This window comes from Lagenorhynchus albirostris, chromosome 3 (assembly GCF_949774975.1).
Source record: "Lagenorhynchus albirostris chromosome 3, mLagAlb1.1, whole genome shotgun sequence".
NCBI classification, from domain to species: Eukaryota; Metazoa; Chordata; class Mammalia; order Artiodactyla; family Delphinidae; genus Lagenorhynchus; species Lagenorhynchus albirostris.
In genome coordinates, this window is record NC_083097.1 from 75569091 (window position 1) to 75641179 (window position 72089).

General features: G+C 37.3%; 1 protein-coding gene across 2 annotated transcripts; it reads right to left on the reverse strand.

The window, feature by feature from the left end:
• Positions 1-30809: 30809 nt before the first annotated feature.
• LOC132516945 (heterogeneous nuclear ribonucleoproteins A2/B1) lies at positions 30810-32534 on the reverse strand. 2 transcript variants are annotated; one of them, XM_060143271.1, is made up of 2 exons: positions 31651-32534; positions 30810-31530 (listed from the first exon to the last, which is right to left on the reverse strand). In XM_060143271.1, the coding sequence occupies exons 1-2, from the start codon at positions 32369-32371 to the stop codon at positions 31346-31348; spliced, it is 906 nt and encodes a 301-aa protein (XP_059999254.1). In that variant the 5' UTR covers positions 32372-32534; the 3' UTR covers positions 30810-31345. The 2 variants fall into 2 exon arrangements, with proteins under 2 accessions (XP_059999254.1, XP_059999253.1); XM_060143270.1 differs by having other exon boundaries at positions 30810-32534.
• Positions 32535-72089: the final 39555 nt, after the last annotated feature.

Consider the following 72089-nt stretch of genomic DNA (forward strand, 5'->3'; position numbering starts at 1 on the left):
AGGTACAGATTTTGTACTATTGTCATGTAAGTTATATTAACGGGGAGTGAAATTGACTTTACAAACTACTTATATATGTACATATATACATGTACATATATATGCATATAGTCTTTAGAAAGTATTAGACTCTAAACGTTCAACTCAGAGGAAACTTAATCTTTGGTATCTCTTTAAGTCATCATTTTATCTTCAGTTTGTACCTTCTGTATTTTGTCTATGAAGAATCTACAACTCAGAATGACTTCCAAAGCATCTGCTCAAAGTATTGGCATAGAAAAGGGATTAGGACTTAAGATTAGAAAACATGAGCTTCAGTCCTATCATTCACCGTCAAGTCACTTAATCTTTCTGCATCTTTTCTAATCTGGAAAATGGAAATAATAACAGTAGTAGTAGCTACCTTATAACATTATTTGGAGGATCAAATGATATTATTAAATGAAGGGTTGCAGAGCACTATACAAATGTATTACAGATCCATAATCCCTTATCTGAAACCCCTGAGGTCATTTTCAGAATTCAGACCTTTTTTTAGATTTTAAAAAAGGTAATACAATACACATTCTTTTTATTAGGAAGCATTCCCAACAGGGTCTAGGGCAGTACCCTATAACCCAATATATTAATATATTTGCAGCAAAACATATAAACATCATTTTAAGTGGGATAAATTAAGACTATAAACTTACAAAGACTTTCAGCTTAAGAGCTTTCTGTAGTTCAGAATTGCAGATAAAGAATTGTGGGTCTCTGTTTTATCTGCATATAAGTTTAGGCCATTTAAAAATTTTAAAAAACTACGTAACTTTTAATGATTAGGATTGATTTCATTTAGTATAGTACAGATAATTCATACTTTCGCTTTTATGGTTTTCTTTCCTTACTGGTATATCAATGCCAATATTTACTGACCTTCATAAAGTAGTGAATACTATTTACATTTGGAAGAAGAGAAGAGGTAAGAGGACATCTTTCAGAACAATAAATGATAGCGATGTTCAGGTAAGCAAGGAATGAGTGACAACAAATAAGTCAATCTGCAGGTGTTTATGTTATTTATGGTATATAAAATAAGAAAGAAAATGTATGTGAAAAGTACATTGTAAAGTTAGGAATACTATATACTATGTGCCCTGCATTGTACTTGACATTATGGGGAAACAAATTCAACATAGGATCTGGTCTCTGCCCTTGTGGACCGTACAATCCAGCACAGAGATAGAGCTAATGTGTAAAAATGAAGGGAGTTATTGAGAGCTAAGCATTCTCCATTCATTAGAAATTGGTATGGATAGGAGCTGACAGAAAAGGTTTTGTGAAGTAAGTAGTACTTGAAGGACACCTTCAGTTTGGATAGAGTAAAGATGATTGAGCAACAATGTCATGTCAAGCAAAAACATGAGGGTAGGAACATGTGTTCCAGAGGCAGAAAAGGGCCAGTGTGTACAGAGCAACAAATGAATCTTAAGTCATGTAGTAGAGCCATTTGTGGAGGGATTTAAAAGCCTAGTGCGGGTAGTTTGGAATTGATGGGCCACGCAGTAGGAAATCCCTGCAAGCTCTTGTGCTAAGGAATGAAATCCTGAATTCAGACAAGCTTAGTTTGACAGTGAAATATACAAGTTAGTCAGAATTGGGAAAGACTGGAAACAAAGAGGTTGTTGAAATAATCCACGCAGGCAGGTAATAAGGATAAGACGGGTGTGAGGAAGGGGACGGGTTGTCATGGCTAGAGAGTTGTTGAATAAGAAGAAGAAAAGGTAAACTTGAAATATCTGATTAGAGGGCATGGAGACAAGCAATAAAGAAAACTGGCATTTTTCACCAATTCAGATTCAGACTGGCAAGCCAGTTGATGCAGACAGGGACAGACAGTGAAAAGAGGAGTCTACTGGGGGTATGGGAGGGGAGGAGAAAAAGATGAAAAACAAAGAAAACTGAGATCAAAGGGTTATTTTTAAAAAAGCAAATTACAGAACCTAAACTCCCTCATATTCTTCACTGATAATTTTGTCAGTGATGATTAATGTTCAGAAATGATGGTGACTCCAAGTCATCACAACATTCTCAATCGTTAAAAAAAAAAACCCACAAATCTAGCACAATGTACACCAAGATAATAAGACAGAACACTTTTATAACACATTTTATAAAGACTGTCACCAAGTGTTGAAACAAAAACCTGAAGAGTTACCCAGAGTTAACTTAGGGTTATTCAGAAAAATACAAATTAACTAGAACATGCTATTCCAAAGCACGAACAAGATAGTCATAGAACCCTGGAATGGGAAGAGACTTTGAGGCATTGATTTTAATTTGCAAGTGTTCAGACCTCTCTAATTGATGAAGAGTTTATACCTAATTGTCAGAAAACTCTTCCTTATATCATACTGATATCTCTTTAACTCATATCCATTAGTAAAAATCACACTCTGAAACAACTCAAAACAAGACCATCTCCTGTGGTAGGTAAGTGACTGCCTAGAGCCAGAGGTGGGAAATGTATTGAGAGCAAAGAGAACTTTTTAGGATGACGGAACTCTTCTGTATCTTGACTGTAGAGGTACAAATTATTTAATTCAATTTACTTGTATGAAATTACCAAAATTCATTAAATTGTACACTTGGAATTTCAAACAAAGACTATCTTCCATATTAGGTAAGAGCCCTTCAAGTATTTGAAAACAAATATACTTTTCTTTATTAATTGTACTTATATATTTGGATATTTAAGATGCAAATACTTGATCCAGAACATGTTAGTTAATTTGCTCAGCATGGAATGACTAGCAGGACTTTTTTTTTTTAAAGAAAACAATTACTAAAAAACTTAAATATAATAAATATGAAATAAAATATAAAATAAGCAGATAATTTGATAGTTATTTATATAACATCTCTTAGGTCACAATCAGTAATTTAAGAAGATTATCTTCAATAGATTGCCTGCTTCATTCCAAGGTCCTAGAAATGCTCAATTTTCTGTAATTTAGCATTAGTTTGGAAAATACAGTGTTGAAGATAAAAGACACTTTATGAAAGAGTGAATGGAAGCCCAAAAGAAGCAATAAATTGGGCATTTGTATAACCATAGTGGAAAGGCGCCATTTGGTTAATATATTAACTTACATTCAGTAGATGTTTCTGTCCCTACAACCTTTGACATTCTATTAGTAATATTAGTAGTTTCATATCAGGTTGATTAAATTGACCACTAAGGTGGGTGAGGTTGGTAGAAAGGCAGACAAAAGAACATACTTGTTAGTTGCCCTGAAAATTTTTAAAGTATCAAAATGACATTGACCTTTCCAATGAGCATGATTTATAATCACATTTAATTGCATGTTTCCCACCAATCACCTTCATTTCCATTATCCAGTAGTTATATGGAGTTATTACAATCTAAAAAACAAAGAAACAAAAATCACAGAATAACTCCTTTATGTTTGTATCTTTTGATACCGAAACCCAGAGCAGTGTTTTCATGATAAAGGAGACTGAATCACTTCTAAAACTTTTAGCCAGGTTTGGTCCTCCTTTGGCCTATTATGAAAAAGAAAAGATCTAAACAGTAAAATGACTAATACGTTTATTAGTCATTTGCACACCATTTGACTAAACATTATTTATAATTCTGTAGTTGAGGAAAAAAACTAGATGTACAAATCATTAAAGGTGAAAGGATACGGTATAGATAAAAGACCTCATTTGAACTATACCATTTGAATTCTTGAGAAACTCCACATGTAAAAATTATTTTAGGAATGCCCTTTATTGAAGTGTTACCTATATACAGTAATATTAATGAATTTTAAATGAACAGTTTAATGAATTTTGGCAGTTTCATACAATTAAATTGAATTAAATTGTTTGAACCACCACAATCAGAAATAGAGGAGTTCCCTCATCCTAAAAAGTTTTCTCATGCCGCTTTGCTCTCAATAAAATTTCCCAACTATGGCTCTAGGCAGTCACTTGATCCACTTTGTGTCATTATAGTTCTGCTTTTTCTAGAATTTCATATTATTGGAATCTTATAGTACCTGGACTTTAGTTTATAATTTTTACACATAGCAAATTTTTGAGATTCATTCATGTTTTTGAGTTATTAATATTTTGTTCCTTTTTATTGCTGAGTAGTATTTCATTGTAGAGATATACCACAGTTTATCCATTTCACAGTTGATGGATATTTGGGTTGCCGCCCTTTTTGCTGTTATGAATAATGCCGCTATGAACACTTGCAACCATATCTTTGTGTGGACATGTGTTTTTACCTCACTAGGAGTGAATTGCTGGGTACAGTGATAAATATAGGTTTAAGCCAATGAAGTACTGTCAGACTGTTTTCCAAAGCAGCCATACCATTTTTCATTCCTAACAGCAATGTATGGAAGTTCCAGTTGATTTACAGTGTTGGGTTAGTTTTAGGTATACAGCAAAATGATTCAGTTATACATAGATATGTCTATTCTTTCTCAGATTCTTTTCCCTTATAGGTTATTACAAAATATTGAGTATAGGGCTTCCCTGGTGGCGCAGTGGTTGAGAGTCTGCCTGCCGATGCAGGGGACGCGGGTTCGTGCCCCAGTCTGGGAGGATCCCACGTGCTGCGGAGTGGCTGGGCCCATGAGCCATAGCCACTGAGCCTGCACGTCCGGAGCCTGTGCTCTGTGATGGGAGAGGCCACAGCAGTGAGAGGCCCGCGTACCGCAAAAAAAAAAAAAAAAAAAAATTGAATATAGTTCCCTGTGCTATACAGTAGGTCCTAGTTGGTTATCTATAATAGTTTATATATAGTAGTGTGTATATGTTATTCCCAAGCTCCTAATTTATCCCTCCCTGACCTTTCCCCTTTGGTAACCATAAGTTTGTTTTCTATGTCTGTGGATCTATTTCTGTTTTGTAAATAAGTTCATTTATATCATTATTATTATTATTTTAGATTCTACATATAAGTGATATCATGTGATAGTTGTCTTTTGCTGTCTGGCTTACTTCACTTAGTATGAAAATTCTATGTCCATCCATGTTGTTGCAAATGGCATTATTTCATTCTTTTTTATGGCTGAGTAATATTCCATTACATTGGCTGTACCAATTTACATTCTTACCAGTGGTGTAGGTTGGTTCCTTTTTCTCCACACCCTCCACACCTTTTTCATGATGGCCATTCTGACTGGTGTGAGGTGATACCTCACTGTAGTTTTGATTTGCATTTCTCTAATAATTAGTGATGTTGAGCATCTTTTCATGTACCTGTTGGCCATCTATATGTCTTTTTTGGAGAAATGTCTATTTAGATCTTCTGCCCATTTTTTGACTAGTTTGTTTGTTTATATTGAGCTGTATGAACTGTTTGTATGTTTTGGAAATTAGGCCCTTCTTGGTGGCATAATTTGCAAATATTTTCTCCCAGTCCATAGGTTGTCTTTTAGTTTTGTTTATGCAAGAAGAAGTAAAACTGTCACTGTTAGCGGATGACATGAGACTATACATAGAAAATCCGAAAGACACTACCAAAAAACTATTAGAGCTCATCAATGAATGCAGTAAAGTTGCAGGATGCAAAAGTAACACACAGAAATCTGTTGCATTTCTACTAACAGCAAAAGATCAGAAAGAGAAATTAAGGAAACAATCCCATTAATCATCACATCAGAAAGAATAAAATATCTAGGAATAAACCTATTTAAGGAGTCAAAAGACCTGTACTCCAAAAACTATAACATGCCGATGAAGAAACTGAAGATGACACGAACACATGGAAAGGTATACTGTGTTCTTGGATTGGAAAAATCAATATTGTCAAAATGACTATACTACCCAAGGCAATATACAGATTCAGTGCAATCCTTGTCAAACTACCAATGCCATTTTTCACAGAACAGAGCAAAACTTTTGAAAATCTGTATTGAAATACAAAAGACCCTAAATAGCCAAAGCAACCTTGAGAAAGAAAAATGGAGCTGTAGGAATTAGGCTCTCTGACTTCAGACTATACTACAAAGCTACAGTAATCAAAACAGTATGTTACTGGCACAAAAACCGACATATAGATCAATGGAACATGATAGAAAGCCCAGAAATAAACTCACACACCTATGGTCAATTAACCTATGACAAAGGAGGCAAGAATATACAATGAAGAAAAGACAATCTCTTCAGTAAGTGGTACTGGGAAAACTGGACAGCTGCATGTAAAAGAATGAAATTAGAACATTCTCTAACTCCATACACAAAAATAAACTCAAAATGGATTAAAGACCTAAATGTAAGACCGGATACTATAAAACTCTTAGAGGAAAACATAGGCAAAACACTCTTTGATATAAATTGCAGCAGTATCTTTTTGGATCCACCTTTTACAGTAATGAAAATAAAAACAAAAATAAACCAATGGGACCTAATTAGTCTTAAAAGCTTTTGCACAGCAAAGGAAACCATAAACAAAATGAAAAGATAACCGACAGAATGGGAGAAAATATTTGCAAATGAAGTGACTGATAAGGGATTAATCTCCAAAATATACAAACAGCTCGTGCAGCTCAATATCAAACAAAAAACAACCCAATCAAAAAAAATACGTAGAAGATGTAAATAGACATTTCTCCAGAGAAGATATACAGATGGCCAAAAAGCATGAGAAAAGATGCTCAACATTGCTAATTATTAGAGAAATGCAAATCAAAACTGCAATGAGGTATCACCTCACATCGGTCAGAATGGCCATCATCAAAAAGTCTACAAACAATAAACACTGGAGAGGGTGTGGAGAAAAGGGAACCCACCTACACTTTTGGTGGGAATGTAAACTGATACAACTACTATGGAGAACAGTATGGAGATTCCTTAAAAAACTAAGAATAGAACTACCACATGACCCTGCAATCCCATGCCTGGGCATATATTTGGAGGAAACCATAATTTGAAAAGATACATGCACCCCAGTGTTCATTGCAGCACTATTTACAATAGCCAAAACATGGAAGCAACCTAACTGTCCAATGACAGAGGAATGGATAAAGAAGATGTGATACATGTATACAATGGAATATTACAATGGAATATTACTCAGCCATAAAAAAAGAATGAAATTATGCCATTTGCAGCAACACGGATGGACCTAGAGATTATCATACTAAGTGAAGTAAGTCAGAAAGAGAAAGATAAATATCATATGATATCACTTATATGTGGAATCTCAAAAAAGTTATACAAATGAACTTATTTACAAAATAGAAACAGACTCACAGACTTGGAAAGAAAACTTATGGTTACCAAAGGGGAAATGTGGGGGGGGGAGGCATACATTAGGAGTTTGGGATTAACATATACACACTACTATATATAAAACAGATAATCAACAAGGACCTCCTGTATAGCACAGGGAGCTCTAGTCAATATTCTGTTATTATCCTATATGGGAAAAGAATCTGCAAAAGAATGGATATATGTACATGTATAACTGAATCACTTTCCTATACACCTTTGTATTTTTCATACTGAGTTGTAAGAGTTCTTTATGTTTTCTAGATTCAAGCTCTTTGTCATAAATATTCTGTGAAAATATCTCTCCAACCTTGGCATGGATTTCTGTTTTCTTAACTTTGTCTTTTGGAAGACAAAATTTTTAATCTCAATGAGAATCCATTTTAAACTTTATTTCTTCTTTTACAGTTCATGCTTTTTATGTCCTATTTAATTTTTGTCCAACATTTTACCTCATCTGGTATCTCAGATATTTTCTCTCCTGTGTTTTCCTTTAGAAGTTTAATAGTTTAGGTTCTCATATTTAAGCCTAGTACTAATTTTGAGCTAATCTTTGTGGAAGTTTTGAGGTAAGGATCAAGGCTAATATTTTTCCCCACACAGATATCCAATTATTCTAGTACTATTTGTTGAAAAGACTACGTTTTTTTTCTCCATTGAACTAGCTTGGTATCTTTCTCAAAAATAAATTGATCATGTAATTGTGGATTATAAAAATTTTCATTGTCAAGTGTTTGTTGCTAGTTTATAAAAATGCCAGTTTTTATTTCTACCTTGTATCCTGCAAATTTTCTAAATTTATTCATTAGATTTATTTATTATTTATTTGAAGTATAGTTGGATTTACAATGTTGTGTTAGTTTAAGGTGTACAGCAAAGTGATTCAGTTATATACATGTATATATTCTTCTTCAGGTTCTTTTCCATTATAAGATTTAATAGCTATTTTGTGGATCCCTTAGGGTTTTCTACATTTATGTCATGTCATCTGCAATTATGGACACTTTACTTTTACCTTTTTCCATTTGCATGCATTTTATTTCATTTGCTTGTTTTATTGCACTGGCTAGGATCTTCAGTAAATGTTAAATAAAAGACATCATTGCCTTGTTGCTGAGTATTATGATCTCTGAATATTATGTTAGCAGTAGGTTTTTCACAGGAGCCATTAATCAAGTTGAGTAAATTCACTTTTGTTCCTAGTTTGCTCACAGTTTTTTTTTTTTTTTTTTTATCATGAAATGGTTTTGTCAAATGTTTTTCTACATCTATTGCAACGACCATATGGTGTTTCTCCTATACTTTTTTTTTTTTTTTTTGCGGTACGCGGACCTCTCACTGTTGTGGCCTCTCCCATTGCGGAGCACAGGCTCCGGACGCGCAGGCTCAGCAGCCATGGCTCACGGGCCTAGCCGCTCTGCAGCATGTGGGATCTTCCCGGACTGGGGCACGAACCCATGTCCCCTGCATCGGCAGGCGGACTCTCAACCACTGCGCCACCAGGGAAGCCCTCTCCTATACTCTTTTGATATGTAAACTGAATTGATTGATTTTCAAGCACATGTAAATAATCTGACTTAAAAATAGAACATACGAAGGCTAGAACATAATAATGTCATTAAAAATGGAAAATAGGGCTTCCCTGGTGGCGCAGTGGTTGGGAGTCCGCCTGCCAATGCACGCGACGCGGGTTCGTGCCCCAGTCTGGGAGGGTCCCGCATGCCGCGGAGCAGCTGGGCCCGTGAGCCATGGCCACTGGGCCTGTGCGTACGGAGCCTGTGCTCCACAACGGGAGAGGCCGCAGCGGTGAGAGGCCCGCATACCGCAAAAAAAAAAAAAAAAAAAAAAGAAGAAAAAAAGGAAACTAAAAATGTGTCCTAATATTACTTATTTAATATAACTTTCTTTTAATCAGCCCCAAAATATCAAATGTCAGTTATCTTACTTAATATAGGTTGGATTGGGACCAACTCAAAGGAAAGAAAGTATCTAATGTTTTCCTTTCTTTTCTAATTTAAAACTTTTTATGTTTATTGAAAGTGCTCATTTTTAGTTGCTTTGACAGTGCATTAAAAAGTTGACAACTCCATATTGCATTCATTTAAAAAAATTGCAAGTCATTTGCCTAAAATCACATTTTTTTCTAGAGAAAAAGAGCTTGTCTTTAGGTAACTTATTTGTACCTGATTATGTAGGAAAATTGAATCCCCAGCTAAAAGTTTTAGCAATGATTCAGTTTCCTTTACAGTAAAAACAAAAATATTTCTGTGATTAAATTTAACTGCGGTATTGGGCTACTGCCTGATGCTTTTGATTCCATGAAAGTTTAATTTCATTCTAGACAGAAAACACTTGGGTGATTAGGGGCAGTAATAAGTACCCATTCCCACAAAAACTGAACATAAAATGAAACAATTCATCATACAAAAAATAGCCTCCATAAAAATACAGTTTCCTGAAAGGTAAATTATAAAAGTATGCATTTAGCCAATCATTTTAAATACCATAATTATACAGGCTGCTCATCAAAAGACTTTTAAGACTCATTAAAATCATAAAACAATTCTAATTAAATCCATATTTAAATTAAGTTTCTATAACTAACCTACAGGGTACTTTAAATCAAACAAAAAAAAAGTTGTATAAAAGATCCAATTAATTGTAAGTTTTTGTAAGAATTAAAGCCTAATTACTCTATGATTAAGTTTCCCCCAAATGTAATCATCAATGGCTCTATTCAGAAGATTTAGCCTTCTGTACCCCAGATGCCAGTGGAGGGCCACAGTCTGTCTTTGACACCAGCAAATCTATTCGTCTGAAACCAGCATGACTGTGGAAACTTTACCACCCCCCCCACTGAGGAACCAAGCAGTGAGAACAAACAAAGCTGCATATTTTATACAGATAAATGTCTCCCTATCTGCAGAGGTCCCTGTCTGATTAAATGGATTCATGTTCATCAGCAAATTTTTAAAAAATCCATCTTCAGAGCAGGTTTTGAAAACAATGGTCATTTCAAAGCTTCCCAAGCCAATGGGAAAAGATGCACAAGAAAAGAATAAGATTTGCAGCTTACAGAAAAAGAGAACTAGGCCTTCTAAGCAGACAGCACTAAAGCATTTCCTTCTAACCTTATGCAACTCTTCTTTCTTACTCAGCTACTTGAAATGTTTTTCATTTTTATTAGCCCAACTTCCCACGGGAAAGAAAATTAAAAAAAGCTCTGTGACATCGCTGCCTCTTGTGTGTTCTCTGAAACTAATTAACCCTATGAAGTTATTAGGGCAGCATCATTTTTTCTATGACATCACACAAGGTGAAGGTCACTTCTATAATAATCTTGGCTTCATTCATATGGTGCATACCCCACAAAATATAATTTATTGTAATTTCCCCAGTGCCCTGAGAGCCAAGTGATTAGTTATGGTACATAAAAAGTTCAGATGTATAACATATGATTTATAGCCTCTCTTTCTGATAATCTAATTTTCTTTTATGGTAAAATGAAATTTACTATTTATGTTTTATAGATTGTTATTTTGAGGAAATGACTATTTAAAGTACCTTCATATGGACACTTGCTGATTGCACAGTATCTGGAAGCAGAAGCATCCAAATGGTTGGGATATAAAGGCAGTTTTTTAATCCAGCTGACAAGAACTTTTTCTGAACTATCCTGTCTGTGCTGGTGGCAGAATGTTTGTCTGGTGACAGGTTAAGTTAGGCCAGAGCAACCTGCCATCCACTTCAACAGACATCAGGGTAAGAAATGGTGGCTCTGGGCAGATGGAGCTGATGAGTTCGGGATCCAGCTACAGCAAGATTTCCTTCCCTTCAAGTGCACTGTCCCTGACTTGAAAAGTCCCTACCTCTTTGCCATAAAAACCTCTTTCCAGACTTTTTAGTTGTGGAATTGACTTTCCTGCATGTCTCTGCTTTTAGAGAAGGGACCTTTTAGAGCTTTGACCCTTAAATCGCTTCTCCTCTACTCATTACTATATCATCTTCAATTTCATTGTGCTTAAATCGTGTTATATTAATGCTAAGTTCAGGTGTTAATACTGAAAATGGTTTCTACTCTAAGAGTAAGCTCCCTCCCCCACCCCCAGTTGATTTGAGAGGCTCATATGAAGGGTGAAATCAGCACACATAGTCACTACAGAAAAGGGTAGACTGGAGAGGAAATGTGAGCAGGCTTAGGTAGGTGAGACAAAGTGTGGTCCATTCATCTGGCTCCTGACTATGAAGAGGTAAGGACATGAAAAAAGCTGTATCTACCATGGGGACTTGCCAGGCCCAGGGGGAGGGGGTGGCTTTCTTTGCTTGTATCAGGTGTAAAATGGAACAGCACCTGTGAGCCCTGGTGATAAGGATGCTGTATTGGTAAGCCACACAGCTAATAATAATGTCTGTTAATTATTAAGTACTTACGAAACACTTTACATGTACTGATTCTTTCAATCATCACAATTATAAAGCAGTTAGTATTGTACCCACATTTTATAGCTGAAGAAACTGAGACCCAGAGAACTTAAATCATTTGTCTAAAGTAACACAGCTATTATATGGCAGAGCTGGCTCTAGTGATTTTTTTTTTTTTTTTTTTTTTTTTTGCAGTACGTGGGCCTCTCACTGTCGTGGCCTCTCCCGTTGCGGAGCACAGGCTCTGGACGCGCAGGCTCAGCGGCCATGGCTCACGGGCCCAGCCGCTCCGCGGCATGTGGGGATCTTCCCAGACCAGGGCACGAACCCGTGTCCCCTGCATCGGCAGGCGGACTCTCAACCACTGCGCCACCAGGGAAGCCCAGGCTCTAGTAACTCATAAACATTATGCATACTGCTCTTTCAATTCTTTGTATTCTGTACTTGTTTAATAGCAAATACTCATGTTGCACTTAGAATGTGCCAGACGCTCAACTAAGAGCTTTAAACAAATGTGCCAGGCACTCAGCTAAGAGCTTTAAACATATTAGATCTACTTGGTTCTCATAACAACGCTATGAAATATGTACTGTTATTATTCCCATTTTTTTCAGACTAGAAAACCAACACACAGAGAGATTAACTTGCAAAGGTTATGAAGCTACTAAATGGGAGAGGCTGGATCTGAACCAAGGGAGTCTGGTTCTGGAGAGTCCATGCTCTGTTCTGCCTCCTGTGTATTTTCTTCTGTTGTTTCTAAGTACATTGTAAAGATTTAGCCTGTCCCAACTGTTCTAAGGGAGAATTAAAAGAGGTCATTTTGGGCCAAAGCACTAGAAAAGGTGTTGTCTGGGTCTAGGGGTAGGGGTATGGAAGCAGGAGTCAGGGAGGAGCAGAAAGGTGATCATCTGCACAACCGAATCCAAGGGAAAGGCAAAACCAACAGAGGCAGAGCAGCCGGTCAGTGTCCCTCCCCAGACAATGGTTCTCCTTCAGGGCTCCCTTTGGATATCCTGGTTCCATCCATCTAAGGAAGGAAGCAGCTGTTCATAGACCATCTCCTCTCCTTGCCCTCCCCAGGCTTCTAGCTACCCACTCTTGCTGAATGCTGTTCTCCACACCACTATTCTAGCTTTTCTCCTAAAATTCTAACCACCCCTCTTGGTGGGTTTACTTTTGACTGAGCTTCTTCTGCTTTCTCCTCTGTAACTGGATTGTATCCTGTGCAAATTCAGTCCTTGGTCTGAGCTCTCTCCTGTCACTGAGAGCTCACTGGGTTTAAGTATTGCTATGAGGTGAAGTCCTGAAAATCTATAGCCTCTTCAGAATGCCTTGACCCCATCTCCAGTAATATGAGGTATATTCTTACTTAGATATCATGTTACCTCAAATCTTAAAAATCCAAACTGAAGTGAATTGTCTCTCTCCAACCAGTCTCCTGCCATTCTCTCCTGTCACTGTCAGGCCGTGGAGAGATAACCTGGAGCAGACTGGCCTCATCTCTCTTGCCTCCTGACATGATGTTGCTCATCTTGCCTCTGTTTCTTGTTCTTTTTCTTTCACCTAGCAAGATTTCATTTTCTCACTCCCTGCTATAGACTGAATATTTGCATCCCCCCCCCCCCAAATTCATACGTTGAAACCTAATCCCCAATGTGATGATATTTGGAGGTGGGTCCTTGGATAGGCAATCAGGTCCTAAGGGTGGAGCCCTCATGAATGGGATTAGTGCCCTTATAGAAGAGACCCCAGAGAACTCCCTTGTACTTTCCACTGTGTGAGGGCACAGTGAAAAGACAGCTACCTATGAACCAGGAAGTGGGCTCCCACCAGACACCAAATCTGCTGCTGTCATGATCTCAGACTACTCAGCCTCCAAAACTGTGAGAAATAAATGTTTGTTGTTTATTAGCCATCCAGTTTATGGTATTTTGTTATAGCAGCCCTAATGGAGGACGTAAGACACTCCCTTAATCCTCCCCATATTTCTAGACCTTATTACATTTCTACAAATCTTCTCTGATTATCTCAGGTCTCAGCGACTCTCAGCTCCTTCATGTTGAATGTCTATACCCCAAAATGTAACATTTAATCAATTCTGTCTTGCATTTTTTTGCCATGTATTCATCTGGGTCCTAAGCTAATCTTAGCTGAGTATATGTTACATGTCAGGCCCTCAAGTACTGTCTGTACCCCATCATTCCATCAAATCCTCATGGTAACTCTGTCGGGTCTCATTATATTCTCCAGATTAGAGATAAAAATACTGAAATTAAGAGAGATGAAGTGACTTACTCAAAGTCATCGGGCAAAATGGCAGAGGTAAAATTCATACCCATTTCTGTCTGAGGACTAATCAATAATCTTTCCACTCTATGTTGACTAAATCCAATTTCTTTAAACTAATTTTCTAAATTCCTGAGTTTGATTTCTTTTCCCTATGAAAGAATCTGGGTTTTAATCTGCAGCATATGTATAACTATTATTTTAAATCCTATTATGAACAAAATAAGGCATAAATAAATGAATATATAAATAAAGCATCAATGACTTCTATTAAAAATCCAATAAATTCTAATATAGATTTTTAATTGATGATTTCATATTATCAAAATAGAACAAAAGATATTACCAAATTTTTTAAAATTAATTTTATCCAAATTCAATTAATTTTATGCAAATTCCAAATTAATTTTATCCATTCATGATAAAAACTCTTACCAAAGTGGATACAGAGAGACTATACCTCAACTTAATAAAAGCTATTTATGCCAAACAACAGCCAATATAATACTCAATGGTGACAGCTGAAAGCCTTCCCACTAAAATCTGGAAGAAGACAAGGATGCCCACTCACCACTTCTGTTCAACATAGTATTGGAAGTCCTAGACACAGCAATCAGACGAGAAAAAGAAATAAAAGGTATCCAAATTGGAAGGGAAGAGGTAAAATTGTCATTATATGTCAATTATATGAAGTTGACATGATACTATATATAGGAAACCCTAAAGACTCCACACAAAAACTACTAGAACTGATAAACGAATTCAGCAAGGTAAAAGGATACAAGATTAACATACAGAAATCGGTTACATTTCTTTATGTTAACAATGAAATATCAGAAAGAGATTGTAAAAACAAAACAAAAAAAACAAAACAGTCCCTTTTAAAATTTGCACCAAAGGAAAAAAAACACTTAGGAATAAACCTGACCAAGGAGGTGAAAGATTTATATGCCGAGAGCTAAAACATTAATAAAGGAAATTGAAGATGATACAAACAAATGGAAAGATATCCCATGATTTTGGGTTGGAAGAATTAGTATTGTTAAAATGGCCATACTGCCCAAAGCAATCTACAGATTTAATGCTATCCTTATCAAATTACTCATACATTTTTCACAGAATTAGAAAAAATAATCCTGAAATGTATATGGAACCATAAAAGACCCAGAATTGCCAAAGCAATCCTGAGGAAAAAGAACAAAGCAGGAGGCATAACCCTCCCAGACTTCAGACAATACTACAAAGCTACAGGAATCAAAACAGCATGGTACTGGCAAAAAAACACACATATGGATCAATGGTACAGAATAGAGAGCCCAGAAATAAACCCACACACCAACAGTCAGTTAATCTTCAACAAAGGAGGCAAGAATATACATTTGGAAAAAGACTCTTCAGCAAGGGGTGTTGGGAAAGGTGGACAGCTGCATGTGAATCAATGAATTTAGAACACACCCTCACACCATACATAAAAATAAACTCAAAATGGCTTAAAGACTTAAATATAAGACATGACACCATAAAACTCCTAGACGAGAACATGAGCAAAACATTTTCTGACATAAATTGTACCAATGTTTTCTTAGGTTGGTCTCCCAAGGCAATAGAAATAAAAGCAAAAATAAACAAATGGGGCCTAATCAACTTACAAGCTTTTGTACAGCAAAGGAAACCATAAAGAAAATAAAAAGACAACCTATGGACTGGGAAAAAATATTTGCAAACAATGTGACCGACAAGGGCTTAATTCCCAAAATATATAAACAGCTCATATAACCCAACAACAACAACAAAAAATAACAAAGAAAATACAACCGGGCTTCCCTGGTGGTGCAGTGGTTGAGAGTCCGCCTGCCGATGCAGGGGACATGGGTCCCTGCCCTGGTCCGGGAAGATCCCACATGCCGCGGAGCGGCTGGGCCCGTGAGCCATGGCCGCTGAGCCTGCGCGTCCGGAGCCTGTGCTCCGCAACGGGAGAGGCCACAACAGTGAGAGGCCCACGTACCACAAAACAAAGCAAAACAAAACAAAAACACAACCCAATCCAGAAATGGATAGAAGACCGAAATAGACATTTCTCCAAAGAAGACATACAGATGGCCAACAGGCACATGAAAAGATGCTCAGCGTTGCTAATTATTAGAGAAATGCAAATCAAAACTACAGTGAGGTACCACCTCACACTGGTCAGAATGGCCATCATTAAAAAATCTACAAATAACAAACGCTGGAGAGGGTGTGGAGAAAACGGAACATTCCTACACTGTAGGTGGGAATGTAAATTGGTGCAGCCACTATGGACAACAGTGTGGAGGTTCTTCAAAAAACTAAAAATAGAGTTGCCATATGATCCAGCAATCCCACTCCTGGGCATATACGCAGACAAAACTATAATTCAAAAAGATACATGCACCCCTATGTTCATAGCAGTACTATTCACAACAGCCAAGACATGGAAACAACCTAAATATCCACCAACAGATGAATGAATAAAGAAGATGTGTTACATATATACAATGGAATACTACTCAGCCATAAAAAAGAATGAAATAATGCCATTTGCAGCAATGTGGATGAACCTAGAGATTATCATACTAAGTGAAGTAAGTCAGAAAGAGAAAGACAAATACCGTATGATATCACTTACATGTGGAATCTAAAATATGATACAAATGAACTTATCTACGAAACAGAAACAGACTCACAGATATAGAGAACAGACTTGTGGTTGCCAAGGGGGTTGGGGAGGGATGGATTGGGAGTTTGGGATTGGCAGATGCAAAAGGTCCTACTGTATAGCACAGGGAACTATATTCAACATCCTGTGATAAACCATAATGGCAAAGAATATGAAAAAGAATGTATGTATGTATGTATGTATGTATCTAACTGAATCACTTTGCTGTACAGCAGAAATTAAAACAACATTGTAAATCAACTATACTTCAATAAAATAAAATTTTTAAAAATTAATTTTATTCAATTTGAAATATTTGAGAATCAACAATAAAGTCACATATATCCTACAGTCATGTGTAATTCAAAGTTGTATAAAATAGATATTTAAAAGTCGGAATAGTATTTATAGAACCTCAGACAAATTTAGTTATCAGTCATAGTGATCAATTCATAGCTCTCTTTGTCAAGTCTTTTCTTCAACAGGATACGGCTGCTTTAGCACCTAGTGGTTTTACTGATGGATAAATGACAGTGGTGGAAGATGCTGTTGGAAATCTGTCCATAGCGCCCTCAGAGCCTCTTACATTTTCTGTGCTCTACATCCTGACCACTAATAGCCGGCACCTGCATCTTTATAGGAGATGCCAGAATCTACTCTGCCAGTATGCAACAGTTCAAATAAAACAGAACTAGCACTTAAACTCATGACCGCTGACTTGAGAACTGGATGAAATGACACCTCTCACTCCACTGTTTACCAAACTAAACCAACCCACAAAGAAAAAAAAATTCAAACACCAGTACAACTATTATCTCCTTCTCCTATTCCATGTCTTTCTGCTCCCTTTTATAGAAACTCTGCTTCTCCTTGATTGGTTCTCCTCTGCTGTATTCCCCACTTAAAGAGCGCGTCTCCATCATTCCTCAGAGCTGCTATTTCCCCAGAAATGTGGAATTTGAACATATATATCAGGACCTTAAGTGATTAATTTCTTCGAATTTTTAGAGAGTTTTTTTTTATGATTAAACTATAGTAGCATTTGCACAAAAAGAGTTTTGTGGAAGCATGATAATTTAAAAATAACAAGTGAAGCTTCTTTGGCTGAAGTAGAGAAAGCAGGTCACTCTAAGGGCGACCCCCAGAGTCTTTGGCCGGTGGTGCAAGGACAGAAAGCAGCAGCCATGAGGGAAGGTGCTTTTCTTTAGTAAAATGCATTAGGGCTCACAGCCGTGTCCTTAGCATTACCAGGAGTAGGCTAGCATCTACAGAGCTGCTGAACACTGAAAAGCTACTGTTTCTTGCTTCTCTTGCAACTAAAATATGAATGTAAGGATTGTAGAAATGAGGAAAGATGGGGGCGGGGGTGAAGAGAAACATCACAAGGGTAGTATGAGTAACGGATTAGATGGCCTGGCCTGTCACGCTACATTTGAGGTACATGAATACAGGCAGAGAGAGGACACATTTCTGTGTATTGTTTACATGTGCTAGGCTCAAGAAATGAACACTACTGTGTTTAAGAGAGAAATTATGCCAGCAGTGTGGCTTAGGTGTTGACCTCTGCCAATGTCAGGGACCTGGCTAGAGACAGGAGGAACAAGCTATTAAGATCTGCAGTGCTTTTTCCTCTGCCCACAGAGGCTTCTGCACAAGGAAATACAACAAAGCAGATGCCAAGAACTGGGGAGAGAAGTGTGGGATCCCAAATAGACTTGTAAATATGACATGAGTTGGTGCCATTGTATCTATCACTATTGCAACCCAGTGACCCGGGGTAATTGTGGGAAAGAGCCTCAGCACTGTCCGTTAGTTAGGATTTCACCTGAAGCACTGCTGCAAACTTCATTGCAGTTTTTGTTTGTGAACTCAGTAAAATTAACCAATATGGAACAATGTTCCAGCTCACTTAACTAGTCACAAATCGTCCTGGATATGATAACTCCTGCCTAACAGGGTCTGTTGCTCTTGATTGCTCTGTCTCAGAGCCTTTTGCTCTGAGATGGTGGTCTTAAATTCAGAGTGTCATGGGTGGCATTTCAGCAGCATTCCTAAGATGCTGGTACCACGGTTCTGTTTTCTTAGAACTGTCCCCCTATATGTCCTCTGGTGAACAGACGTCCTAGTTTTAATGATGGTGTCCATGTGTACACACAGAAACATGTAAAGTGTTCATTATTCCTAACAGAAGTACAGAAACTTAGAGAAATAAAGCACTACTTGTCATTTTCGTGATCAACAATTGCAATAGAGTGCATAAATGCTTCAGTTTACAGAAATAGCTGGACCTTCCTGAACCCTCCCAGTGATTAATTAGAAAGCCTGTCTTACAGATTTTTCTCTCAGGTATAGTAACCTTGTAGCCCTTACCATTAAGAACTTATAAATAAATGCTTGGTTAAGCATAAACAGGGTGATAGGCAGTGAAAGAGTGATGATCTCGGTTTTTATGCAATATGCTCACTCTGTCATTTTAACTTGGAGGACAAAATAATATACAAAACTGAAAGTTGCAAAAGCAACTATAGTAAGCAATTTTTTATTATCCACTTAAAAATTATTACTAGTCCTCACTGTGATCATCTTTGTGATTAATTTTAGTCAATAAAAATTTACTAAATCAGATGTTTAAATTTACTCTATAAAAAGTAAATTTTTATAAAAACTAGATCACAAAGCAAGTACTCAACAATCAGTAGAAGCCTGCCCATTTAGCAGATACTTGATTTGTACAAATTTTTTAAGTTACCCAACATATTAAATACAGCTCTTCATCTCCTCCCCATATATTTTATGCTAATTAACGTAGGTAACTGCTGATTCCTTCCATTATCCTATCTTTTTAAATGAACTTTAAGAAATAATATGTCAAGCTGGGAGCTTTAACATCATGAAATGATATCATAATCTTCAAAATTTTAGCTTCTATTATGAAAATGGTAATAAAAAGTGAAGTTAACCCCATTATAACTATGGAATCAGAACCCCATAAACATGATAGCATATTAAGAAAAAAAACAAAGATCAAACTGGCTGATTATAAACAATATATTTGGATAATTAGCTAAATTTGTGAACAACTTAATTGATTCATCTTAAAAGGATCTTTAAAGCAATAACAAATTATTTTCCAAAATCTAGGCCACAGTGTGTGAGTCCAATCTTTCACTTTTGTTACTGGAGCAATGTGGTTTATGCAAATATGACAAATTTGTACTTCTCTGATAATTGCCAGTTTAGTCGAGGATTTCCTTTAAACCAAAATTATGACTTGAGACATACTCTAAAATATATTCTTGAGGTATAATAAAGAGTTTGGATCAACATGTTTCTCTTTCCAGCCCACATTCAAGTACTGTAGCTGCCAAAGAGGTTGCCTTATACCTTGAATAATTTCCAAACAAAAAATTCCCAATTTACTTGGATACGAGAGCTGTGGTTTATATGTGAACAGGGAATAAGAGAGCCACCTAAAATATCAGTTTGATTCCTTGCAAATCCTTCTTCTGTTACAAAAAGTTAATATCACACCTGCACTCAAACAAATGCATAAAACTTAAGACCATCAAGTTAAATTGTAAGCTCTTCATGGAAAAATAACTTTCTGTAGCTTCCTTTGTAATTCCTCTGAAGATTAACATTGTGCATCCTACATACACTGATCGAAAGAGTTTTACCTTTTTATTTTATTTTTCCAGGAAGAAATGAGAAGGAAGAATATATAAAAGATAACATCAGAAAGGCAGTCCAGTTTTCTGGGTATTTGACTCATATCCTTTTTTTCTGGATATTTAAAGCTAGTCATCCATATGCTCTAGTCTATCAAGGGCAATTTATAGTCACTCAAAATCTCACTACCCAAAAATAACTTCAATATTTGGTGAGTGTCTTTCCAGGCATCTATGTTCTTATGAAGACAAAGCAGTGAAAATATTTTTTAAGATAGGATAATTCTATAAATGCTGGCTTTAATAACACATAATAAATCAAAGGGAAAAAAGTGAGGTGAAAGAGAAAAATCATTGGACTTCTGAAAAACATTTCTTCACTGAGTTGTTAGAATTCCTTTAAAATTTCTCTAAATTTAAGGAAAAAATATTATGAAAGGATTATAAGTGACTAAAGTCAGTGCTTAAAACAGCATCTCTTGAGAGCTGATTGTAAAGGATGTGCTGACCCATGTGTGGTCTGGCCTACTGCTTCCCTTTTTTCTCTACCCTCAGTTGTTCATATATGTGCGTGCACATTTGTGTATAAGTATTTTTACACTCTCAAGATTTATAACATTGAAACATATAATAAGATTTCTGTGATTGTTTAACCTTAGGTATTTTTACCTGTATTTCATTTTGATTCATTTCTTGCTAATAGTAACTATCGCGGGTGCTGTAATCCCTAAATTCTTACCTGCTTGAGAACACTGTCTTTATGTTTGAAAGATAACTTGCCTGTAAATGAAATTCTTAGATCACGTATATTTGCCCATGGCTCCACTGTTCTCTGTCATTAGTGTTGCTTTGAAGAAGTTTTAGAAAAAAACGTTTTTTCCCCTTTGACGTGACTTACTTTCTCAGGTAGAATGCCCATATAATTTTATCCTTAAATACCAGAAGTTGTATTAGCATATGTTTTGGTGTTGATTATTTTATATTAAATTTTCTCAGATATAAAGGGCCCTTGTAATATACAGATCAAATCTTTCTTCAGGAAAGTTTTCTTATATGTTAGATCATTTTTTGTTCCATTTGCCTGATATTTTCTTCAGACACAGTAATTTTTTTTTTACTGTTGGATCTTCTTTGCCACATCTATCATCTTCTTTATAATAATTTTTATATTGTTCTTTTTTCCTAATTTGGTTTGTGAGATTTATCCTCCATGTTTTTATTTCCCAATTCTGACCCACATGACTTTGTTCTCATGAGTATATATTCTAATTTTTATTGCCTTTAATGGGGCACTCATGTCTGTAATGATTTCTAGTTTCTCTTTCATTTTATTCCTGAGTTTTCTAGCTCAATTTTCATCTTCTGTTATTTCACTGTATCACTATTTTGAACGCTCTTTTGATAGTTTGTTTTCAAGAGGTCATCTGTTATCTGTAATTTCTTTGAGACTCTGGAGAACTTTTTTTTGGACACTTCCTGTGTTTCTCTGTGCCATTCCTCTTCAGAAATATGTTCTTCATCCATCTTTTCATTATGTTCCTTTTTTTCACCCCAGGTTTTATGCATAGGTCATAGTTGGCTGCTTTCCACTGATAGGGCAGGCAAGATACCTTATGAAGAACAGGCTGGTTTTTGTTTATTCGTGTTTTGTGGCTTCTTCAAGGAAGCCTCTCTGAAATATATATACTCTTATCTTCTTCAAGAGTTCTTTTAATTCTTGCATCATGAGTTTCCCAAAACTCATACCATGCGCTGGCTGATTCTCATCTTGTTCCCTTTCTCAGTGTGTCTCTGTCACATTCTTTCAGACTCCTCTATAAGTCTCATTACTGTTCATCAATCATTTGTGGATTAAGCTTTCACTCCTTCTTTCCCCAACTGACATGTGATGTTTGTGAAATACTCCTCTGGAATGGAGGAATTAGCAATGGATCAAATTAGATCTGTTTTAGAAAATACCACATTGCCGTTCCTTTTTGGTTGGAGAAGTGTAGGGCATATTTCAAAGGTAGTATACTTTTGAGTTATTTATTTTGAAAGGATTTTATGTTTTTATATCAAGGATTATTATGTTTCTTTTACTAGCCAATTCAGAAATTGAGTCAGCAATGTTCTTTTCTCCTAATTAAGTTTTAGTTATAGCTAGGAGCATCCTAGGAGCCTATGGCCAAGAGCTCTAATATAAATAAAAATGCAGTATCATTCCCTGTTCTATTATAATTATTAACTGAGTTAAAGCAAAACCCACTGAGATGACTATTAAGCTGCAGTAGAAACTTTATGAAATGTGTGGTCCCCAAAAGCACTTTTTACATCAGTCCTTTCTGATGTAAGGTGTCAGAAAGAGGTAAGCTTACATATCACTTTCCTTTGAAAAGCATACTTTCCCAGACCTTCAGAACTTTTCCAAGAAGCTCTGCCCTGATTCTAGTCTGCCCTAATTATCTTTGGCGCTGAAGGACAGTGAGAGACATCGCCTCAGCCCCTCCTCCTCATCTAGGGTGTTGTCATTAAAGACTGGGGTAGATAAAGAACTATTCTTCTGACTTGAACAGGTTTGGCTCAAATTTTTGGCTTGAATTTTTTTATGTTTTTGAGTATAATTTCTCAAGTATCCTGCAAACAGTCTTTCCCTGCATTTCTGTGGGCCCCACAGCAATATCACAGGTAAAAGGGGTTTTAAAAACAATTACTATGTAAGGTCCAGCGTAGTGACTATAGTTAATAATACTGTATTACATAATTGAAAGTTGCTGAGAGAGTAAATTTTTTTTTTTTTTTAACTTTTGGCCACGCCACACAGATTGTGGGATCTCAGCTCCCCGACCAGGGATCGAACCCCAGCCCTCAGCAGTGAGAGCGTGGAGCCTTAACCACTGGATCACCAGGGAATTTCCGAGAGTAAATCTTGAAAGTCCTCATCACGAGAAAAAAAAAATTGTAACTATGTATGGTGAGAGATGTTAACTAGACTCTTATGGTGGTGATCATTTTGTAATACATACAAATATCAAATCATTATGTTGAACATCTGAAACTAGCATAATGTTATATGTCAATTATACCTCAATATAAAAGAAAAATTGCAACATGGATTGAGGAGACATACTACTTTCAAGAATGATAAAACTTATAGCACTTGTCTGTCCATCTCTCTAATCTTTTTCGTACTTCCAGAATATAAGGAGGCTCAAAGTAAAACACTTCTTTGCCTTACAATCAGGGTAAACGTATTCCTTAGGTCATGAAAATCCACACTATGGTTCCCATGTTTTTTATACTATATTAGGGCCTATGACATGAGTCTTAAATCAAATTAGACATAGTTAAACAATTGTAGCCATTGACTGTTAGTTAATCATACGATGCTATCAAATATTTAAGGCCATATATTTCCTGGTTAAAAAAAAATGAATATCTGACATATTTACAAAACAAATAGTCTGTAGTAGTCTACTGTAATGTAATTTATTCTCCAGCATAATTAATATACTTTATATGTCTGTTTCAGCTGAGGACTTAAAATATTAACAAATATTTTTTTCAGGGAAAATATCCTTAAAGCTAATTTAGAAAATCTAAAGCAGAATAACATTTCACAAACTGCAGTTAAGTAAAATAAACAAACAAAATGGCAGACCTCATACATTTTTGCTTACAGGGAGACCCACTCCAAGATTCTAATGAGAATTCTGAGCATACAGTAAGAGAGAACACTTATCTCTGTGAATGACTTTTTAAAAGTATAAAGCTTCGGTTTGAATTAACTAACATCTATTATTCAATAGTTCAATTCCACAGACATTTACTGTACATACAGCACAAGGCAATGAGTTAGGTGGTATTAGGTATAAACAGACATATAAGACATGACCTCATGGGGTGAACGAGCTAGTAACTGGGAGATAAAGCAATGTGTACAGGTAACTGCAATAGAAGGCAGAAGGTGGTGATGCTATGAAAAGTACAAACAGAAAGGCTAGGATAGCAGAGAGGCCAGGATATTCACATCTAGCTGGGAGTAATGGAGAAGTCTTCTTGTAGGAGGCAGGCTTTAAGTTGGATCGCAGAGGATGGGAAAGATGAGGCTGGAGCATATGAAGGGCACAGCCTGATCAGAGGCATGGAAATGTGAAAGTATTAGAGTGTTTATGAACAAATGGAACACAGCTTGTCCAAGGGTGAGATGTGTTAGGCAGCAGTGGAAAGAAGCAAGTGTTGTACCTGAATGTGGACTTTTTCTTATTCACATAAGAAAAAAGTTGTTTTCCAGTTTCTCTGCGCATCAGAATCACCTTGGGGATCCTGTTAAAATTCCAGTTCCCAGGCCTGTCCCAGAGCTTTGGCTGCAGTAGGCTGAGGTGTATCTGTGCATGTGCATTTTCAATGAGCACTCTAGACCACATTTTGAGAAACACCCACGTGGGGCTTGGAAAGCAATCCTTCAGGAGTTAGAATATATTTTTAGTTATTATAACTTTTGCGTGTGACAATTTGGTTAGTTTCAGAAACTCTGGTTTTTTGGCTTTGTTTATGGCACTGAATACTTTCTCTAATATAAAAATAGATAATGAGTTCTAAAAAGAATATCGATAAAATTGAATCACACACACACACACGAACAGTTTACACCTCCAGTTATAAGAAATTTCTCTTCTACCAAAAAGAGTGTTCAGAAAATAAGCTGTGCAAGCCCAAGAATTCTGCTGAGTTTCAAGTGTCTGTATTCAGAAACAGTGTGAGCCATCAAATGCTCTGCACATCAGTAGATTCATGTAGAAAAGAAATTTAACTAAGAGATGAACTAGGCTGGGGGGCACTGAGGAGGACTTCTATGTAATTTGACCTGTCAGTGTTATGTTGAAAAGGGCTGTGCTCATGCTTACATAAATCTTCATGCTGTTTCGACTAATTAATATGTGTAAAAACCTTAGGAAAATTTTCCACAGGGGTAATGCATCTCTTTACCCCTCTACCCCCTTTAGAACTCATTTTTCTTCTAAGCTTTTTTAATGGGGGTTAGAATCCTGCAGTATGAATCACATTCTTGATTGTTTTGACAGCATTGCTATATTTTCATCCTTTTGGTGTTTCTTAATTTCAGACCCTGCATTTTGACAGCTAAACCCTGTTGATTAATGCCTTGTAGGAACCCATATAGGGCCTGGCTGTTAGTGATCTGATTTTGTGCTGGAATGCCTGGGCTGGTATGTTGAACCCATTCACCACCTAGGTGGCTATGTGTGGACTAAATGAGCTGTGAAGGGTTTCCTCTTTGCCCAATCACAGTCTCCCTTGCGGAGCCCCACAGTATGCAGCCACTGCTCCCACATGGTTTGTCACAACCCATCAACAGAAATAAATGATTGCTATTCTCACCTGTCAGTGGGCTTGCCTCCACTTCAGCTGGCCTCATGATTGGAAGCTCAAAGGGAGCATTTCCCATCTTTGTAGAGCATGATTATGACTGAACGCACTGCTCCCCTATGCATCTTGGCCAGTAAAAACACGCACGGAAAGCAAATTAATTGGCTGTTTTGCCCCAGTGATTAGAACATTACACTTGAAGTCTGCAGAAACTGATACTAGGAAAGCAAGATTAGGTTGGTCCCGACTTTTATCTGCTTAGTGCAACATGATTAGCAACTGCTTCATTCAAGGTTAGTGCACTTGCTGCTGCGGAAGAAAATCTTCATAACGTAATGATGCCACATACCTTTAAGCTGATAAGCATGTTCTGGGCAGAATTCAAAAATCCCTTTGGGAAGGAAGCAAATGAGGATATGTAACAGAGAACTCATCAAATGGCTTTAAAGTCATCCTTATGTCTGGCACTTCTGAAAATTATATTCCTAGGAAACTGGCTCTGCAAGCTATATTTGCAGAGTGTCGAGATGGTAATTGTGTCAGTTCAGGAGACAAAGAATAAAAGGACCCAAGGAGCAACATGAAGTAGAAGGTGACACCTTTCAATGAACTAACTAAAAATGAGCATATGCTTTTAAAAGAAACAGAAAGCTCTTCTTTCTCATTATCAACAGAAAGAGCAAAGGAGAGCAAAAGATGCAATGGCAGGGCATCAAGTTAGACCTCATAATTAAATTCAGAGATGCAGTAGATCAAAGAGGAACTGTATTAAAAAATTAGGTCTAGGGTGTGGATCTGAGTTTCCCTGTTAACAGCTTTGCCTGGAGTATAATGACAAGAGGCTTTATCTAACAGAATAATAAACAAAGTTAGAGTGTACAAGTAAAAGAATGCCTGACACTTTATTTTAAATATGATAGTGTTTTAGATTTAGGCCATGTCTTCAAAGCTAAGCAATTTTTATTATTGCCCTATCTTTTCTACCACCACCCAGGGATAAGAGAGTGAAAAAAAAACTGTCAATAAATGTCAAAATCTGAGTTCCTAACTTCCATTCTCTCTGATTTTCTTAGAGGATCTTTTTCCATCTCATTGTTTGCTTTTTAGCCCACAGATGGATGCCCCAAGACTAAACTAAATCTTCAAATGGTGTATAGTTTAGAAGTACTATTAGTGTATTTCACGTTTATTTAATTTAGCTCAGTTTCACCTCTGCCACAGAAAGTGACACCTGTGGCTTAAAACCTAAAACACCTCTCTCTGCTTGGTACCAAGATTCAAATGCATAGAAGTTTTCCCCCATATCATAGACATTTTGGTTTTCCAAACTCTTGGTATTTTTTTCCTCTTTTACTTTCCTTTACCAGCAGAAATTACTGTCTTCCAGTGTTTGGAGACATAATGTTTTGGGGCTCCTAAGTCACCTGTCTTCTAGGTTAAGCTTGCATGTCATCGTGGTGGACTCCTCCTTTCACATGGTTAGTGGTCCTTGTTGTAGGAAGTCTTGCCGCTCAAGGCCATATTTATCTCCACCCTACACTGTACTTCCAGTTTCCTCTATTAGAGTACACTGGATCTCTTACTTCTCCTCCTATCTTATTCTTGTCTTGGTCTACTCAAGTGAGATCTATCTCCTTGTCTCCTGTATATTTTGCCTGCTCTTTTGGGTCCTACTTGCAATTCATTTTTTCCTTCTTGTCTTTACATTTTTTGCCTACTTTTTTTAGTTTACAAACACCATTCCCTACTGGATCTCATCTGCTCATTGATCCAAGTGAACATTCTTTATCTTCTTTAACTCCTGGATCTTCATATTTCCTTACAAAGCATATCCCTAACTGTATTCTGAGATACAACTAGGCATTTCATACACATGCACACACACAAGTAAAAACTGGTGTCTTTTTAGAAATTTTGTGCCCATACCTGAATAAACACTGGGAAGTTAGAGATCACTGGATATATAAATAAATACATGATTGTTACTCGGCGTTAACACATAAGTTGTATTTGTTAGCCAGTGGTTGCCTTGATCTATGCTATTTATTCTATGATCGCTGTCAATACTAGGAATTTTCTTGTGTGATTTCAACATATACTTGTGATATTTAATATTTATTCGATAGCAAGGATTCACACTATACAAATCTCCCATGGATTTGTAGCTGAAAAAGAAATTTTTAAATACAAAGTAGTCTTGTGTTACTCAAACTTTCCCCAATCAAATAAGCAAAAAGATTGAACTCTTCAAAGTGAAAATGAACAATCTTGTCTCTTGAGCTCCTGTTTTTATATTGTTCATAATTAGAATTATGAAGAGTATGTAATGTCAAGTTTGGGAAACAGTGTCTTACAAAACATCTGCTTCAAGGATTTATAATATACAAGTTTACGTTGAAGAGACAACTTGATCAAGAAAAGTGAAGGCTCTGAGATTTTATTCTGCTTGCAAGCTAGCAAGATAGCCTGCCAACAGTTTCATAAAGGCTGGCAAAAGAGGCAAGGCCCTTAGGAAAGAGGCAAAGACCTAATTACTCAAGGCACCATGGGCAACACCACCTCCATGTTCACATTTGTTACCCTTGCCCCTCAAGTACCAGAGGGCAATGCAGATGCTTCACACATAGTGGGTTTGTGTCACAGCTGAGGAACCTCAAATTTAGGAAATCCAATCTTCTAAGGGGGCTGCCAGCAAACCTGCCCAACCTTTGCCCCTGAGGGAGTTATTATCTTTTTTATCCTGGTAGAGAAGCAAATCTGCTCTCTGCCTTCTATCTTCCAAGGCTGTTTGCTCTGCAAACATCCTTGAAATGCAAACATCCTTGCAAAGATAGTCTGGGACAAAAGCTATCACAAGCCAGGTAGAAACACCATGGAGAACTGCCTCCTCTATAAAGTTTTAAATAATATTAATTATTTAGAATAATTCTATAGTCTAGGTTGCTGTGGAAAATATATTATGTATATTATGTTATTTAATCTATCAATAGCTCTATGAAATAGGTACTATTATCCCCATTTCATAGATAAGGGAATTGAGGCACTCAGGAAGTAACTTGACCAAAGAGGGTTTGACTCCATATTGCTACACAGTATGATGTATATATGATATTAATATTCTTATGTAAAAAATAAACTAGTCGAAACCAAATTTTGATGCATGCATTTCAGAAAGGAGGCATAAGACGTAGTTCCTGATAGGTTACTAGAGCAAGTCTAGATTTGACTACTTATAGTTGATATTAATCCCATACAAGTGTACATTCCTTTGTAATTGACCATGGCATTCCACAGGTATTATCTTTCATTCATTCAAAAATTATTGATTATCTACTATAGGCAAGGCTTGGTTCTAGTGAACACACTGTTATTGCCTTCATTGAGCTTAAAGTATAGTCATAGAAACATATTAAACAAATAATACATAATTACTTGTTCAATTACAATTGTGCACTCTTGGCCAGGGTGAGCTCATTCATTTCTCCCAGATTCAGTTGCTATTTATATGCTAATGACCCCCCTCCCAGATCTATAACTTTGTCTGTTGGCTTCATATTTTTTTATCTGAAGTTTTGCTAAGCATCTGGGGTGTTTCTCCCCACGAAAGGCTTTTTCTCTAGTGTTCTCTATCTCAGTGAATGACAGTGCCATTTATCCGGTGGCCAAATGAGACATCTGGGCATCGTGATTTTCTTTTCTCTTTTGTCCGAAAAACCATCAAGTCCTATTTTATCTAGTAAATATTTTTTGACTTAATCCCCTTTGCTGCTAACCTAATTTAGGCCACCATTACCTCTGGCTAGAATCACTGCAATAGTGATTTAGAAATTGATCCTGCAATCTCCTGTCTTGCCCACCCTCTCTAATCCCATCTCCACTTTACAGCAAGAACCAACTCTCTACAAAGCAAACCTGGTTAAGTCATTTCCCTGTGCAAACCTTTCAATGACTCTCCCATAGTCCTCAGGATAAATGGAAATCTTTGCACAGCACACAAAAGTTCTTTATGGTGGGGACCCAGACTTGTCTTTCACCTTCTTAACCCTTAAACTCTGCTTTCCAGCCATATACAACTTTGTTAACACATGTGAGAGTACAATGTTCTTTCTTCCCTCCAGTGCTACAAGTGTTTTCTAGTTTGGAATATTATTTTGCTTCTCTGCCTTCATGTCCCTGCCCTTCCCTCCAGCTCTGTCTGGCCAATTCCTATTCTTTTAATTCTAAAATGTCATTCCTGCTATGAAGTCTTTGCTATTGCTCCTAATCTGGATTGACTTTCTTGCCTCTGTATTTCAAGAAGCACCTGTACTTCTCTGATCATGAACTGTAACTGCCTTTCTACAAATTACATAGCACTTTGTATAACATAGTACAAAGTACTAGCACATATATATCACACTCTCATTGTAATTTTTTTAAATGAATGAATGACTATATGCATAAATGAGTGAATGAGTAAACAAACGAACCATGTCTCCTATAGTTTTCCCTGCAACTAATGTGACGCATGAAAAAGAGGGGCTCTTTAAAGATCAGACCCTTCCTTCCCTTATTAAGTAATCATGCACATATCGGAAAAGAAATGGAAATTAAATCCTCAAAAAAAAAGAAAAGAAACCCTTCAAAATAGACTCTTATTCATTGAGGCAAACCCATGATATAAGAGAAGTTCATTTTCATTTTGGCCTCCTCTCACTTCAACATCCTTTCCTGATTAGCATCACTGCCCCCTCCTCCAGCCTCTTCCCCTAATTAGATGCCCCAAGTGCTTCTGCTGAGCTTAGCAGAGCCCTCTACTCTCACTGCCTCAGGGCTTGCACTCTGAGAAATGGAGAAATGGGCCTTGGTCCTGGGCCATCTCTATCCTTGCCTTAATCAAACCTTATTTCTTCTTCCCCTTCTTTGCAAACATTAACACTGGCTGAGGTCCTAATGGCTCCTAGTGGCTTAAGGAATTATATGAGCATTCTAGGAGTTAAAATGCCTCGGTTCAATTGAAAGTTAACAGTAAATACTTGAGCAACTGTGACAAGCTACCGAGCTTTAGGACACCCTTCAAATAATAATCCCTAGTCAAACTCTGTCCCCTATGTTTATGTGAGGGCCTAGCTTGATTTTTTTTTTTCCTTTAGAATTATTTTATTAAATCATAAATGTACAACAGCTTCTTAACTCTACACACGCACTTAAATTTTTTTTAAAGGAAAAACGTTATGTCTTATTACACCATGATCCTGGCTAATAGCTTTTCAAAACTTTGAGAAAAATCTTAAAAAAGGTTTCACATGTCACCTGAAACTTACAAATTTAACATTATCAAAGAAGGAATGCTTCTACACTCTTACAAAGACCACTAGAAAGAAACAACAATTAAAAAGCTAAGAAACTGTCTCAAAGGCATTTTTTTTTTTTTTTTTTTTACAATCCTTCCTCCACAGTAAGGTAATGTTATTAAATAATCCAATCCATTCACAAAATGGCTCTCTGCATCTGCTCTGGTGTCTTCTGCCATATCACTGCATATTTATGCATGACTGAGATAAGAGTTTCCTTAACATTGTTATTTCGATAACCTGAAGCTGTTCTGTTACCTCTGGGCTCTCATCCTCTCCTATTTATACAGTGAAGCCCATGGTAAATAGGAAGAAGCTCAATATCGGCTTCTCCCTCCATAACCCCCACTTCCTCCACTGCCTCCTGGACCATAGTTTCCTCCACCATATGGTCCTCCCATGTTTCTGCTACCACCAAAGTTTCCACTCTTCATTGGACCGTAGTTAGAAGGTTGCTGGTTATAATTTCCAAAATCATTATAATTTCCACTTCCATAATTTCCTCCTCCATAGTTGTCATAACCACCTCCGTAGCCCCCACCCTGGTTGCCATATCCAGGTCCTCCACCACCATATCCTCCTCTTCCTCCTCCATAACCAGGGCTACCTCCAAAATTGCCACCTCCAGGTCCTCCTCCATACCCATTATAGCCATCCCCAAATCCACGACCACTTCCATATCCATCAGATCCTCCTCTGAAGTTACTTCCTGGTCCTGGTCCAAAATTTCCACCACCACCGCGAGAATCTCCAAAACCAAAGTTGCCTCCTCTTCCACTTCTAGAACTTTGGACTTCCTGCATTTCTTGTCTAGATAAAGCCTTCCTTACTTCTGCATTATGACCATTGATAGTATGGTATTTCTGCAACACAATCTTATCCACAGGATCATGGTCATCAAAAGTAACAAACCCAAAGCCTCTTTTCTTTCCAGACTGCCTATCGGTAATTATCTCAATGGTATCAATTTTTCCATATTCCTCAAAGTAATCTCTAAGATGATGTTCCTCAGTATCTTCTTTAATTCCACCTACAAACAGCTTCTTCACAGTTACATGAGCCCCTGGCTTTCCAGATTCCTCTCTTGCAACAGCACGTTTTGGCTCAACCACTCTCCCATCAATTGAATGAGGTCTTGCAGCCATGGCAGCATCAACCTCAGCCATGGATGAAAAAGTTACAAAACCAAATCCTCTTGATCTCTTGCTTGCAGGATCCCTCATTACCACACAATCTGTAAGTTTTCCCCATTGCTCGTAGTAGTTCCTCAAACTTTCTTCTGTAGTTTCAAAGCTCAAGCCACCAATAAAGAGTTTACGGAATTGTTCCTTTTCTCTCTCCATCGCGGACTCAGTCGCTTCAGCCCGATTTCCCGCAGCCGAGCGAGATGAGAGAGATCTCCGCGGACGAACACGAACCGGACTCGTCCTGGCGCTGTAGTGAGAACTGCCGCTGGTCGAGAAACAACACCGCTAGGAGCACCTCCACTCTGGACCCGGCGCTGCTGCTACTCCTAGCTTGATTTTTGACACAGAAAAATCATTAAAATTTTTGAATTATATGCATGAAATCTAATATTTGTTCAAGATGAGGGTAATCTAAATGAATATGTTAAAGTGACATTACCTTGCTTTTTTCTGTTGAGGAATTCATTAATGAAATACAACAGGCAAACAATTTCAAAGAATAAGGGAACAGAAAGGGAGAGCTTAGCTTCAGAAAGGCAACTTTTCAAGCTGTAGAAAGCACTGGGTGACAAATATTCAGGGAATCAGAAGACAAGATGGAATGACAGAGAAGGAAAGGGAAAAGGATCAAAAATGGCAATCAAGAAGAGAGAAGGGCAGAGTGAGAATCTGAATTTACTACCAAGGAGAGCAGGAGTTAATGCAAGTGGTAAGAAAGTGGACCTAGTGCACATGAAGCAGAAACGTTCATCCACCAGGTACATTTTACACAGGCCAGAGGAGAGACCAATGCAATCAGCCTGGCAGGGAGAAGGAAACACCACTGGCTGTGGAATGAAGAAAAGGCAGCAAAGAACAAAGAAGATTTGACCTTAGACTTAGTGTGAGGGTTGTGAAGAGTCAAATACTTTTAAAAAAATGATAAGCTGAAATATTGACAGAGAATGTAGGTATGTTTTTGTCTGGAGCTAAATATGAGATGAAGACCAAAAGATTTAGGAATTAAAGTCCCTTCTATTTTTATTATTGCTAATCTCATTTACCTAACTAGTCTACTTGCTTTCTGTATTTCTCTCTTTTAATTTTCCCTGGTTAATCTTCCTAAAATACATTTGATTATATCATTCTAGTTATTGCTTTATACGTTACTTTTATGGGTCTCTGCCTTATCTCCCACTACTTAACTGCCCGGACCTCTTTCCTCCTTTAACAAGCTTCTTGAAAAGGGGGGGCTTTACTGCTGAATGCATTTTCTAGTGGTCACAGTAATCTACCTGGCCCAATTCAATGAACACTTTTTAGTCCTAATCTAACTTGGTCTCTCTGGCATTTGAACTGATGAATGCTCATTCTTTCATGCAACTCCCTCCCCCCTTACTTCCTTGCACTCTTCTTACCTAGTTGTCTTCCTCTCTACCTGATCAGTCCCCATAGCTCTTCCTCTGCTTGTCCCTGTCTTCACCTCCTGTAAACATCCCTGAGGACTCTCACAACCCAGACCTCCCTGATAAGCTCCAAATCCATATTTACAACTCTAGCTACTTCCACCCAAATGAACTCCTGCCACTTCAGATTCAATGTCCAAACCAGAATTCGCTATCTCACTGCCTCTTCCCAGCCCCATACTGGGCTCCTCTGTTGTGATTTTGGTGTATTTAGGGAAGACAAGTCAGTTCATCCCATCCAAAAGAGACTCTCCCATCATGCTTTGTTTAGGCTGGTCCAGGACCCCCAGTATATCACCTTAACATTATTCTGTCAGCTTGGAATTACAGACCAGCTGGTTCATTTCACCCTAAGTAGGTATTGATTCTAACCATAAGGAACAGAGAGTAAGATAAGAATATAGTAAAAGCAATATCTGTGGAAGATAACTCTGGAAGCAAATGGAAGGCATTTAGGCTTGAATCTGGAAATTCAGTTGGAGACTCTGGGACTACAGGAAGAGGACCATCTGTGAAAGACATGCTGAGAGAAATGTTGGTGGAGCCAGTTCCATGCAGCTGGAGTAGAAGATATGTTTAGTCGCTGCTGTTTAGGCCTTTACACTTAGCTTTTAACACTGGTCAGGGGAACAAAGCCATTCATTTGTGGTAGTAGGAGGTAAAAAGCAGAGACTGCCTGGTTCTGGAGGACCCTGGGCTCCCGTTCACACTAAAGGGCTCGGTCTGTCCTGAGCAGATCAATGTCAACACCACTTGGGGCTGTATTTGGGGAGGTAAGCCATTTTTCTCCACCTCGTCACTTCCTCTTCATAGGAAAGATTCACGCAAGTTTTCTCTAAGAACTTCCCTGTGCAGGAGTACAGGCATACCTCAGATATATTGCAGGTTTGTTTCCGGGCCACAGCAATAAAGCGAATATCAGAATAAAATGAGTCAAAATTTTTGGTTTCCCTTGTTGTCATTTCAACAATCTCCACAGCGTCTTCACCAGGAGTAGATTCAATCTCAAGAAACCACTTTCTTTGCTCATCCATAAGAAACAAGTCCTCATCCATTAAAGTATTATCATGAGATTACAGCAAATCAGTTACATCTTCAGCCTCCACTTCTAATTCTAGTTCTCTTGCTCTTTCTACCACATCTGCAGTTACTTCTTCCACTGAGATCTTGAACAACTCCAAGTCATCCATGAGGTTTGCAACCAACTTCTTCCAAACTCCTGTTAATGTTGATATTTTGACCTCTTCCCACGAGTCAAGAATGTTCTTAATGGCATCTAGAATGGTGAATCCTTTCCAGGTTTTCAATTTACTTTGCCTAGATTCATCAGAGGAATCACTACCTGTGGCAGCTATGGACTTATGAAATGTATTTCTTAATATTATAAGACTTGAGGACTTCCCTGGTGGCGCAGTGGTTAAGAATCTGCCTGCTAATGCAGGGGACACGGGTTCGAGCCCTGGTCCGGGAAGATCCCACATGCCACAGAGCAACAACCCGTGCACCACAACTACTGAGCCTGTGCTCTAGAGCCCACGACCCACAACTACTGAGCCCGTGTGCCACAACTACTGAAGCCTGCATGCCTAGAGCCCATGCTCCGCACAAGAGAAACCACTGCAATGAGAAGCCCTTGCACTGCAACGAAGAGTAGCTCCCACTTGCCACAACGAGAGAAAGCCTGTGCACAGCAATGAAGACCCAACACAGCCAAAAATAAACAATAAATAAATTTAGAAAAAAAAAAGAGTTGAAATTACTCCTTGATCCGTGGGCTGCAGAATGGATGTTGTGTCAGCAGACATGAAAACAACATTAATCTCACTGTACATCTCAATCAGCGTTCTTGGGTCACCAGGTGCATTGTCAATGAATGGTAATATTTTGAAAAGAATCTTTTCTTCTAAACAGTGGTCTCAACAGGGAATTCCCTGGCGGTCCAGTGGTTAGGACTCCATGCTGCCACTGCAGGCGGCATGGGTTCAATCCCTGGTCGGGGAACTAAGATCCCGAATGCTGCGTGGCGTGGCAAAAAAAAAAGGAAAAGAAAAAGAAGGTCTCAAGAGTGGGCTTAAAATATTCAGTAAACCGTGTTGTCAACAGATGTACTGTCATCCAGGCTCTTTTGCTCCATTTACAGAGCACAGGTAGAGTATATTTAGCATAATTCTTACAGGGCCTAGGATTTTTGAGATTGTAAATGAGCACTGGCTTCGACTTCAAGTCACCAGCTGCATTATTAGCCCCTAACAAGAGAGTCAGCCTGTCCTTTGAAGTTTTGAAGCCAAGCATTGGCTTATCCTCTCTGGCTATGAAAGCCCTACATGGCATCTTCTTCCAACAGAAGGCTGTTTCATCTACACTGAGTCTGTTGTTTAGTGCAGCCACCTTCATTCATTATCTTAGTTAGATCTTTGGATCACTTGCTGCAGCTTCTGCATCAGCACTTGCTGTTTCACCTCATACTTCTATGTTACGAAGATGACCTCTTTCCTTCAACCTCATGAACCAACCTCTGCTGGGTTCAAACTTTTCTTCTGCAGCTTCCTCACCTCTTTCAGCCTTCATAGAATTGAAGAGAGTTAGGGCCTCATTCTGGATTAGGCTTTGGCTTAAGGAAATTTGGCTGGTTTGATCTTCTATCCAAATCACTAAAGCTGTCTTCATATCGGCAATAAGGCTGTTTTGCTCTCTTATCATTTGTGTGTTCACTGGAGTAGCATTTTTAATTTCTTTCAAGCACTTTTCCTTTGCATTCACAACTTGCGTAACTGGTGCAAGAGGCCTAGTTTTCAACCTATCTCTGCTTCCTCGATAACTGTAATCATTTCTAGCTTTTGATTTAAAGTGAGAGATATGTGACTTTTCCTTTCACTTGAACACTTAGAGTCCATTATAGGGTTATTAACTGGCCTAATTTCAATACTGTTGTATCTCAGGGAACAGGGAGGCCCAAGGAGAGGGAGAGAGATGGGGGAACGTAAAGCAGTCAGAACACACACACATTTATCAATTAAGTTTGCTGCCTTACATGGGCGTGATTTGTGGTGCCCGAAAACAATTACAATAGTAACATCAAAGATCACTGACTGCAGATCACCATAACAAATACAATAATAATAAAGTTTGAAATGTTGTGAGAATTACCAAAATGTGACACAGAGACACGAAGTGAGCAAATGCTGTTTGGAAAATGGTGACGATAGACTTGCTCAACATGGGGTTGCCACAAACCTTAAATGTGTAAAAAACTTAATATCTGCAAAGTCCAATAAAACAAGGTATGCCTGTATTACACTAGACAGCCACAAAGGAACAGGAAATAGCTTGCTGTTTTTTTTACACATTTGTAATTCTCTGCTATTGCCCTCTCTTTGGTGATAGTTTAGGAGAATGGAAAAGTACAGAAAGAGATTAGATTAAAATCCATATTTTAATCCTCTAGTTGCCAAATTTTCATGAATCTATGTTAATTAAATAACTTGAATCAGGCTCTCATTTACACATTTACTCCTTAATTATTGTGATTATCTTCACTTTAAAATTCCGCATCAACTGAAAATGAGTCTAATAAAACAAAAAAATATTGTGACATATTAATGTTGACATGAGGAAAATATGAACATTTCAAAGGCTTTCTCCCCCTATTTTACTGTATGTACATGTAGAAGGTGAATATGAGGCAGTTATTCAAACATTTCAGATCTCAAGTATCTAGATAACTGAAGGAAACCTTTGAAACTTACATTATTCCCATCTCGGGCTTCCCTGGTGATGCAGTGATTAAGAATCTGCCAGCCAATGCAGGGGGACATGGGTTCGAGCCCTGGTCTGGGAAGCTCCCACATGCTGCAGAGCAACTAAGCCTGTGCACCGCAACTACTGAGCCTGCACTCTAGAGCCCACGAGCCACAACTACTGAGCCCGTGTGCCTAAAGCCCATGCTCCGCAACAAGAGAAGCCACCGCGATGAGAAGCCTGTGCACCGCCACGAAGGGTAGCCCCCGCTCCACACAACTAAAGTGAGCCTGTGCACAGCAATGAAGACCCAATGCAGCCAAAAATAAATAAATAAATAAATTAAATAAATAAAATAAAAATGGATTTCTATAAAAAATTATTCCTGTCTTTTAATTTTCCACTTTGTTTGTTGAGTATAGACAGTTTCAAATGACTTATATGTCATTTTTAAATTGCCTTAAAATTGAAATAGATAGGGTAATCAGAGAACTTCACAGGAGAATAAAAGCTTCACTCTTAACAAATGTACATTCTCAGTGGTGTCTGATTTCACATCTTTTGTACATAGTAGCTTCCTCCACAAATGAGGAGTCATGAAGGTTAGCTCCCACAGTGATTCACAAAACCAAGCAGGGAATGAATCCCTAATGTCACATATGCTAAATATACTCAGGATCATCATAGGCTGAACTAGTGGCCCACTGAAGAGCATATTTAGTTATACATACCCAAACTGTAGTTAAGCTTATATTTTAAAATGACAGTCTTGATTTTTAAAATCTTACTTTCTTAAAACTTATTTCAAAGAGTTATTAGACAGGGATAGAGAAGACAGAACTATAGTCTAGGAAGAACACTTTTGCTCTTCATATATTCAGATATCAGTGTTTGGTTAAAAAAAAAAAGAAAAGGAGGGAGGACCACAAAATCTATCATGGTGTTTTAAGGTGTTGGTATTGAGGACATAAGAACATATATGGGACTGAAAGTACATGATACTAAAGGGGTTGTATGAATTATAATCAGAAAACACTTATAAAGCAGTAGATTTTCTTATCAAAAAAGAAGGTAGCAATTTGCAAATGTCTCATTGTTGGGCTCTCTTATAACCTTGGGTATATTGCCCAATAATATATGATCATGGGGCTCGTTGAGTCAAAGTAATGAAATTCATAGAACATTGAATATATGCACTTTGGTTACAAAATCATCATGTGGTATAATAATAATGTAACACTAACATAAATACATCTGTATTCTGGAATGGAACAACATTAGTAACTCCAGAGTCTTTAGGTGAAGGGTGCGGACCTAATAATGGAAGCCATAAAACTATATTCCCACCTCAGTATCACATCAAAAACCAAACAAATATACAAAACCCAAAAGGACCGAAGCAGTAATGATATTCCCTAAACTACTTGAATGACTGTTCCTGGACTACCTATAGTTTTCCAAACTCAAATGCTGTTTCTCACCTTTTGCTTTCTTCATGCTTTTCCCCCCTGTGCCTTGAACACCTGTGCTTCTGTCTTTCCCCCTAACTCCTACTCATCCACCTAGACGGAGTTCCAACCATGCTGCTTTTGTTGCGGCTCCTCTGCATCACCAGCATTCCAAGCATATCTCTAGTAAGTCTAAAACTTGAAAGGATTTGCCCCACTGTAAATGATCTGAGGGCAAAGAGTGTGTGTACCTTTCATCTTTGATTCCCCTGCTTTGGCACAGTGCTCGTCACTTAGTGAGCATTCAAGGAATGGCTGTTGAACTAAACCAAACTGCAAAATCAACATTCCAGAGGAGTTCTGAGGAAAAGAGAGATTGCCGACATCCCATAGAGTTGATCCTGTGCTACAGTTAAATTGGAGTGCTTCCTCCAAGAATTTACCCCGTGTATCTTGCCTCTAAACCCTAATTTATGTTCCTTCCTCCCCACAGCATATTTCCTCCCAGTGTCATCTGCTGAAATCCCACCCATGCTTCAAGGCCTCCATGAGATTACCTGTTCTCAATGAGCTTATTTCATTTTCCAACTGGATGTTATTCCTCTGCCTTTAACCCATAGATTTTTGGTTTTTATGACAATTTCTAAGTTAAGCTTTGGACTCTCATTATTTATATATTTATGTCCTAAACATCTTTGTGCTTTTGCACTGGCTACTATTAAACTTTTATACATACCAAGTACTTTATAAACAGTTCTTTAATTGGATGCAATGAACCTAGGGCAAAAACAATTTTTAGTAATGATATATCTGAAATAGATTATAAATATTATAGATTATAGATTATAAATATTACATTACCTAGATCATGAGCTATAAAGAAAAAGTTTTCTTTTAAAAAATTCAAGCTATATGAATAGATTACAAAAATATATACCATGTTCACAGAACTGAATGTAGTAAACTTATATAAGAGACAACTAACTAAACCAAATCCTGTGAATCTTGATTCAGTCTATTAATTAAGAATTTGTAATAAATAATTTGATCCATTTATTTTTTATATTTTCTGCACGTGGTGAGCCAATTTAAGAGGATAAATAGTGCTAAAAGTCTTAAGCCTTTAAATATGGGAATCAAAACTATTAATATTTACCTATTTTAAATATTAAAGCAGACTCTTCTACTTGGAAACATATATGCATTGGGAAGATCTATAATTCAGACTCCTCACTAACCACTGATCTATTTTTGTGAAGTTTTATGTGCCCCTTCAAATTTGATTGTTTCACTGATTTTGTAATTTAAATAAATTCAAACCAAGTTATTAGAATTCTTATCATTCATTTTCTCTCTTCCAAGATAATTAAGTGTTGGGTTTTAATCCCATCAGGAGAGGGTTTTTGTTTTTTGTTTTTTAATTTTTATTGGGGTATAACTGCTTGACAATGGTGTGTTAGTTTCTGCTGTATAACAAAGTGAATCAGCTCTATGTATACATATGTCCCCAAATCTCCTCTCTCTTGCGTCTCCCTCCCACCCTCCCTATCCCACGCCTCTAGGTGGTCACAAAGCCCTGAGCTGATTCAGGACAGGGTTTTTTTTTTTTTTTTTTTAACATCTTTATTGGCGTATAATTGCTTTACAAAGGTATGTTAGCTTCAGCTTCACAACAAAATGAATCAGTTATATACATACATATATTCCCATATCTCTTCCCGCTTGCGTCTCCCTCCCTCCCACCCTCCCTATCCCACCCCTCCAGGCGGTCACAAAGCACCGAGCTGATCTCCCTGTGCTATGCGGCTGCTTCCCACTAGCTATTTACCTTACGTTTGGTAGTGTATATATGTCCATGCCTCTTTATCGCTTTGTCACCGTTTACCCTTCCCCCTCCCCATAACCTCAAGTCCATTCTCTAGTAAGTCTGTGTCTTTATTCCTGTTTCACCCCTAGGTTTTTCATGACATTTTTTATTTTAAATTCCATATATATGTGTTAGCATACGGTATTTGTCTCTCTCTTTCTGACTTACTTCACTCTGTATGACAGACTCTAGGTCTATCCACCAGGACAGGGTTTTGATAATGTGTTTCCCTCTGCAGACTACCAGGTGTTATCCCTTGTGGCCCCAGGGGTGGAGCCTGTCAAGCTTCCAGAAGGAGCTAAAGTTTAGAGTGACTGCTCCACCTAATGACCAGGACCAGGAATCTGCCCCTTCCTTGGCCTCCCCTGGGAGTTGCCATATGACAACTCATTCCCATCCAGCCCACTGACAATAAGTAAATGGTGTGTATTTCAATGTCCTTACAGATGAGCTACAAGTTCCACCAAACCATGCCTGTAAAGATTACTTTTGTGAAATCAGACATGAAAAGATGTGCATTAGGGCCCTCAGCTAGGTCTGAAGTAAGTGGCCTTCAGTCAAGGCAAATGCAAGATATGCTCTCCTGGGCCAGAGTCCTCAAGAGGCCAGATGAGGGAACATCCTGAGAGAAGGAGGTTCCTGAAAACCAGGGAGTAAGGCCCAGAGGACAAAGGAAGGGAAAAACATTATAAGCTTTGCTTCCTCTCCAGCCATTCTGCCCATTCTGTCACCAAGAGGCCTAAGCATTTAAGATTTCAAGGTCATGGAAAATCTAAGTAGTTCCTAGGAATGAGGCAGCTACCTCCTTATTCTTTGGTAAGTTCCTCCTATCACTGAAGGAACAAATACACAGTCTCCTTTCCTTCCCCTCCTCCCCAAAGAACCTTGTCTTTTTTTGCTGAAACCCACTTCCCCTGCTCAGAAAGAAATAGATATAAGGGTTGGGAAATTAGGATATATGTGGCTCATTAGATATTATATCAGGGTCCATTTTTCTCATCCATGCCTTTACCTACTAGGTCCAACCAAAACTGAAGTGTGTTTATTCTCCTTAATGATCTCACTTCTTCAATTTTAGCAATAACTCTTCCTTTTTCTCTCAAGCCATCTCCAGACTATGTAAGACTTCTTGTAATAAAATATTTTAGGGTTGAAAGGAACCTTATAAGTCACTTATTACAACCACTAGCCAAGTTCTCCTGAAATCCTAGTCAAACAAGGACAACTGGCCTACACTGCAAAGCTGACTGTTTTAGCTAATCAGATAGAGGAATCCATGCCCATAACTAGTGGGAGAAGACTGAAGAAGATTCTTGGGCCTTTCTCTCTTCTCCCAGGCTACCAACATATGTTTTCATGGCAAGTCACTGAAGATAATATTGCATTTAATATATCAGTTAAGAAAGGAAGACAAGAAGAGGGGGACAGGATGGTATAATGACAGGATGGAAGGGTCCTGTGGTTTTTTTGAGCAGGTGGGACCATTTATTTATTCAATGCGTAAGCCTTGATCCCATTTATTTTATTTTGAACAATCAGGAAAAACAGCTTTCTAGCTGGTAGCAGGAAGGTGATGTCGAAAAAAAGCAGAGATTCAAGGAGCAAGAATGCTATTCTTAAATTGGAACCTAACCTGGAAAATCAGTGAAATGTACTAAGGGACCATTCGTGACCAATGACTGGAATGCCATTTTGTATTTCTTTGCAAAGATGCACTCTTGCATAATTAGCTTCCATAATCATAAAAGCACTCCTCAATGCAATAAGGCATAAGGCATTTTATTTGTTTTCCTATATGATGTTTATATAAAAATGTTACGCTTTTTTCAACCATACATCAGATACTCCTTATTTCTAGCATTGCCAATATGTTTTTATTGGTAAAAATCAAATATATTAAAACTATATTCTGACTAAATAATACTTCATCATGTTTTGCTGTTGTTGCTTTTAACTTGGAAAAGTTCATCTCAGATTTCATTTTCACTGTGTTACAATCCTGTGACAAGGGTTCTATTAATACTAAATAAACAGGTAAACAGGCATAAGGAAACTTGTTCAAGTCAAAGAGTTAGTTAGGGACTAGCTAATTGTTTGTGGTGCCATGTCTGGGGGCATATGTCTCCTCAGTCCCACATCTGGACTCTTTTAGCTAAAATATGTGCTTTGAGTGGACTGTGCTCCCTTGTGAGCTGGGTCCTGCTGATAGTCCTTATAGAAACTGACTGCAAATGGAATATTCTCTGTCTGTTACCTTTTCTCATCAGTTTGTCACATGTCCTGTTCCAGTGAGCTCCTCCTCTGAAGAGACAGGAGCCACAAATGCAACTCTGTCATGTCAATCATTGACAAACATTCTCCAAGTGAAATTAATATGCAAGACTCGGGCTTCCCTGGTGGCGCAGTGGTTGAGAGTCCGCCTGCCGATGCAGGGGACACGGGTTCGTGCCCCGGTCCGGGAAGGTCCCACATGCCGCGGAGCGGCTGGTCCCGTGAGCCGTGGCCGCTGAGCCTGCGTGTCCGGAGCCTGTGCTCCGCAATGGGAGAGGCCACAACAGTGAGAGGCCCGCGTACCGCAAAAAAAAAAAAAAAAAAGCCAGACTCTGCATACAGTTTTGTAAGCATTCCTACAACGCACAAATATGTTGAATCTATCTAAGATTGTTCTTTTGAGCCAGAAAGTATTATGAAAGGAACAAGTGAGACTATATTTTCTTTTTCAGGAAGCATTAAAGATGTCTTCTTTAGTTATTACACTAAATACTCTGACCAACAACATATGCTTGCTAATAATTTTTGTCTTGCAGAAACATGATGTTTTCTAATGGGAGGCATTTGAAATGCCTTAGCTAAAGACTGATTTAAAGAAAAGCCTTCTTTTGGAATCATCTCAACATCTATCAGGTGGTATTATTTTTCCAATAGTCTTTTACTCTGTCCTTTGCATTCTAAAGAGCTTATGTCCAACCTATAATTATTTTCTGCTAATTAGAGTAATTCATGATTAATTATTCAAAATGATTCCTCTCCAAAATCAAATCCATTTCTTGTCATGACATTTAAAAAAGATACAAATAAAGTATTATCAGAATGCAAATTTCTGTCAGAAGGGAATACTTTTTAAGTTTTCTTTAAATAGCATTAAAATCTTTCTCTACCAGCACAGGCCCCGTGATTCCCTACATCAATTAATGTGGACTAAAGAAAGGCAATTGGACCATGAAGTGATGACTATTAATGGTTTTGATAATTACTAAGGATTACTTACACTGACTACATAGGAGTAGGTAATTCACAATATTCTTAAAGAAGAGCTGCAAAGCAGGAAGACCTAACTATGACTAAGGGCAAACAGTAAACACGTTAACGTGGGAACCTGGATGTCCAAAGATGTATTTTGACATGGATCATTCCTCTTTGTGGACACTCACTCGAGTCCGCTGATGGCTAAATCTCCCTTTCCTGGGAGAAAAGCCCGAATTCCATTTCCTTCCTTCAAGAGGCAGCCCCTTCCCCCCTTATCTCCTAGGGAGGCCCTGGACCTTTCTGTCTCTAAGCCAGGATCACACTTGTCTGCCTCCTGTGCCTTTATCCCACTCTTGGCCCTACTCATTATTGGATGAGACACAAGTGTCTTTCCTTAGAAGGTGAGATCTTTTCTACTTAAATTTTTCTTAGGCAATAGCCTTAACATATGTGTGCTATATACATAATCAAATTTTCTACGTACGTTTATTGAATACCTTCAGTGTGCAAAGCCTTAAAGTTGCATAATCTAAATGAAGAAATTTGAACAGACCAACTCTGTGTGACATAAACAGTTCTATTAGATTCAAGCATGGAAAACAAGATGTATATGCATAAATGTAAGAGTAAGAAAAAAAAGGTCTTTAGAAATAGAAGCTACTTCTGGGATTCAGAGGACAAGAAGAGAAAATTATAAATCTAGGAAATGCTGAAATTGTTGCCAGAGGAAAGCACACTGCTTCCACTTTGACCAGGACATGTAACCATCGTGTACTTCACCTTCATTAAAACTTTTCAATTTATTTGCTTTTCTCCCCTAATGGGGTTACAACTTAACTTTTATAATAAAAAAATACTATAAAAGTTTGTTTTATCAAACATCCAGATTTTCAGAATAGCCATGACAAAAACTGGGGAAAAAAAAAAGAAAACTAGATGATAAGTGACCTTAGAAGTCTGTGATGGTGACAGTCATGCTTGCTAAATAGTGCATGTGTTTCTTTTCAGTTAGAACCATGTGACTAGTTCTGGCCAATGGACTGTGAACAGATTTATTGTGTGTCAAAACACTTAATTGCCAGTAGGAGGACACTCTATACCTATTTGCTATCGCCATGGCAACAAAAGAAGCTGTATGCTGAAATGGCAGATTCAAAGACAGAAGTGGCCTTGGTTGCTAGGTCACCACATGGAGGATACTGCTCTGCAGAGTTGCCTGGACTTACGGTCACTTTGCTTTCTTCAGCTTACAGAAGTCATTAACATTAATCTGTGTTGTATGTGGCTCAGTCAGGCCTCAAGGTACATCTTTGTGCTGCAAGAAACTGTTTCGTATAGGCCCATTTTTCATCTAAATACCAGAATAAGTTTACGTTGGCAGCGTATTAGGATCTCCTTAAACACTCATCAACATAAATGCAGAGCTCCCTTTTTGTGCTTGCAGAAGTAATTCTATGTCTTTCATATTTGGGAGACAGCATGAAAGACTGCATACTGTTTAGTAAGAGGGCTATTTCTTTTAAAAGCTAAACAAACAATTAAAAAACCATTTGTATTACTTTGCTTTCTGTAGTTCGCTGGGTACACAAGGAAGTAGTAAAGCTGGAGATAATGATAGAATAATTTTATTTATCTAACTATCTGGAAAATTACTTTGCTAGGCAATTCTTTGAAAACTATTGCTGATTTTTGGTTTATATATCAAAAGTGTTAATATTCTAGTATTAATATTAAAAGTATTAACATTCTAATCATTACATCTGGTTGGATGTTCAAAGAGCTTAAGAATTATCATGACACTATTTAAATAAAATATTAGAGACCAGGCAAATGTCCAATGACAGATTATTCATATAATAGACTTGAGACATCCTTTCCATGAAATATTTTGTAGCCATTTAACATGATAATGTAGAACATCAACTTTCAGATGGAGTGTGCTAACATTCATTTATCTGGCTAGAGATGGGAAGAGTTACAGCTAATATGCTAGGAACTGTGTGGATCTTGAAGCCTATCTTATTTATACTACAGCCTGATTGTCAAAATTTGCCTATATCCTTTGAATTTTGTGCAAGTGAGCATGTGACTTGCTTCAGGGGAAAAAATAGAGAACTATCATGAAAGAATATCTAATGATATGACAAGCAATAAAGAATAAAGACAAAAGAAAATGAGCTGGACCGCCAACTCATGGCAGCTACACAGAATTGCAGGGATGGACTTAAGAAGGTATATTCATTAAGTGTTAGACAAATGATCAAAGAAACTTAGCACTAGGGCAAATACTTGGCAAAACCAGAGAATATGAATTGTCTGCTTTGAAAGCAGAAACTTGTCTAACTTGAAGTGCAATTATGTTTCATGTATACTTTTTGAGGCCATCTTTTCTTTCTCAAGTGTAATTCTAGTTGTTGGCCATGGGATTTATTTTTCTTTTCTTCCCTTGTTACTTTAAGAAAATTGAGGCCAGCTGATGTGTTTTTACTCTCTATATTTGAATCTGAAGCGAAACAATTCCCATTGAGGGTTCTGGTGGAACTTTATTTTAGTTATGTTTTAATAAAGTCTTATTTGTATTGACTTCTGAGGCAGCATGGCATTCCCTAACTGATAAACTACTTGGGTTTACTTTTTTATGGAGAGATTTTAATTTAATATGATAGAGTCAATCGTTGTTTTTCAGGTTTTATGTGCATGCCTGGAAGGCTTTTAATAACTTGCAATAACAAACAAAATAAATGTGACTTTTAGGGTAGACACTCTTGTAATTGATATTTCTACCAACTCAGGGTGTTTATTTATTTTGCCAAAAAATAAAGTGCATTCTTTTCATCCTTGGGGAATAAAGAGTAATGGAGTTGCAAGTTACTAAAAAGTTGTGAGACATTCAATAATTGCAATGAAAAATTTCATACAGATTTATTTCTTGCTTTAGACTTGATCCTTGCATAACTCACAAACAATAAAAGATTTTTTCCATATTGTAATAAATTCATTTGCCTTTCTGCATAAAGTAATTAGAGATCAAGGTGTAACAGATATTTAAAAAATATATTAACAGATAGTAGACAAGGTTTGTATGCACAGAAAATTATATTATTTTAACTTTGAAAATTGTATATTTTCAATACTGAAGAATGGGATTTTGAACACAGAAGTGATTTTGATAAATGGCAGAATTCTGCCTAAGGCCACAGAAGAAGCAAGAACAAGGAACATAAGAAGAGGGAATCCACAAATTAGTATGTTATGATTATTCTCTTTGACAGCATTTAACAACAGCTTTGAAAAGATCCAATGTCTTCCTTCAGAGGTTTAAACTTATTTCTTCCATATCTAAGTAGCATGTACTGTAATTCAAATTGACATGGTTCCCTGAGAAATAGTGGGACAACCCTTGGATAGCGATGAGGCATTACTGAACAATGTTTTTGGAGGATACACACTAATAGAAATTTGAGATTGAAATGGCCTTTTCAAGGCAGTAGATTACACCTATGAAAACACAAGATAGGTATTTAAGTTTTTCTCTCATTCCTTGATATTGACCCTCACTGAGTGTACGTGCATTAGTCAATTTGACACCTCAATGATCCCTAATTGTTATGAAGATGTCAGCAGCCCGGTAACATTTTTTGAAAGGTCTATTAAAAAAAAAAAAAAGTCTGAACGTTACTCACCCCAGGACTGAATATAAATTTTCACAATAGTTATAGGGTTGATGAAATACTGAATGGGTTGGGGGTAGATAGGTTGCAGCAGGTGGGGTGGGAAGAGGAAGCAGAGGAATATGACGATTTCAGTAATTTGCTGTGGTGATCATGCTTTGTCTCAGCTCTCAAGAAACAAAAGCAATAGCTACTATTTATTATGCTAAGCTGAGAACTTGGAGGTATAGAACCACTGAGCCTCAGTTTCTTCATCTTTATATAAGGGAATTGTCTAGCTCACAAATTACTGTGAAGATAAAATTATATAATATATATAAAAGCTGTTCCAAGTTAAATTATACAAAAGTATTCAAGGTTTAAAATCCATAGGTAGAGTTTCGTAAATGAGAGAACACTGAAAAGCCTTCCAGGAGACTACCCTGTAGATGTGTTCTTGATATAATGGGCACACTAAAGAAAAAAATGCTGTATAATAAAAAAAAACGGAGTCAAATCCAGAGAAAACCATAATTAAAAAAGATATATGCACCCCAATGTTCATTGCAGCACTATTTACAATAGTCAAGACACGGAAGCAACTTAAATGTCCACTGACAGAGGAATGGATAAAGAAGATGTGGTATATATATACAATGGAATAATACTCAGCTGTAAAAAAGAATGAAATAATGCCAGTTGCAGCAACATGGATGGACATAGAGATGATCATACTAAGTGAAGTCAGACAGAGAAAGACAAATATCATATGGTATCGCTTATATGTGGAATCTAAACAAAATGATACAAATGAACTTACTTACAAAACAGAAACAGACTCACAGACATAGAAAAGAAACTTATGGTTACCAAAGGAGAAATAAGGTGGAGGGATAAATTAGGAGTTTGGGATTAACAATACACAGTACTATATATAAAACAGATAACCAACAAGGACCTACTGTATGGCACAGGGAACTCTGTTCAATGTTATGTAACAACCTATAAGGGAAAAGAATCTGAAGCGGAATCTCTCTCTCTCTCTCTCTCTCTCTCTCTCTCTCTCTCTATATATATATATATATATATATATATATATATATGTATATATGGAATCTGAAAAGAAATATATATATATATGTATATATATGTAACTGAATCACTGTACTGTATACCTGAAAATAACACGATATTGTAAATCAACTATACTTCAATTAAAAAAAAAAGAAGTCAAGGTTGAAAGAAACATTGCCTAACATAGACGTCATCTATGTCATCAAAGACTAGGAAGGTCCCATGCATTGCAAACCTTCAGGATATTCAAATATAAAATCTCAAATGTCCTTGACCCACCACCAGGTGTTGCCACACTCATTTTCTTACTGCAAATCTGATTTTTATATATTTCTAAATTTAGTTTTAAATGGTCAAATAATTACATCAGACTTACAAATAATAACTCATACAGTAATTAATATAGTCCACTCAGGGGAAAGAATAGTTTGAGGGTTTTTTTTTTTTCTGATCTCATTTATGTTATTACTTTCATTGTCGCAAAAAGTTTGAGGTAGACTTGTAAAATTTTCCTGCTTGTTTACAGTACTAAAGTAAATTTCCTGAGTCATTTATTTCTCTCTTGCCTGCATAAAAATGTTGTATGATAAATATTCCAAGAAGAGTCTAATATCAATATTGGTCTTTTCTCCTAGAGTTTCTATTCCTTCTAGTTTTTAAGCTTGAATATCTTGGAGTTCTCTTAGAGTCTTGCTTTTCCAGACACATATTTATGTTCACTGAGTCCTATCTATACTTCCTTTTCATTGTTTTGACTCTTTATTCCTAGCTGATTGCTAATTTCATTCAGATGTTGCTCTAATAATCTTCTCCACAAACTTTCTAAACTCACTTCCTATGATACTGTGGCAAGCCAAGCAAAGTCTCCTCCTTTATCAGAGATGTTTTGACTTGGGGCAGGGTGGTTGTAGGAGTCTGTATGGTTTTCTTTTGGCAGAGAAGACCTTTCAGCGGGGACGCTGGACCTGAGACCTGAATGATGAGAAGGACCAGCTGTTTGAAGAGTGGGAGGAGGAGAACTCCAGGGAAAGAGGGGAGCGAGTGAAAAGGCTGTGGTGGAGGTGTGAGCTTGGTGTATGTGAGCAAAGGAAGGCTGGCAAGGAGGATGTGGGGAGTGAGAAGAGATGGGACCAGAGATGGGAGGGAAGCCAGATCACACGGGACCTCGCAGGAGTTTGTAGTTTTCCTAAGAATGCTGGAGTGTCATTGAGGGGTTTTAAGCAAGGAGATGACAGGATCTGATTTAATTTTTAAATAGTCACTCTGGTTGCTGATAGATTGGATGCTGTGGAAATGGAGTCAGGGGACACGCCAGGATATTCTTACCTCCTTCCTCTAAATTGCCCAAAAGTTCCTCTCTTACTGACTTGCCTATAAATAGATGTAGTCTTGTATTATCCCATGTTAGGTGTGCAGCACACAATTTTACCAAATGCTCTTTGAGGGACTCCATATCTTGGCCTCTGTGTCTTAGGACTCCTTTGTGCTTTCCATAGCATTTAGCCAAATGCTTTGTACCTGACAGGTATACAACAGATAGTAATTTTTTTAAAATTATTTATTTGGTGGTGTGGTGTCTTAGTTGTGTCAGGCAGGCTCCTTAGTTGCGGCACATGGGCTCCTTAGTTATGGCATGCGAGCTCTTCATCGTGGCATGTGGGATCTAGGTCCCTGACCAGGGATGCAACCCAGGTCCCCTGCATTGGGAGGGCAGAGTCTTATCCACTGTGCCGCCAGGGAAGTCTCGATAGTATAGTAATTGTTGATGGAGCCCTATTATATAAACTACCCATCCTACCAAAACAGAATATACTTGAGCAGGTATGAAAACAGGGCTTTTGAGTCTTCTATATTCACTGAACCTCATTCCATGCCAACATCTAATAGAGTTCATCAACGTGACTGGAGCTAACCAAAAGTTTGTTGAAAATCATCAAATGCTACACTTAAGATATGAACATGTCATTGTGTGCAAATTTACCTTCAAAAGAAAAAAAAAGAAAGTAAACAACATTTGCACTCTAATGATATGCATACTGTAGTGTTTAGGAAGAAGTATACCAATGGCTGCAACATATTTTGAAATGAATCAAAAAATAAGATGGATTCGATGGATGGGCAGAAAGATAGATGGATAGATGCAAAGGCAAGTATAGTAAAATGGCAGAATCAAAGTGATAGGTATATGGGTATTTAGTGTAAAATTATTTCAACTTTTCTGTACAGCTGTAATTTTTTACAGTAAAGTATGGTGAAAAATTAGCTGAAAGTGATAACTAAAAATATTATATTAACAAAATGATTAAGTTTATAGTCATTGTACTTTTATGTATCTGAGCTTTCAGGAAAACTTCTAATCCTTACATAGAACATATATTTAGTCTATTAATTTATGACTTTGAAAAGTGCCCCAACTTCATATTGGCTTTATAAATTAGAGTTCTGGTTATATTCACCTATATTTCCTAAATAATAGTTATGGCTCTGATAAAATTTTCTTATCTATACAATTCATAAAATAGAGTTCAGACATTAAATCTGTTAAAATTGAGTATTTTGTGATACTTAGTGATAATAAAAATAACTATATTGTTACTTATTGGGCAGTATACTCTAACCATAGCACTTCATCATGAGTGAGAGCAAAAAGCACAATCAACTGAATATAGCAACAATCTCTCCCTGACTCACTCTCCCTCTCTCTCTCTTTCTCTCTCTCTCACTGCCCCATCTCCTCTTCTTCATCACTTTTTTTCTGATGCAGAGAAACTGCACAGGGTAGGTAAGCATGGGATTTAAATAGGAGGGGAAATTATCAACATTAATGTAATAATATTAATATTCTATAACTATATTTGTCTTTTTTGAGAATGAAATTTCTAAAAACCTGAAGCACTCTTGTGCTACTGTATAACATAAAGATGAACAATTTTTCTCAATTTGCAAACCTTTGGGTTTCACCTTTCTTTAAGTTCTAGACAGTTTATTTTAATGTATTGCTTTTGTGAATGATTTCAATGGAAAAATCTGTTCTTTAGTTATTCTTTTAAAATGACAGAATGCACATTCTCACATTAACACCTTTTTACTCTAGGAAAAATGAATGGAATGCCTATCTGAAGCACACTTTTAACTTTCAGTTTGTATTGCTGACAGTTGATTTCTTTGAAGGAGACTTGGAGTGGCAACACAAAAGTATCCCTGCTTCAGCTGGGCCAACCTGTGGATACTGTTTGAAGTCAGTGGAAGGTTTAAGTTTTTAAAAGGTCTGCCCAGGTGTCAAGAAATATGAGAAATGGGCTCAGAGTTGTGTGGAAATGAATAGGTTGCATGCATTTTAAGGCAGTCTTACAGGAACACATTGAGAGATCTGGCATCCTTAAAATTGAGCATATGTCCTATCAACATTCCTAGTACAAAGTATTTTGTTACTGCTTCTGTGCAATAAATAGCCCTGTGCAAAGGCACATCATTGAACCAAAGCATATGGAGGTGGCTATTCAGCAATTCTGAGCTATGCTGCAGCCTTACTCACCTTTTTTCTACACATTTGCCAATGGAAATTTCTGCTCTAGAAATTATACTGTAGCAAAAAAAAGAAGTATATGCATGAGGGTGGGTTCCATTTCTCAGTACATAGCAACATGAACTTGTGCTTTTGTCTGTTTCCTGAGACTACTGAATCAAAAAACATATGCACCTATGCTTTAAGGAAGCAGTAACTCTTTAAATTGCCCTTTATATTTACGAATACTTAATTACTTTATTTTGCCAAAACTTAAGTCATTAAAATCATCTTGAAGCTTGACTTAAATTTCAGAAGTAGCCTGCAAGTTGTATAATCTTTAACTATGTTCCATTCAACACATTTAAGAGATGTAAAAACTCACAAGTGATGATATAAAGGATAATTTACGCTTGCAATGCATTTTTGTCCAATTAATAGATTGCCTGTGTGTTGCATATTTTGCATGACAAAAGAGCAGAATATTAAACTGCCATTCATAATGAAAATGCACTTTGCAAATTAAAAGTGCCGAAACAGAAATTTTTCACCCTGTTTAGGAAATAAACAGTCCTTAACCAATTAAACTGCATTGTAATAATTCTATGATTTATTGCAAGTTGTTTAACTTTCAAAACTCGGCTAACCCATATTAAGGTCACAATCCATCATGTCTTGCTTGGAAAGCCAGCAAATAATGGCTGTTGTATTAGCTGCTTTTGATGATAGTATGAAAGAAGTATTAGCACTTGTCAACAAAACTGCTTACAACATAACATTAGCATGCATGGGCTGCTGTACCTATTTATTATTCTGGCAGCTTCACACATATTGTTACAAGCTTATAAAACATTTTGTCGGGTGGAAACCGAATGTACACTGTTTGGTTTTCTGATAGACTGGCAGCATAAATGTCTGGGCTGACTTAGTTTAGTTTAAGTGTAAATAGAGACACAAATTCTTCAACCTGTTCTCTTATTGATACTGAAAAGTGCTGAATTATTCAGCATCCAACTCTTCTGTTTGTGTCTATCACAGTTATCAATTACCCATCAGTCTTCTTGTCAAAACAGAATGGATTAATCTGGCTGAAAATAAGACAAATAAATGGATACTGTAACAGGGGTGTGGGGTTGCCAGACTGTCAAAGGGAAATCCAGGCAGTGACATTTGCCGTCAAAAATGGGATCTCTGGCTTAAGTGAGCAAATGATTCCCCTTTGTGAGCCAAGAATGCACTTAGCTCACCGTAAGTAAATTAATCTGCCTTCTTTGACTGCTAATGCATTAGCACTGAGGTAATAGTTCAGTTTCTAAAATTCCTTTATGTTTAAATAATTTTGGTCATTGCTATTATTCCTCACAGGAAATGCAGCTACATTCAGGTACTTTATCTTGACAAAGAGAGGGTTGCCTGGTAAATAAGTGGACCCATTTAACAGTGAAGTTATTGCTGATAGTTTTGTGCCACTTCATAGCTCTCAGCTGATGTGATACCAAGTAACTTTTGCACAGATGGCTGGTGGAACTCATCCAGCATCTGCAAAGTCCATCCCTGTTTTCTTTCCCAAACATTTTATTTGGAAATCTTGTTTGGCAAACTTCCTGAGACTCTGCCTAGCTGTTCAAAGTACATATTTCCAATCTATCTCATTTGGCCCTTCCATAAAAAAAGAGCCAGCAAAGTGCCTTCTTATTTGGCACAAAAATTGCAGCCACAGACTGAAGCAACTTTTAGGTTCCTGGCCAAAAATTTACAAGAATTTTATCTTAGATGCTTCCATACTGGACTGTTTTACATAGTCACCATTAACATCTGAAGCCTTCACATCATGACAGGATCAAAGCTCCCCAGTCTGTATCAACTGATAGCTTAACTTTGCTAAAAGTTCCCTCTTGTTCTCATTTTCCTTTGTATCCTAAGCATCGTGGACATGGTTCTTACTTAGACTGAAGGGTGGTGAGTTATTTAAGAAGAGCTACCTGCTGGAAAATGGCTCCATCCACTTGATGATGAATGAACATATTACTTTTGAATGAATCATCATCTTTTTTTTTTTTCTTTTTCTTGTAGATCATGTAAAGAATTTTAAGCATTTAAAACAAAAACAAAACAAAACAAAAAAACCTTCCTATATATTTGGGGGGTTTGAAAGAGGTCACACTAATAATCAAATTCCAGGTGCAACTTCCATAATTCTCTTAAAGACTCTGACAGACTGGAAATTTCCATCTCACATTCCCAGAACATTACCTCAAGTTTCTCTTCAATGTAAATCAGTTTCCCAGAACTTCAACATTAAAAGGAAAGGTACTAATTGGCTTGGTCACAGCTCATCTTTGCTAAATCTCCTTTGTTTGGTAGATAATCTCAAAACTACCTCATAGAAGACAGCTATTTAAAATGTGCCAACACTGAACCTTCTCTTGAAATGAGGCAGTATTTTTGTTACCAATTTATTGTTTTACTTTGTCTCTCTTGACCTTCTTCTTCTCTTCAATAAATAACTCTTTTATACGGAAAGGTAGCATTGTACAATTTTGCATGGCCCAAAAGTATTTTCAAAGTTTTAACATTTTTTTTTCTAAAATTAATTCTTTGCAATACTAGCAACTAGGTTAATTGACAGGTGTGTATCACAACCTTATTTCCAAATTCCAGATGTCATTTCCCATTCTTTGAGGAGCGTTTCAAAATGCATGCCTGCCATTTCAGGCCCAGCTGTTTAGTTCCAGTCTAAACATTCTCTCCCAATGGTACCCTTTTACCAAAATCCCAGTCAGTGGCTAAGTCCTGAAGAGTCTGCCTTTACAATGTCTCTTCTGTTATCCTCCCTTCAATTACCACTATCACCATGCTTTTGCAGTCCCTACGGATTCATTCATACATTCATGCATGCACCAATTCATTTATTCAACAATTCTTTGAGTGCCTAACATGACTGGGTTCTCTCTGCCTCTCCTTCCGACACCCCTCCCCCTCTGGCGTTCTGCCTTCAGCCTGAAATGCCCTCTTCTGCCAACCTACCCATTCTTGAAATTTCAGTTCAATGCAACGTCTCTGGGCATTTTTCTTATTCCTTCACCCATGTGTTATTTCTTACTTCTTCAAGTCACTTGAGCATTTTACTATTTCCCTTATCACAACAGGGGAGAATTTCTATCTCAGTCTCTAACCGTGTGACTGTGGGCAAATTATATGCCCAACTGAAGCCTCAGTTTCTCCTCTAAAATTGGGGATATTATTACTCCATAAGGTGTGAGGTTAAATGAGATCATGCGTATCACATTCTTAGAACAATGCCTGCGAACATTTGATATCTTGCTTGTTAAATTATTATCGTATGCAGCAGGGATTTACAAATGCCTGCTGTAACATTTGTATGTTGAGAGATAACAATTTTATTGCCTTTGGTGTTTCTGAGGGGCTTAAAAACTACATTTACGCAGTATCCCAGGTGGTGGACCAGGGCATTGCATTCTGGGCTGAACTCGCTGGCGCCAGGCTGCCTGTCTTCATATCCTGGCCCTTACCATTTACTAGCCCATTTTTTTTGGCGGAGGGCAGGGGCTGGTGGTGGTGGGGAAGTCAGGCAGTTAAAAGTTGCTATATAGAATGGATAGTTGTTAAGATTAGCTGAAAGTAAAATGTTTAGCAGTGCCTGGCTCATAGCAAGAATTCTATAAATGTAGCTTCGTCGTTATACTAGAGGGGTGTCAAAATGCTCCTTGACCCAATTCTATGTGGTGAGAAAGGGCCATCAAAGCGAATGCATAATTCCCTGAATTATTGTCACATCCTTCTAAAAGGCCTTCCTGAATAACACTTCTCCCAATCCCAGTCTATCTTGTATCTCCCAGACTGGCTAAAAACTGTCAAATTATATCACTCCCCAAACAGAGGGTGGTTCACATTCTCCATCTACTGGGACATCAACCTCTCTTTCCAGCTTGCAGGGTGCTCCCTTCTCCTCATTTTCGCCCTCAAGTGGACCGTTCATCTTCTAACACTTCAGTTACTGTCCTCCTGGGTCCGTAAACTCTCCCAGAGGCCACACTCTCTTTCTGGCCTTGCATCTTCTCTCATATTGATCACTTCCTTCCCTGCCCCATGTCTAGAAACATCCTCCCTATCTGCATCCATCTTTCTACATTTAAGATGCTTGCCTCTGCCACAGGCTTTCTGACTAACTTGCCCTCAAAGATCTATCATCCAAATGCTCGAAGCATTTAGAGATGTTACCACACAATTTAGCTATCAATTACAAATTGTCTTACAGCATTTGCCATGTGTTTGTTTGCCTCTCCAGATATATTTCACTATCTTTTCTGTTTCCTAGCTCATTCTCTTTTTGGCTAATCCACAAAGCTCTATGGACAATCTCCCTGGTCTCTCATGGTAACCATGCCAGTTGTCCTCCAACTGTCCTTGCTATTGGCCGAGTCTGTTTCTATGCGCCAGGAAGAATATGCCTTCTTTCGAAACGATAAGATTTTTCTGCCATTTCTTAGAACAAATGACATTTTTATTCTACAACCAGCCTTACCTGAGTAAGGCAGCACTATGTTGTTTGGGAGAAGCATGGACTTTAAGGTATTAGCGTTTTAGGTTCGAGTCTTGGTTTCGCCACTTTCTAACTTGTGTGACCTTGAGCAAGTCACTTTTCTGAGCCTCAATTTTGTTCAGTATAAAAATACTAATACCTAGCTCACAGAAAAGGTATGAGGGTTATAGGAGATGAATAATAAAGTGCCTGATACATAACAGGGAGTGAAGTTTAGATACTTCACCCCATATTCATAATACCTACAGTCTATTCTTACTTGACATACACATTGACACAATCGTGATTACTCTATAGATTAGTTTTTTTTTCTGGTACTTATGCATCCATTTAACATCACTCACCAAATGATTAATTCCCTAGGAGTAGTATACATACTAATCTTAGTATCTACAAATTTAACTAAGTGCTTTGTCATGAAACCTGTAGAAGCCAAACCTTACCAGTTGTTCAGAGCTGATTAACATTGTAACTTATCTTTCAAATGAAACACTGGTCTCTTTTCTCCCTCACATTTAAGGAAATTGAAGGCCAAAGGCTAAAATTCCCTTGGTTAAGGATAAAATGCAGAGGAATGGAACTACCACGTACATGGCTTGCCTTCCAGTTTTTGAATTCTGGAAATGTATTCCAGGATAGTGAGGTAGGGTTTCACAGGATAGCTAATGAAAATTTCCTCTAGAACAGTCACAGTTATCAAGCCAAAATGAGTCTCATAACTGAAGTTACCTTCAAATTTTAATGAATCCCTCAGCAAACACTTGTTCTGGTCGGGTGTATCCAGACTTTGGTGGAGAAATGAGTGGTTTAAAACTGAAGACCTGCTTTAAGCAGAGTTTCTGAGTGGGGAAATCACAATAAAATATTGAATTCCTAGGTTTAAATGGGAAGCAAACTTGTACCTACTTTTTTCTTTCTTTCTTTTCTTCTTTTGAGGACAGTCTAAATTGCTCAACCTAGGCTGTTTATTGTTTCTAGCTACAGATATTTTCCTCTTCCCTGGAGACAATCTAACCTTCTGAGTCAGAGTTAGCATGCAGGGATTAAACAACCTCTGTGGGCAAGATATCGAGCAGAGAAAGTTGAAAACTTTATATGACTCATATATGACTGAAATAACAGTCTATCACATATAGTGGCAAAGACAGTTTCTAGCCTCACGGGTTTATCTTTGAGACTAGAAGAGGTCTTGAGAAACCACAATTCTTACCACTGGCTTTTAGGAGAAGGGTAGGCAGGGAATACTTCCCTCCTTCCTCTTTAAACTCTTATTTAAAGGCTGTTGAGAAGTTCTGACTCAGCAACTTTTCAAGTTCTTCAGTCCTTTAAAAAGGTTTACATGTGACCTCAGCTCTGCACAACACAGGCTTATAATCAGTCTTCTGTTTGGAAAACCAAAGCTTTAGAGAAACTGAGTGAATAATGCCACAATAATGGTATTTCAGCTCAACAATGAGATTTTCTCCCATACACACACACACACACACACACACACACACACACAGACACACACACGTACACACACACAGCCCCTGGGAACAATTCTCAGGAGCATTTTATTGTTTTGATGGGATAATAAAATATGAGGTTATCATAGTAACAGTAAGATACCTTTACTCCTTCTGGAAGGAAAAGGTACAGCAAAATATTTTCCTAAGTGGCAAAGTGGACAAGAGCTCCTCTCCATCCTGTGTAAACAGTGTCTAGCCTTAGAAGAGGGATTCCCAGAGCGATAGTTTCACCCCACGTTGTGAAAGAGGTTAAAAATATATCTTTTGTCATAAGGTATTAGCACTGACAAGCTTATTATAGCAAACCAAGTCTCTTCCTCTACTCCTTCTCCCTGGGCTAATTTACCACATCTGAACTGGGTTTAGGGAGGGAGGGCTAGGGCAGGTGGGATGCATATAGCAAGTCAGCAAATAAAACTCTGTAGAAATTCTCTTGAAAATGAAACTGCTCCATAATTATTTCTTTGTTTATTTTCACAGTGATTGTCACCTTTGTTTATTTTCACAGTGATTGTCACCTTTGTCCACAGACTATTCTAGTAAAAGTTTGTCATTATGATGATCAGTCCATTATAGCACATACACATAGCAGATATTAGTTATCTCATATAATCCCCATACTTGTTATGTAAGTGAGGTATTAATGTTTTTACATCTGAGCAAAACTGAAGTGCAGAGAGGTTAAGTGACTTGCCCACGGTCACAAAGTTAGCAAGCAGAAAGACCAAGAGTCAAACCCAAAACTCTATGACACCACAGCCCATGCTCCCCCCACATGATGTCATGCTGCCTCAACTGGGTAAGGCTGGCTGCAGAATAAAGATGTCATTTATTCTAAGAAATGGCAGAAATAGTTTGGAAGGAAGGTGGAAGGAATTCAATCATTTTCTCTTGTTCATATTTTCACCTCTCTCCTATATATCTTTATTTTCCTCACCTATTCATTTTTCCCATCTTTATTGTCCCCATTTTTATAATTGAATAAATAAGAAGATTGGTTCTTGAGGTAGAAAATGGTGGCAAATGTGTGCAGTTTCCTACTTAGTGGAATATGGGAAGCTCCTGAATGGCCCTGACTCAAAAAAAACCCCAAATTTCCCATTCATCTACCATAGTTGCTGAAATTCCCACTATTAGAGAGTCACTCCTTTGGCTTAAGTGTACTTTGTCTCTTAAAGTTAACTTTGCACATGACAATTTATCATGTTATTTACAACTTTTCCCAAGATTTATGCTACCAATGTAATCAATCACAGAAAATGAAACTTTTGTTTAGTAATAAAGCTGCATGAAAGGTTTAGACAAGCCCTTTGTAGCCAGAGAAGAGAACAAGTTTTTTGGGAAAGGAAAACTGAAAGGAGTAGATGCTGAAAGGAACAGATGCTGGGAAGGGCATGGTGCTCCGTGGAAAGCAATCTTAAAGTATGTCAGCCTTTTATTTAGCGTTGCGTGGATCTAGGGAGAAAGGAGGCATGTGCAGACTTTTAAATAGGTTTAATTTCAGCTTACATGTCAGGAAGTCTTCCCTGACTCCCCAAGACCAGATTATGAGTACCTGCTCTGAGCATTTTAAAATATCTCTACTAAGATCTGTAAACAACTAATTTTGCTAATCACTGTCTGTCTGGCTCTATCACCAGATCATAAGTTCCTTGAGAGCATTCATTAATTCATTTGAAGAATATTTTTAATACCAGTATAAAGTTCAGAAGGAAAACTACACAGATTTTAATATCCAAACGGTTGGAATTTTTTATCACTTTTTATTTGGAGATTGTGTGTAGCTTGAGTATAGAAAAAAATCAAACACATGCTTCTACCTCGGGATTCTGGAGATGAGTAGATATTATGCAGTCACCTTTCAGTAGAAGGCTATGAACAGTTACTGGGATAATATAAAAGGGGATCATGAATATATTTAAGAAATGTTTCTGAGGTAAGGCAAAAATGTCTTAGGAGTTTTTCATTTATGCTAGGTTACTAAGAACATATTTCATAATCTCACTACTGACTTAAGAAATGTATAGATAGGTTCAAAATGTTCAAAGTATAGAAGATTTTGAGACTCTAAAGAAAGAAACAAACACAAGAAATTGAACACGCAAGTGGAAGAACCAAAAACGAATGGATTTTAGTGTATTGCTAACTTGTAAAAGAGTACTGGGTGAGAAGCAACTTGACAATGATTGTTTAGAATCAATAACCCTTCCAAGGAAAAGTTAAGAAGCAAACAACGAAAGCCCCTCAAACAGAAGGTTTTTTGAGAATTTGTCAGCTCATTACCTTGTTTGAATTATAAAATTGCTTCTTTGTCCTGATCAGAAAAATCCTGATATGACATAAGACCCTGCCGGCCAAATTCTGTCACACGATCCCATAATGTCATTAGTAATCATTGGGTAAATCATCATGGCCATTAACACATGGAAATAGATTTGCCTACTGGAAAGGTTATCAGTGGATAACAGTGCATAGACCAAAGCCCTGTAACCTGTTGCATCTCTAAACTATGGCATGCACTTGGGGCCACTCACATAGTAATTCCTGGCACCTCATCACTTGCTATAATGCAGAATATAGTAGAAAATGGGTCTCAATCCATGGACTCCGTTATTGGAGGGTGTGGGGAGTTTCTGACTGGCAGAAAGTCTTTGCTGCAACGTGGATTTACCTCTAAGGAGGCCCATGGGTGCGGGCCTGACAGCCCTGTTCAGCACGGTGCACTAACGAACCGTGCGCTAGTTGTTTTCCCTCTGTTAAATAAATCCGGCAGGGGTTATGAAGATGCTTTTAAGATTTCTGTTTTACTTCCTTAAATAAAACTACAATTTCAATCTGCTATGAACCATGGACATTGCCATTCTCTAGGTCAAAAAAATGGTTGAGTATCAGCAGTTCTATAAGATTTGACCTAATTGTTAAATGGTCATGCAGATTTGGTACTACAATGTAACTGGGAAGAAAGCAAGAATTCAAATGTGAACACTAAATGCCTCGTTCCTTTCAAAGGAAGTCCTATCCGGTTAAAAGAGAAGGCAAATTCCTATTAGCTGCAATTATTATTTGGGGAATTTCTAATCACAAGGTGCTGTGAAGTATACACAATATACAGAACATTACCCTTGAGGAATTTATCATCTGTAGGTGAGGATTTGGCTAAATATAGATCAAAAATAGTGTTTCCACTTTCTACACAGCAAACAAAAATGCTTTATTGTAAAGTGCAACTAATCTCTCATAAACTATACTGATGCCAGTACCACACATACCCAGAAATATCACTAACTGACCTTATTTTTAATGCACATCCACCCCCCCTCCAAAACACACACACACACACACACACACAACTCAACTATATTAGTTTTCTTTCCAGGACTGGCGACATAAATTGTAGGAATAATGCGAGGTCCCTTGTTAAAAAATGATTATGAATTTCGAGATGACGCCAGAAGAGCATTAAACTGGGGCCCTTCTCTCATGGAAACCTGTGGAACCACCCAGGTTGCATGCCCACGAAACCAAGCTTGCTTCTTTCTGTTTCTCATACGTGCCAGGCTCATTCCCACACCAGGGCTTTGGTACTTGCTATTCTCTCTGCTTGGAAAGCTCTTCTCACGGCTAAGGTCTCGGCAAAAACACGTCCTCCTCAGAGCGGTCTTTCTTTACAACCCCTACCTAAAAAAGCTCCTTCTTTTGTCACTCTCTGAATACTACTTTGCTTTCTTTCCAATACTTTGCTCTGTTATTTTCCTGCTAATTTATTTATTGACTTATTTATGGTCTCGTTTCCCTCCACTGGGATGTACACTCCACAATAGAAGTGATTTTATCTTGCTTTACTTCCTCTTGTTTGCATCATTCCTCAAATAGTACTTGGTACATAGTAGGTGTCCCCTAAATAAGTTTTTGATGAATAAATGAACAAACTAGGTTATTTACAAAATATTTCTAATTTGTAAAAAAGTTTCACTGGTCTTCAACTTTTTGTGTGTCCCCAAAGACACAGCTAACACACACATGCATCCAAACGGAAGAATGATCCAATGAGTGAAATTCAAAACTTCAGCCAATGCAATGCATCAAAAACGGAACATCCATTCAGCTGTGATTACTAAGAGATTTATCTTTAGAAATCATATTGCATTCTAAAGGTCAACCTGCTTTTAGAGTTAATTCTGCTAGGGATCTCATAACTTAAAATTATTATGTAAACTGTTATGTAAAATTGTTATGTTAAGTAAAAGTGAAGAGTAGGCATATATTAAAATGTTGACAGGAAATATCTCACAAAGTAATTTCTAAGAAAATATGGTAATTCTTAATTGCAATTGTGCCTACTGCCGATAATAGAATATAATTATTAAGACTGTTAAACATTTTATTAGAAAACTGAATGTAGCTATACTTTTTTCACAAGCCTATTATTGACTTCAGAGTAGTTAAATAACAAAAAAAAAAATCAAAATAATTACAAAAGGTCACAAAAATTAAGACTTTGAGCCTGTAAAGGAATTGCTATCATGCTATCATGAAAGTATCCTTGGTTGAATTAACCTGAAGCTCATGTTAGATTACAAAGCCTCCCATAAAATACTTATTTAATTGTATCTTTTAAATTTAAAAGTCAAAGATAATGGCCCCCTAAGTCTTGATTTTGCTTTTCATGGCCCAACTGGTTCTGGCTGGCGAGTTGATACTGCATGCAAATCATCTTTTCTGGTTGATTTCATAGTTTCCAGCTACAACTAGAAATTAACAAAACAACTTATAAGTACTGACTGTTGAAGACTTTTCTACATATCCAACGAGATACGCAATGCAAGTTAAATAGGAGAGCATTTGCAATTTAAAATATAATTTTCCATAATGAAAATGTAAAGCAGTCATTCTGTTTCATTCAGCATGGCAGGTTAGGAATCCCCGTGAAGCTATATTGAAGCAAAGACTAGATTAATAATTTAATTTGGTTCAGAACTATGCAATGGGGCACCACAACCTTTTATTCTGTAACCAGCTGCTGACCCTAATATGGATGAACCAATTAGACATCTCTATTTAATTGTTGGGTGACCCATCTAAAACTCACTAGGAATTTTTATTTTAAACAACACTTAAAGACTCCTAGTTACCCCCCTGGTGGAGGTGGTTGATTTGATAGAAGCACACAAAGGAGTCCAGCAAACGGGAGAAAAAACTGCAAGATCATTTTAGACTGTGTTCTGTAAAAGAACATCTTAATATAATGAGCCTTTTTTCAGTCTCCCTTGGCGGAGCATCAGCCCTCTCAGATAACCCCACACAAAGCAAATACCATTCGTCTGAAGTTACATTTGCTCCCTGTTATCACAACTTATGCCACTTAATTCATTATTCAACGAATTCACTTTCTTGTTTATTAGATGCAAGGTAGCCGCTTATCCCTAAAGGCCATGTATGCAAAAGACTGCTTGTAATCCTGTCACTTCAAACCTCTCTAGGCTTTTATACTGCTTCAAGAATTAGGAGGAAAGAAGCAAACAATTTAGATTTATTCCTGATGATATTAAATCTGTACATGATGAAAGAAATAAGAAAGAAATGTGAACCTGAAGTTTGTTGATTTGGAAAGTGGCTTCAGATGTTATCTTTACGTGTAAAAGTTAGTACATTCACTCGTTTCCCATAATAAACACCTAGAATTAGTCTTCCTACATGAAAGGGGAATAAATTAATTAAATGCATTTTTCTTGGGTACAGGTTATCTGCGAAAAGGGTAATATATCTCATCAACTGCATTTCAAAGACGCAGGCTAGCTCAACCATTCACGTGCTTAAGACAGATATTAACATACTTTAAAATCTGATATCTGATCTGTCAAGGTTTTGGCAGATATACTTAAAGAATATACATTCTTTAAGTATATTTAATATTGGATTAAAAAGTGCAATGAAAATGTTTTTTTTCAACATGGGTAATTCAAGATTCTTTTTGGTAGTCAATAACAAGATATGATAAATATATTCTGCATAATATGATATAACTATTTGAACTGTTCACACAACATAATATTAATGGTCAGAGATATTTCAAGTTGATTCAGTAATCTTATGCTATTAAAATTATTAAAATGTAAATGAATTACTGAATTAAACAACTTTCACTGCACTCTTAGCACAATTAATATTGTATAAAATTATCTGCATAATTATACACAGTATGTTTACATAAAACATCCAGGAAAAAGCTACAAATCAGAGGCTGAGTATAAAATATTTTAAGCTGTGCGCTGAAGTCTTCTAAATATGGAAATCTAAGTGGTTGTTTAGTATTGGTGCTTGATGTAACTGCAGACAGTTCTAAATTTTATGCTTTACTTATTTAAATGCTAAATAACCCTATACTTATTTTTTAAATTCTTATAAATATATATGATTTATAAAATGTATCTAGACTGAATGTGTTTTAAACCTCTGTGCATTATACACAAAATTAAGGGCATTTATTTCCTTCAATTAATTTACATTATGGGCTAACTACTTGAGATTCAACATTAGTTCATCAACAAAAGCCACAGAGGACATTTTAATGCAGCGTATATACACAGCTATGACTAGGACAAAAGACTCGACATCCCCAGAAAATAGGAACCATTTATAGGGAACCTCATTTTATGAATAGAGTTGTAACTAATAAAATGATTTGTACAGAATTACCTGCAACCATTCTAAGGAAGGAAATACACTTGAAAATTCACATATCGAGTAACTGTGGATATTACTGTAGTTATTGCCATTCTTCCAAAACATCAGTCATAGTAATATAGGGATGAACAAATTGATTCACCTGAATAATTAACCTTACCACAGCATAACTACCTTAGGTACAGATTAATGTTTTCTCTTCAGCTTAAGACATAAACCTACCAGAGAAATCACACTCATTAAATATACTGCAAAAATCAATTGTTTTCTGCCACTCTGAGGAATTAATATAACAACTAAGTTGTGCAGTGTTTTTAAAAGCTTATGTTCATCTGTGCCGATTAAACAGAAACAACAAAATAGAACAAAACGAAATTAACAAAGAGTGCTAATAAAATACAACTTTTCTGTTGATATCTTATATAACTTTATTCATTATTGTACAACTTTTGGTTTTTTACATGTGGGAGATTTAAAAAGTCACTCAGTGATTTTTATAGTGCAACCGTATGCTAGATAAAGATATTTAAGCTGTCAGTATAAACTGCTTCTGTTTTCATTTTGCATTTAATTTCAATGCCAGACTCAAGGCATAAATTTTTCATCACCTGCAATGCTATGAATAAAAGATTAAAAAAAGAACTGAGAAGAAATTCTAACACATGCGGTGCATGCAGCACATTGTGCAGACGTAGTATTCATAACTAGATGTTTAATTTCCATCTTTTTTTTTTTAACGTCAGGAACATTATTATTTGAGTTAATACATCATGGAGCTAATTTCCAGTATTTCAGCTTTGCAGAGTTTAAGTTTACCTAGTTTGGGCCAAATAGGCCATTCATTCCACTTGAAATCTGAAGTATACACCCTAGGATTTACATGCTACTTTGTTAGCACCGCTGGATTCTATTACTCTCGTATTTCTAGAAAGGGAATATTTCAACATCATATATTTTTGTTTTATTCCATGAAATAGCATGTACATTAACCTTGCCTGAAAGTTCAAAGAACTGAGAATTACAGAAACGATCCCACCTAATATCAGTTCCTCATTAAGGCTTGCTTCGTGTTCTCAGCCGAAAGATATAATCAATCCCAAGAGGCAAAGTTATGAGCTCAGTGTTAAGGCATTTTTTTATTTAGTACTTAGGACTGTTTTCTGTAGCACAATGCATCTTCATTGTCACTTTATTAGCCTCCAAAGGACACACACACCAGAACAATTTCTAATTCTTGCCAATAGACTCTTAGTGAGCAAGGGATATGCAACAGCTCTTCCTAATCTCATCAGGAGGGCCCTGGCTTTATTAGTCTTTTCATTCTGAAACCTCACTTTCTCAGGGCAGTCAAGAACCTGTTGAGGACGCCAGGCCTGTTGGGGACAGCAAGAGTTAGTCCCTCAGATGTCAGTGACATCTAATAACATCTAGCTTAATGTCTTTGGCTCTAATTACTCATACTAATTTTTTACGGTTATTGAAATTCAATCTAGGGAAAGCTTTGGGAAAAAAATAAGCCAAACCATGTTCTGCTACATTATTATCAGTGGTATCCAATTAGCTCAGTTGATTAGCTGATAGTGCTAATGAGACCTAGATCATTGGCTCAATTCCAGGGTAGCCACTTAGTTTTACTTTGTTCGATAGTCACAGACAGATACCTCGTTTTACCCAGGTGTCTTAAGTGCTACTGGTCACCAAAATAACCGAATGAGAGAGTAAGAATGAATCAGTGCAAACCTGTCCCTACAGCTAGGCTCTAGAGGGCATCGGTATCACCTTTGCGATGATCGTACAAAAATAAGTATTTTAATAAAAGAAAACTCTTTTTGGCTTATTGTTTATGACTGTAAAGCAAGCACTTTATATCTTCAAAACATTAATGGGCTTTAATTAGCTAGACTTTATAACGTCTCTATGATGTTGGCAAGTTTAATTAAACTTACTTTACAGATGACAAAGCTTAAACTGAGAGATTGAATCACTTGTCTGAGGTCACATAAAATGTCAGGGGCATTTCTCAAATAAGAATCCCTGTCTTCTGTATCTCATTCCATCATATTACCCATGAGACTGCTCTGCCTCTATGGAAACATCCTAAAGTCACAGTAACATGTCACTATATTATCACATTATTTTTCATTATGCCAGAAGACACAAGCTTAGTGAAAAGACATGGTGAGGCAAGGATTACAGATGTATCTCCTTTTAAGCAACATAAATGTATGGAAATTTGGATTTGTTGAACAGATAAATTAGAGGGTGTCATGTATCACTTAGTCTATGCTACCTCACATTGCTATTAACCACTTTTTTTTTTGCATGTCCTAACTTCCCAACTAGACAGCACAGAGACCAGACCATGTCTTGCATCGCTTTGAATCGGTAGTAGGTATTAATAAATATTTATTCATGACAATGGCATTTGACTGGAGGGGGACAGGAGAATATAAGACTTCATACGCTATGGGAATGGTAAAATAGGGAGGGAGAGAGGCTTCATGATGGTGGGCAGGGGTGGATTTTTCCCGTTGAACTTCTGTCATTATGGCAATTCTATTTTAATATATTATAAGCAAAAGCTTTATAAGAACACCTAACACATATCCCGGATAGCCCGCATGAAGAGGATTTAGAGAGATTACACAATTAAGGAAAATTCTTGCCAAGGGTGGAATGCTTAGCATCAGGGAGAGGAGGCAAGTTGATGCAGCTGTGGAAGGTAGAGGCTTCACTTTGCAACCCCACAGCATCCTGTCAATAGGGAAATGGTGTTGTGAGATTAGTTGCTCAGTATTACAGAAGAGAAAAACACACGATGGCGGGGTAGCGGGGAGGACAGTAAACATTTTCCATTTTATAAAATGATTATTCATAAGACATTTTAAAGTTGTGTGCTCTTCTCATGACTGAAGTGATCATAAGTTAAAACTGATTTACTAGCAAGTTTCAAAAATACGGCAATTTTGTGAGTTAAAGTATGCCTGTAAAGATTTTCCTCCCCTTGGATAGCTGACTTGGATTTGATTCTCTTAGTAAGGATCAAGTCAAGAACTATTGAGGTTGCTTTGTAACATGAGGAACTGTTTTGGAAATAGGTCTTAACACCTATGTGATCTAAGAAGGAAATGGCAGCAAACTCAAGGTATAATGTGCATATTCCTCGGACATGGGCCAATCCAAGTTTTTCATTTCAATACAGTCATCTTCTTCCTGTTCATGTCTCTCTATCATTACATCTCTGGTTATTGGACTCTTTCAAAGAACAGCCTTATGGAGTCAATGGAATGGTCTTATCACTAACTCCCATAGTGGTTAGGGATAATCAATTTTTTATCTTATATATGAATAATCTGCACAAGATTATTAGAAAATATAAATTCATTTCTCAACCTTGTTAAAAACTAGAAAAAATTAAAGTCATTTAGCACTTATTCTCAGGTGAAATATAGCATTCACTTTCATGCTACACAGATTTACAGTAAAATTACATGGTCAATATAGTTCAATTTTCATCTTCTGATTTTTAAAATAATATTAATGAATTAGAGCTTTATATTATTTGAGCTTTGAGACTTCCTTAATGTGTAAGAAAATGTACTAAACACTAGTATTTCAGGGATGGTTTCTTCCTACTGCATTTGGATTTATTAACCTAGGAAGATTCCAGGTCCATGAACCCCTTGAAAGCATATGCATATTTGGAGGGGTATATGCATATGTTGCATGTTTCTAGGCAGAGAGCTTTTCTTAGAACTTCAAAGGAGTTCTTGTTTCAAAAACAGATGTACTACTGTACATCTTCATCTTGTGTTTGCTTTTAAGAAGTTAATATTTATCTCTTTATAATACTGAAAGATACCTATAAGTATACATACATGTATTCAGTGTAATTTCTTTATGAATTAGCAGGATACTCAAATGAGTTTAAGATGCTAGAATTGATGGAGTGCTTCCCAGAACTTCTGCTGCCTGTGTCCTTGTCCCCATGGTGAGCCACAGCCACCCCCCGCCTCTGCAGGAGACCCTCCAACACTAGCAGCTGTGTGGCTGACAGGGTGTTGGTGCTCCGGCCGGGCGTCAGGCCTGTGCCTCTGAGGTGGGAGAGCCGAGTTCAGGACATTGGTCCACAAGAGACTTCCCAACTCCACATAATATCAAATGGCGAAAGCTCTCCCAGAGATCTCCGTCTCAACGCTAAGACCCAGCTCCACTCAATGGCCAGCAAACTCCAGTGCTGGATGCCCCATGCCAAATACATAGCAAGACAGGAACACAACCCCACCCATTAGCAGAGAGTCTGCCTAAAATCATAATAAGGTCACAGACACCCCAAAACACACCACCGGACGCAGTCCTGCCCACCAGAAAGACAAGGTTCTGCCCACCAGAAAGACAAGATCCAGCCTCATCCACCAGAACACAGGCACCAGTCCCCTCTACCAGGAAGCCTACACAACCCACTGTACCAACCTTAGCCACTGGGGGCAGACACCAAAAACAACGGGAACTATGAACGAGCAGCCTGTGAAAAGGAGACCCCAAACACAGCAAGATAACAAAATGAGAAGACAGAGAGACACACAGTAGGTGAAGGAGCAAGGTAAAAACCCACCAGACCAAACATATGAAGAGGAAATAGGCAGTCTACCTGAAAAAGAATTCAGAGTAATGATAGTAAAGATGATCCAAAATCTTGGAAACAGAATGGAGAAAATACAAGAAACATGTAACAAGGACCTAGAAGAACTAAAGAGCAAACAAACAATGATGAACAACATAATAAATGAAATTAAAAATTCCCTAGAAGGAATCAATAGCAGAATAACTGAGACAGAAGAATGGATAAGTGACCTGGAAGATAAAATAGTGGAAATAACTACCACAGAGCAGAATAAAGAAAAAAGGATGTAAAGAATTGAGGACAGTCTCAGAGACCTCTGGGACAACATTAAATGCACCAACATTCGAGTTATAGGGGTCCCAGAAGAAGAAGAGAAAAGGAAAGGACTGAGAAAATATTTGAAGAGATTATAGTTGAAAACTTCCCTAATATGGGAAAGGAAATAGTTATTCAAGTCCAGAAAGCACAGAGAGTCCCATACAGGATAAATCCAAGAAGAAACACGCCAAGACACATAATAATCAAACTACCAAAAATTAAATACAAAGAAAAAATATTAAAAGCAGCAAGGGAAAAACAACAAATAACATATAAGGGAATCCCCATAAGATTAACTAGAGGGGTGGGATTAGGGAGGGTGGGAAGGAGATGCAAGAGGGAGGAGATATGGGGATATATGTATATGTGTAGCTGATTCACTTTGTTATAAAGCAGAAACTAACACACCATTGTAAAGTAATTATACTCCAATAAAGGTGTTTTAAAAATAAAATTAAAAAATGAAAATTAAAAGAAAATAAAAATTTTATATGAGATGCAATTAATCAAGAATGATTAGGAGAAATAAAAATTAGGAAAAAAATACCATTGTAAAGCAATTATACTCCAATAAAGATGTTAAATAAAAAAATAAAATTAAAAATGAAAATTAAAAGAAAATAAAAATTTTATATGAGATGTAGTTAATCAAGAATGATTAGGAGAAATAAAAATATGACCAAGGCAATGATTTAGACTATTAAAGAAAGAACATTTATGATAAAAAAAAATAAAATGCTAGAATTTGTTTCTAATAATGAAAAAGAAAGGAAAGCAACACACACGACAACTAAGAAAATTTACGCTAATTATAATATTTCTATACTAAGCACTGGAAGAGATTAACAGAGGCAGTTAAAGAAATGTCTTCCCTTGAGATATTTGAGATATAAATAAATCCTCTAAGAGATATTAGGTGTAGTTCTTCCTAGGAAGTAGTGTGCTAGACTAGAAATCTTGGGGTCCTTTCCAGGCTTATACTTTCCTCATTATGTGCTTCTAGGCAATGTAAAATAACTATTTTTATTCATTGTCAATCAAACAGATCACTTAGACACATGCTATGCTTAGCTAACCTGTCTTTTAAAAAGGAAACCTATTTTGAACCAAAATACCCTAATCACACACACAAACAGACACAGAGGATGAGAAGAGAGAGAACTGGGTTCCCTTTAGATTTATATCATCAATTCACTGAGTTCTCAAAAGCAAGTTAATCTTGCCCCAAACCCTTGAAATATATATATATTTTTTACTCCCAATTGCCTCAAATACAGAAAGTTGGATTTGAGATTCTTAGTCCCTATTCCAGGTTTATGCAAACAAAATTGCTTGAGAAGGGCCCCGGGAATCTACAGTGTAACAAGTGGTCCAATACACCCATGATCACGCAATTTCAGCAAATCTGGAAGGATGTGATATACTTAGCCCTTTAAGATTTTGGGATTTTGGCTAGTTGGTATGTGGTTCCTTGCTTCTGAAGATCTTCAACATATTATGTAACTCCCTGAAATCAATTTCACCTAGAGGCTGGGAGAATAATTCCAATCATGAAAGGAATTGTAGGTGAATATGCAACACAGCATTCAAGGAGTTAATTCAAAATTCTACTGTCGGGCTTCCCTGGTGGCGCAGTGGTTGAGGATCTGCCTGCTAATGCAGGGGACACGGGTTCGAGCCCTGGTCTGGGAGGATCCCACATGCCGCGGAGCAACTAGGCCCGTGAGCCACAACTACTGAGTCTGTGCGTCTGGAGCCTGTGCTCCGCAACAAGAGAGGCCGCAATAGTGAGAGGCCCGCACACCGTGATGAAGAGTGGCCCCCGCTTGCCACAATTAGAGAAAGCCCTTGCACAGAAGCGAAGACGCAACACGGCAAAAATAAATTAATTAAGAGTTAGGACTTCAACATATTCATTAAAAAAAAAAATTCTATTGGCAAGAAATATAGGGGAATGGGAACATGTGTATGATATTAAAAATAACAGCTTTCTTTATTGTCCTTTAAAAATCAGTACTGATTTCAAAAAGCATTGATAAGCACAGGGTCAAAATGTTTTTTCAGTCATACTCTTGGGGATCCATTAATATATTCTTCTGGACAACCGGTTCTATTCAGATCTCACAAAAAAGGCTTTTAATTCAAAAGCGGAAGGGCAAGGTATTGGTGGAAAATTGTAAAAGGTTTATGTCTTTTTTTT

Excerpts from the sequence above, each read along its gene's own strand:
- LOC132516945 (XM_060143270.1), bottom strand. The coding sequence starts at position 32,371 with ATGGAGAGAGAAAAGGAACAATTCCGTAAACTCTTTATTGGTGGCTTG.